Genomic DNA, 72,089 nt, shown 5'->3' on the forward strand with positions numbered 1-72,089 from the left:
ATACACAATATGGCAAAGATCAAAAACTTCATCAACATTACTATGGACCCTCACCAATAGGCCTACATGAGGAACCGCTCCATTGATGATGCTTTCTCATTGGTGATCCACCCAGCCTTCACATACCTGGACAGCGAGAACACCTACATCCGCAGGTTCTTCCTGGATTTCACCTCCGCCTTCAACAGCATCATCCCACTGACATTGGTATAGAAGCATGATAATCATCATCGACACCCACTGGTCTCCTGATTTAGAAACCCTGAACCATGTTTACTCCAACATTATCCCTAGAGAACCCATGGGGTCACAATTTTAATGTCTTGGGTTCTCTAGGGTTAAATATGCATACAGGGTTTCTCCCCTCCCCCATCGTGCTGGATCCGATCATGTCTGCATCACTCTTACTCCCACATACATCCCCCTACCAAAACAAACAAGGCCTCACACAAAGACCATTACAACATAGCCTAAGAATGCACTGTCTCAGCAGCAGGACTGTTTTTCATGCACAGTTTGGAAATCATTTGAACGCCAGAACCTCCAGGAACACACAAATACTGTTCTGTCTTACAACAAAAACTGCATAGACACTGCGAATAGTGTCCTTAGACCGATCCGCGCTTTGCCCAACCAAAAACCCCTGATGACCCGAGAGACTAAGGCACTCCTGAGGCGCCGCAACACCGTCTTCAGGTCAGGGAACAAGCCACAGTACAGGGCTGCCAGAGCCGAGAAATAGCAAGATATGTGCTGGAAACAATGGATGCTACACTGGCAGAGGAATTTAAACCGTTTCTTTGCCCGTTTTGAGATGAACAGATCAAATCCAGGCTCATCAAAACCACCTCCCATCAGCAGCACACTCATGCTTCAAGAACATGAAGTGAGAGATTTGCTCAGGACTGTAAACACAAGGAAAGCTGCTGGCCCAGACCAGACGGAGTGCCGAAGAAGGTACTGAAAGCCTGTGCTGATCAGCTGACCAGTGTTTTCACAAAAATCTTCAACAGCTCCCAACAACAATCGGCCCCATCCCAAAATAAAAAAAAACAGCCATTGACAGTCTAAATGATTACAGGCTTGTTGCACTCACACCTGTGATCATGAAGTGCTTTGAGAGTCTGGTTGCACGCCACATAAGGGGCTCGCTCCCTCTCACTCGACCCCTACCAGTTTGCCTAGAGGATACTGGTCCACCAAGGATGCTTTCGCAATAGCTCTCCACACTGCACTGAGTCACCTGGAACGCCAAGGGAACTACGTCAGGATGGTTTTCATAGACTTCAGCTCAGCCTTCAATACAATCGTCCCAGGCATTTTGGTTGACAAACTCTCCTATCTGCTATCTTCTTCCATCAGCTGTTGGATTAAAGACTTTCTTCCAAACTGACCACAGTCTCTCAGACTTGGCCCACACCGCTCTTCCTCAATCACCCTCAGCACTGAGTCCCCCCAACATTGTGTTTGTACAAAAACTGTATGACTGCGTACCAGCCCATCCCAGCAACTCCATTATGAAATTTGCTGTTGATACCACGGTGATTGGGCTCATCTCAGAAGGAGATGAGTCTGCCTACAGAAACAAGATTGGAAAATTGTCAAAATAGTGTCCTGCAAACAATCTCACACAGAACACCACAAAGATGAATGAAATCATCCTGGACTTCCAGAAGTGTGGCATAGACCCAGTTCCACTGGTCATCAATGGAGAGTGTATGGAGAAGGTCCACTCCTTCAGATTTCTGGGAGTCTACACCACAGACAAACTCACCTGGACTGTAAATACCAAAGCGGTGGTGAAAGAGCCCCTGAAGCGACTCTATTTTCTGAGAGTCATCAGGAAGAACAACTTGGAAGCTAACCTACTGCTAGCTTTATACAGAAGCACCATGGAGAGCATCCTCACATACTGTATCACAGTGTGGTATGCTGGATCCACAGCAGCGGACAGGAAAACTCCGCAGAGTGATCAAGTGACCAGATCACTAGCTGCTCTCTGCCCTCCCCAGAAGACATTGCCAACTCCCGCTATCACGGCAGAGCCACTTACATTGTAAAGACTCTTCACATCATGGTCACCACCTGTTTAAACTGCTGCTCTCTGGCAGGCGGTACAGATCCAACAAAACATGGACAACCAGATTCAAAGACAGCTTTTTCTCCAGAGTCATCAACTCCTCGAACTCAAAACCACTCAATTTAACAGTACTGTAATGTAATATTATGCAACTGCACTTTTGTTTGCTTTTCTTTGTTTTAATAATTTTACCAAAGCCTGGACAGGGAGTACAAAACTAATAAATAAAAATACACTATGCATTTAATTATTTATTTTAGCAATAACCGTGTCTTGATGTACGTATTCTGTTATTTTTTACCCAAGATGTTCGTCTATTTTTATTTTATTTTAACCACACACGCACCTTGTGGAGAAGTACTCGTCAATTCACTGTATCCACAGTTACATAATGACATTAAAGGCTTTTTATTGATTGATTGAAGTCAGACTTTCTAGGGAGGGGTTAAATCATTGGGGAACTGGGTCCGACATTTGGGTGGTTGATCTGACCAACAGACTACAGACGGATCCACACCATCTCTTCCTCCATCATCCTTAGCACCGGGTCCCCCCCCCCAGAGCTATCTGTTGACACTACTGACCTATGACTGCTCTACAAAATTAGCTGTCATACAGTGACATGCATGGACAACATAGCAGTGGTGAGACACATACTCAACAACAATTAGTCCGAGTACAGAGAGGGGTTGAACATCTGGTGGACTGGTGCAAAGATAATCATTTTGCATAGATGTGAAGATGACCACATAGGTTGTGGTGGACTTCACCAGGAACATATGCCCCATCTTTCTCCTGCAGATTGGAACAATAGTGGAAGTGGTCTCTAGCTACAATTACCTTGGTCCATTTTTCCAAAGATCTCAACTGTTACCAAAACATTTCCCGTCTGTTTATGAACGTCTTCATTTTCCCTAGAAGTTGCGAGCTACTGAACCGTGGGGCTGTGACGACTTGAGGAGCCTCAACAGATGTGTAGTGAACATCCTGTGCACCAATCTCACTGAATAGTACAGCAGCTGCTCAGTTGCCAAGAGTAAGGCACTACAGAGATTGTGGAGGACAGCCTTCCCTCCTCCGCAGACATCTTTACCAGCAGTTCCAGAAAGAGTGCTCTTTGCATCATCACAGACTCAACCCCCCCCCTGCACACCCTCTTGCATTCTCTCCACTTAACCCCAAGTGGCTATGGAGCATCAAGTGGAGGACGACAAGGCTAAGGCACAGCTTTTTTTTGGAAATTGTAAGACTTAACTTGCAAAGTACTCTTTAGCTTGACTTCAGTCACTCCCCTCCAAGGAAATTCATCCCTATATGATGAACACTTTATTTATTTCAAGTACAAGGACCATAGAAACATCATGTAAACATAAGGAGGAATTCAAGCCTATGGTGACTGAATGTTAGTGCATCAAAATCCTTTCTGCATTTGCACTTTTGCATACATTGTATTTTAATAACTATTTTGTCATGTTTCATTTGATGAAATTTCGTTATCCTATTTATAATTCACAAGTTTTGAGACTTATTGAGCGACTCTGGGACCTGGAGTACCAAAGTTCATGCCACATCATGTAAATGTGTGTTGGGATGATAATTCAAATCCTTAAATTCATCGTAAAGGCTCAAGGCGATCCTTATTGACAGAGCAAATGGTGTTCACACATTGAAATACATTCTTGCACAACTGTAAAGACAAAAAGCTTCATTAAAAAAATTGAATTGCAAAATTTACATATTGTATCCTGCCTTTGTAACTGTGGATAGATAAATGATCCTAACTACTCATTAAAGTCATTACACTCATCTTTGTACAATTGTAATAATAGTAAAGACAAACAGTTCCCACACATTCAAAAATTCATACATATCTCACAATAATGTGTTTTTCTGTCTGCTATGGTGTGGATACAAAATGATTGTCTCAACCTGGCAGTTCAGGTCACACATCCCACTGGTGTATTGCAACAATATAATGAAGCTCTCTCCAGTGGCATTAATGGTAAGGAAAGCTTGAGTGGCAGAGAAGGACTGTTTGTAAAAGAACAGAAAAGTAAGTAGTTCTGAAGCCAAAGATGCATTTGAAAAGGTATATTAAGGATCCATTGATACCTTCTCAATAGCATTTACTGTGTCCTGTTCAGGGTCACAGGGTTATAGGATCTATCCTAGCTTACTCGGGCGAAACTGAGCTGGATGCCAGTCAGTTGCAGGGTACATACAGACACTATTAGCACTCACACTCAGACAGTCAATGAGTGGTAACTTACTGCATATTAACCCGAGAGAACCCATGGGGTCACATTGACCCAGTGTAATTAAGGGACCACTGTATCAACACAACACACCACAGTTACTCTTTTTACCTTTAAAGCCCAATGTCTCAAATGTGTCTGCATTAAATGCATTGTTTTTTGGTAGTCAAGGTGGGTCATATGTGACCATTTATCTAAACAAGACGTAAATTAGTAATTTTTTTCAAATGTGATGTTTTTGTCTTCCTTTGATGCTTACTGATTAATTTAGTTAGTACATTAACTTTTAAAAGAGGATTTGGGTGTCTTGGGTACTTCTAGGGTTAAGCAACAAGAGAAAAATCTTACACATTATATCCAAAAAGATAATTATCATCTTCAAAAAGCACGTTGAAAATCATTTACTTCAATTCAGACACCTAACAGTGAAGATGTGTTGGCATTAGTTGAGGATATGTTTCTTTTTTTTTCCTAAGAAATAATTGACCTTTTCATAGATAACTGGCAGTAGTTCAATTACCTATATATGAAAATTTAATTGATTTTCAAGAGGAAATTCAATTAGCCAGGTCTTTACAGTTATTGATTAAATTAGATCAAACTGACCTGTATTTGCATGTGAACAATTACACTCATGATGTCAACACTGCACGTGAGAGCAGGATGAGTAAAGACAAAGCAAGATCAAGCAGTCAATCATAAGGACGGTATAAAAGCATCTCTGTGTTTGTATGCTTCGACCCCTGTGAAAGCGACTCAATAAGACAGCCAGTAGTAGGAAGAAGGTGGCAGTATTCAAGAGGAGAAACAGTCTTATGGAAGAGGCTGTGCTGGAAATGCGGTCCCTCTCAGTCGTTATCAACATATTTACCTCTTTGAATTTTTGGCCTTTTACAAAGCCGTCATTTCTGTTTTTGTGGTTGTCGGCATATTCTAGAAAGGCTAGAGAGTCTGTGTCACCCTCCTCTGGACTGTCCTCATAGACACGCTTATATGTCCTCTGTCTCGCTTTATTTTCACTGACCTCTATCTGTGTAAAAATGTCAGGCAAATTCTCGGAGAGACTCTCCCCAAGGTTTATTTTTTTTCCCACCTTGTACTTTCCCTGTTTATTGGACAATGCAAACATCTTTTCAATGGCCTCTTCTGTTTTCTTTTTATCAGAGAATTGTAGCGGGCGTTCTGCAGTCTTATGGAAGCTCTCAGTATTGAGAACCTTTCCGAGTATATGTCGTTCCATCTGCTGGAAGACTGGTTTGACAAGCTGGAGGTTGCCCTCCATCATGTTGACATATTCCTCTACTTCCACAGGTGAGCTGTCCACTGGAGCTAGCATTTTCTCAAATACAATCTTCTTTTGGTTCATCATTACCGTGGCAAAAAGAGGTTTGCTGATAACTTCACCAGTCAGCAGGTAGACTGTGTAGGTGTGCTCCTTGGTGGTCAGGTGAATATCCACTCTTTGGTCATCACCGCGCAGGCTGAAGCTGGTGAGAGTCACACCTGGTCCAAAGAAAATGTAAGCTATTCGGGTGTGAGGGTATCTTAATCGCATTGTGACATTCACATAATTGGAGCCATTATATGGATACCCCCGTGGATAACCCCAGTAACCTACTACTGCTCCATTACTGTGACCTCTGTCATCCATCCATAACATTTTATATTGGTCTTCATTGTGAGATACACATGCTCCATGAACATTGTCTACTTTTATAACTTTAAATGGCAGGTCTGTATTGTGAAAGAAAGTGCTCATTGCCCTGGATGGACTCTCAGGATGCAAATGAATATGGTCCACCAGAAGTAAGAGCTGTGGATGAAGGAGGAGGAGGTTTCTCTGGAAGTTTCGGATTTTTAGATCTGGACTATAAGCAGAATGTCCTTCGCCACGAATGAAGACCATCCCCTGTCTCTCCATGGCAGCTTCAACTTTCCCCTGAGAATCAGCAGCAGGCCCCACCTTATATTTCAACCATTTTGAGTCACAAGCTTCTGTTACCTGTCCAGCCCATGGCTGAAAACAACTACCTGCGAGGGCTGGACCAAACAAGACTGCATTATTCAACAAAGTATATTTGGGTCCATATAGTGCCTCAGTGATGAATGGAATCCCATTGGGTGCAAAGGTGAAAGTGTTTTGATCAGGATGCTCATGGCCAGCATTGAAGTTCCTCCACCCTTTAATCCATTCTTTGTATTTGTTCTTGTGAACAATATCAAAAATTGCACGTCCCCCCAGCTTCCCTGATTTGAAGGAAAGAAAAGAGCAGTTTGTGTCAGCAGGTAAAGCGCTGCCATAGGTTACAACGCCCCAGTCCTCAAAATAATGGAGCTGAGATGTCCCAAAATCGGATGGAGGCTTCGGAATAAGGCTCGGGTCATACCTAAAAAACAGTACAATTAACACGTGAAAATTAGGAGGTGAAAAAAAGGACAGAAAATTTAATTTCTATGTTTCAAGTTTTATGTTGTCTGTTTGTTAAAATGTATCATACTAAAGGGCTTATCTATACGGGTATAATACATATGGTGTTATTCACTGCTTACATTAGCTACCACTGATACAATTATCCATCCAGTCACTTATCCTCACAAGTGTCACGAGAGTGCTGGAGCCTATCCCAGGTATCATCGGGCAGGAGGCAGGGTACACCCTGAACTGGTTACCAGCCAATCGTAAGGCACATAGAGACAAACAACAGTCGCGCTCATGATCACACCTAAGGGCAATTTAGAGTCTCCGATTAATGCATGTTTGGGGGTTATGCGATGAAACCGGAGTGCCCGGAGAAAAACCACACAGGCGCAGGGAGAATACGCAAACTCCACACAGGCTCCCCATGCCTGAATCTAAATTGCCCTTAGTTGTGATTGTGTGTGCAACTCTTGTTTGTCTCTATGTGGCCAGTGATCTCCTGGCAACCAGTTCAGGGTGGACCCTGCCTCCTGCCTAATGATAGCTGGAGTAGACTCCAGCACTCCCGCTACCCTTGTGAGGATAAGCGGGTCAGAAAATTGATGGATGACAATAAATATACACTCACACACAATCTTTCCACTAAAAGCTTACCAGATGAATTCTGTGTGAAGAGTACACCATCGCTGGCCCTTGCCAGCTTGTCCTACTCCATCTGTCACTCTGTTTTGATGAATTAGATTGGCCAGCCAGTTCCCACTACCATTACGCATTACAAAACGGTCCAAGAAGACCAGCTGACTTTCTGGTCCATAAAACCAATTGTAGTTGGAATCAGCAATGGCGACACTTCTCTGAAATCCTGATTAAAAAAAAAAAAAAACAGAAAGAGAGCAATTCAACTTTGACCATTTACTGTAAACTCCCCTCCCAAAGTGTTTGAAATTTACTATCTGGACAATGTACTTATTTTTTTCTGCAGTTGGTTTTGACATCAAAAGCTAGAATTTTCAGGTACCGTGGGACACACTGTACTTGAAATTTATCTATTTGCAGATTTGTTTATTTTATGTATATTTATTTAATTTTGTTTCAATCTCAGAAACACTGCCTGGTGGTTTATCCCCACTTAGTTTTTAGGTTTAAAGAAGAAAAAAAGTTCAATTCCAATTATAAATGGAATCAACTATCCACGGATATTCACTATTCGTGGTTTTGCTCACAGACAAAAACCTGACAATCTGGAATTTACAAATGACAGATGTGAGCAAAAAAACATTTCACTACTACTACACTACTGTAACACATTCCAGTGTTTTTGCTCAAATGAAAAATTGATGAGTTGAGTTGAATTATCTTCGATGCTCGCATATCAGCTCCTGCTGGAAACATATAAAAGCTGATGTTTATTTTCTGTTGCATACTCAGTATTAATGTCAAATATACAATATTTTTAGTCAACAGCAAAATTAAATGAAATGTACTCAGTTCCAATACTTTTGAAGGCGAGTGTATACAGGTGCACTCGAAAGAGTTAGGTACACAGATACAGTGCAGTCAAAAAGTATTAGCCACCTCAAATTCTTATATTATCGCAGTGTTTCACCTTAATTTTTAAGATTATCTGGTAAATTTAATTATCAGACAAATACTACCCAAGTGAACTTAAAATGCAGTTTTTTTTAAAAAGGGTAATTACATTGACAAAAAGGGGAAAAAAGGTACATTCAAAGTTACCTGACCAAGTGTGGAAAAAGCAATGGCCCCCCCAAACTTAACTGACTGGGGGATCATCAGCAGCAACAAGTGACAAGTGAAGTTTTCTATAACGAGTGTACACAAACACACACAGTATACAGATCCTTTATATTTTTCCTTCTTTGTAAGTGAATTGCTAAAATCATTAGTTAATTTTCCTCAATGTACACACAACACCCCATATTGACAAGCAAAATTGAATAAATCACATTTTTATCACATACCCATAAATATTCAGACCATTTGCTGTGGATCTTGTATATTTAACTCAGGTGCAGTTCATTTCTTCTGATCATCCTAGGGATGGTTCTACACGTTGAGTCGAGGTGTGTTTTTGCTGACTGGACTTGGACTTTGATTGGAAAACCACAGAGCTGTCTATATAAGACCTTCCAGTAAATAATGTTGAATATTTGAATGGTTCTTCGGGTGGAACGGCGCGGAGTCTGACGAGCGAGCTCCGCCGAGCGGTGGAGCTGTAAGCTTGCTCCCTCCCCTCGCTCATCAGACTTCACGTCATTCCACCTGAAGAACCATCCGAATATTCAACATTATTAGAGCCACTGGTTCAAATCTGTATGGAAGTATTCCTCTGTCTTCCTGATCAACCGGTACTGCTATTTCTTCATCTGATGAGGATAAATCCGAGAAATCAGTGCCAGGCATAATGGTGTCCCATGTATTTGAGCGTTTGGAATGGCACGTAACACGTCACATCTGCGCACGTACGTCATGTGCCTCACGAAAATGGCGCCGCACATTAAAATTCGTAATGCTCAATAATACTCAAAACACTGTTAAATGAGAGAGTATTTAACGTCACACGTTCAAGATAGAATACATATTACATGACCGATTGGATATATTGTTACTCCAAACCACCGGAATTTTCCTTTGAGGACATGAGCCCCTAGGACAGAAGCCCTTAACCCTTATTTCAAATCTGGACATGAGCCCTTAAGTATTCATTTTGTCTGATAAAATAGAGCAAGCACTCACAAAAAACAACTTAATTATTTTCAACATAAAAAAATAAATGTTGCTTCTCTAAAATACTCTATTTGAAGCTCGTTTCATTGCCTGAATTTTTACTTCTTGTGTGTCTTAAATATTACGCTGGTAAACAAAAACAAAAATTACTCATTTTCATTCAACATCACCTAAAATGTTTGTGAAGGAAATATGAATAAACTATAATTAAAATATCAACATCTTGTGAACGGTCCTAAACATGTTGTAATATGTTATGGAGTAAATATTCCTTGCCACCTCACAGATTTATTTTCCACTGTCATTTGTGCTTTATTTTGTCTCAGTGGTAAAAAGAGCTAAAAGGTTCTAATATATGGTTTTACTCATTTGTGCTATCTTGAAAAATAAATGGCCAAAATAATAATCGATTTTGGTTCTTATTTTTCTTCAATTGTGATTATACTGGGAGTTATAAGGGCTCGTGTCCAGATTTGAAATAAAGGCTAAGGGCTTATGTCCTAAGTTGCTCCTGTCTATAATGGCTTGTGTCCTTAAAGTGCCACCGACAAGTAAAGCATGATTTTTAGTATGTTTTTAATGAAAAAAAGGCAAGATCCATCTGTTTTTTTCACCACACATCATGATGTTGTCTTATATGAATTTCTGTATCTCCCGCCATGAAAATCCTCTCGAGGCATTCGTTTTGGAGAAGAAGCAGGAATAGACGTTTTTTCCAGATGCCCACACTGGCGACTTCGTATGTTTATACCAGATTTATCTGTGGAAAAGTAGCTGTACTTTCCCGTGTGTTAGCCAATGTGCTGTCTCGTATTGCTGGATATTCCTCAAACACTCGGGAGGATTGATTCACTCTTCACACATTTCCAAAAGACCCGGTTCGTCATAAAAAAATGGATTGGACAGCTGCAAATGACGAGAGCTTTGTTTGTTCCAAATGACAGGTCGGTGTGTATAGAGCTATTAAAAAAAAAAACAATTGGCGGCGACGACGACGGCGGAATTGTTCATCGCCAATGGTATCAGCGTTGTTCATCCATCGGCATCATTGCCGCTACATACTGTCATACATACTGTTGGAGAGTCTGTTGTTAGTTAGAAGTGATCCGGATAACATCTAAATATGGCTCGAAATGATAGGGTAATATTGCCCCAATCACTTAACTCGATGTGAGATGTTTTCTTCGAAAAGAGCTTCCGTGTCAGAAGGGGTGTCGGAAAAATCCGAAAATCTCTGTTATCCGTCTCCCATAGCAGGTGGCACAAAGTCTTCTCAATGGCGACAGTCCCACTGGGACATCAATAAAGGACGTTGCAAGTAATATGGCTGCCACTTGGATGTCAAGTGAGACTTCCGCAACTTTGCACATGAATGACAACTCTCCGCCCATTTCTTTTCATATAGACATTGAAGTGAATAATATTGTATGTAGTTTTCAAAACATCTATTTTAAAATGTATATAGGCATGTCGGTGGCACTTTAAGGGCTCCTGTCCTACACCCGCCTCTTCCTCTGTCACAGGGTTACAGAGCCATATCAAGGCAAGGTACGGTTTCATGTTGTGCCGTGTCCGATTTTTGACATGGTTTCATGTATTTTGGACCAAGCCTTCATGAATATTGATCTTGTTATGCATGCAAGAGCCTGAATTAATGAGAACGGACAAAAAATAAATGACGGCACCATGTGCTAGACGGAGCAAAAATATTTTGTGAAAAAAAAAAAACAACAAAATAACCTACCTCCCGACCCTAGTTCTGAAATGTAGGAAATCGGAACCACAACATTTTTTAGGGCTGATCACCAGTCGTCTTCTTCAGAGACTTTTGATAGCACATGACAGCAGGCATATTAGACAGCCGGCATGCGTGCAAAGGCCAGAGAGACCAAAAATAAAAAATATCTGAACAAAGTATTTTATTTGTTGAGTCATTTCTTTCATTGTAGTTGTAGATTGTAAGCTTTTTGTGATCTCGAAATACATTATTGTTCAAAATATGTCACACTCTCCAAGACGCCGACACGCCTCCCAGATGGCAGTTTACAGTCCTGCGTTAAAATGAAAGTAACTTACTCCAGATGGTCTTCTGACTGTTCTCCCCGAAAAGAGTATTAAACAGCTGTAGCTCATTCAGAATGCTGCAGCTCGCGTTCGGACCAAAACAAAGCGGTTAGAGCATATAACTCAAATCCTAAAGTCCTTGCATTGGCTTCTAGTCAGCTTTATAATACATTTTAAAGTTATGCTACTGGTCTATAAATCACTAAATGATTTATGTCCTGAATACATGAAAGAAATTCTGACAGAATACAAACCCAGAAGAGCTCTGAGATCGACTGACTCAGGTCAAACAGTGGTGCGCAAAGCAAACATGGTGAAGCAGCATTTAGCTATTATGCTGCACACAAATGGAATAAATCGCCAACAGAGGTGAGGTGAGCCCAAACTGTGACTGTTTTTAAATCCAGGTTGAATACTCTTCTTTTTCATCATGCTTTTAAGAATATATCCACTTTTTGATCATATTACTTGCACTGTATGTGGTTTTAATTGTCTTTTTTTAATATTGTGTTTGTCATTTTTATTGTTTTTATCCCGTTTTAAAAGTTTTGTTTCTTTGTTCTCAAATGCCTTTAATCATGTAAAGAACATTGAGTTACCTCATGTATGAAATGCGTTATACAAATAAATTTGGTTTGGTTTGCTTTACAGCCCTGATTTGTAGACAGCGTTTGCAGAGGTTTAGGAGCAGGTAAAATAAATATTCAAGCAATTATTTTTTAAATATTTATTTTCATTGTTCAGTGAAATAGTGCTCCCATGCCCATTCTATTGTAACACCCTTGACAATTGGCAATGAGGAAGAGGAGTCACCGCTGGGTTTATTTGTTGTGTTTTTGTTTTTTTAAACACGTCAGCAACAACAAGCTGCAAGGTTATATTTCCCCTCGTTTACCTTTCTCTGCCCCCGACACTGTAAGAGTACAGGGGTGCACTCATAATTACAAATCTTACAGTATTTTGAAATTCACATCAAGGCTTCATGCTACGAAAGCCCAAATAGCTTGATGCTAGATTGATAATTTACATTCAGCTTTTTAATTAATTTGAGAGAACCCTTCACCTCTATGATTTTTCAGTAAGAGGTAAAAATGTGTTTGTGTTGAATGAACAAAATTCCTGAAATATGAATGACTGCATCGATTTCATAAGAAACACTATTACATAAGTGTAAAGATATATATAGATAGATAGATATCCAGTGCCTTATGCAAATATTCGGCGCCCTTTAACTTTTCAACCTTTCGCCACATTTCAGGCTTCAAACAAAGATATATATATATATATATATATATATATTTTTTTTTTTTTTTTGGGTCAAGAATCAACAACTGAAGTGGAACAAAATTTATTGGATATTTTATACTTTTTTAAACAATGTTATATTATATTATTATTACAATATTATTCGGCCCCCTTGCATTAATACTTTGTAATGCCACCTTTTGCTGCAATTACAGCTGCAAGTTGCTTGGGGTATGTCTCCATCAGTTTTGCACATCGAGAGCTTGAAATTCTTGCCCATTCTTCCTTGCTAAACAGCTCCAGCTCAGTGAGGTTGGATGGAGAGCATTTGTGAACAGCAGTCTTCAGCTCTGCCCACAGATTCTCTATTGGATTTAGGTCTGGACTTTGACTTGGCCATTCTAACACATGGACACATTTATTTGTCAACTATTCCATTGTAGATATGAGTAAAATAGATAAAGCCCAATGATTGTAATAAAATGGGATGCTGTTGTATCGAAATACAAGATTTTACTGCAGTAGTTGACATAATGCAATGATGAGAAAGCAAATTTGTCTTGTCACCTAATCTGCGCATTACATGTTCTCTTGTCTCATGCTTTCCTCTCCTATGCTGCCGGCGTTTTTCCTTTAATAACTGTCAAATATTTATAGTACTACGTCAAATGAAACAAAAATTGAATGATATAAATAATACAATATAAAAATAAAGATTTTAGATTCAGATACACAGTGCAGGATGGCGAATTATGACATCAAAACTGAGCGATCAAAAAGAATGCCAATTATCGGCCGACAATCAGGCAGATAAAATTGTAAATTGTAAAGTGTAATCATCAGTGTACTTTACCTACGAGTGCTAAAGTGAGAAAAAATAAATCCAGAAAATTACATAGTCTGATTTTTAAAGAATTTATTCGCAAGTTAAGGTGGAAAATTTATTAATTATTAATTTTTTTAGTCAATAAATAATGTTCATTGCAATACTTTGTTATATACCCATTGTTGACAAGGACAGAGATCAAATGTGTTCAATAACTGTATTGAGGTATGGTCATGCCACTGCCTCATGCATATCAGCTCCTGACAGCAGCCTTCTCACCTTCACCTCATTGATGTTATGTCATGCATTTCAGCATTGTGTGTTGTGTCAGTAGTTGCCAGTTCGTTGTGTGAGTTTTGCGTGAGTACACGGGCCTCTTGTGAGTGTTATTATCATTACTATTTCCCAGCGTTCCTGTGTCCCATCGTCAAGTCTAGTCGTGTTCATCCGCCATGTTTTTTGCCTTGTAGTTTTCTGACCTTTAGTCATATTTTTGGGTCCTTGCCTTGTGCTACACATTTTTGTGCTGTCCCCTATTTGGAGTGCCCAGACGTGTAATGAGCTCAGCCTGGAATTAAACCATCGTCGTAAAACCACGTCCTTGCCTTGTAGTCTTGCATTTGGGTACTACTCCTTGTCCCTGCTCGTGACACACTGTTGCTGGTATTTTGTCCCATTCCGCCACGTAAATCTCCTCAAGAAAAAAGAGATGTTTTGGGGCTGTTCCTGGGCAACACAGACTTTCAACTCCCCCCAAAGATGTTTTATGGTGGGGGTGCTCAATACGTCGATCACGATCGACTGGGGCGCTCTTGGCCGATCGCTGGACGGTGTGCCAAAAAACAAAAAAATTGAAAAAAAAACATCAGCCAATGTTCCCGCTAAACTTCACGTGTGCACTATTGTGCACCACTGATACGGTCTCTTATATTGATCGCAGATATTTTGCGTTGCACACACAAAAAACCCCCACAGCTATTCAGTTTGTGGCATTTTGCAATGTGATTCAATGAGTGAGGGATGACTGGTTGTTACATCCAATGGCAGAATTCACATACGTACTGTAAAAAATAAAAAAAAGAAGCCACTGGTTTCTTTAGGGAGCACACAGAATTTTCTGTAACAACTCTGCTGCTCTGCCACACTCTCTGTTTCTTACTTTTCCTTACACCCCCCTCCATCCTCCAGACCACCACCCCATCTTAAAGATGTGCACTCATAATCCCCCTGTCGTCGGTAGCTCGTGAGAGGCTGGCTGCTTGAAAAGTAGATCTTGAGGTAATAAAGTCTGGGCACCCCTGTTCTATGGGGTTCAGATAGGTTAGTGGAGACTGGCTCGGCCACTTCAGGACCTTGAAATGCTTCTAACAAAGCCACAACTTCATTGCCCAGGTGGTGTGTTTCTTGATAGAAGTAGGCTTTCAATCATAATCTCATGATAGGAGGGTCATTAAATAAATTAGGTGAATTTTTTGTTTTTATGACTTCTAATACAGATAGAAGCTTATTTTTTTATATTATTTTCACTTCTTTTTCACATGACTAATTTGTTTTACAGATTGAAACAACAGCATTTTGGCAATTAAAAAAATGGCCAACCAAGAAGCACGTTCCAGCGTTGAACAGTGGTCAGTTATCAAGTTTTTGGTTGCTGATGGGTGCTAAACCAGTTGAAATTCATCATAGAATTTCAACTGCATATGGTGCCACATGTTTCAGCCGTAAAGATGTCTACAAGTGGGCAAAATTGTTTAAAGAAGGATGGAGCAGTATTGAGGATGAGGAGAGGCCTGGTAGGCCCACAGAAGTGAGGTCTCTTAAGGGGATCGAATTAGTCAATTACCTTATTCAGTCTGACAGAAGGGTGACAGTGGATGACATTGCAAGCACTTTGTCCTTATGTTTTGGGACAGCCCACAAAATTGTTCGTGATGAACTTGGCTACTCGAAGGTCAGCTGTCTGTCAGTGCCAGAAATGTTTACTGCAGAGCACAAACAGCAGAGAGTCGAGTTGTCCCAGTCGTGTCTCTCCCGCTATGAGAAAGATGGTGATGAGTTTCTAAAGAAAGTGGTCACATGTGATGAGACTTGGTTTTGGCATTATGGGCCTGAGTCCAAAGGCAGTCCATGGAGTGGAAGCATGCAGGCTCTCCAGTCAAGTCGAAGTGGTCCACGAGGAAGGTGATCCTCACCATTTCTTGGCATATGCGAGGCCAAATCACCATTTCATTCCTTGAGGAAGGAAGCACTGTGAACAGTGCCAATTACTGTGAACTGTTGAGGCAAGTCAAGAAAGACAAATAACAAACGCAGGGGTCGTCAGTCAGAAGGAGTCATCTTGCATCATGACAACGCAAGGCCAAACACAGCCGCCCAAACAGTGCAGACTAGGGATCGCAACCGGTTACGAATAACCGGTTATAACCGGTTTTTGTTTTTTTAAAACCGAAACCGTAATCGGACTTTCGAAATCGGTTAAAATTTCCAATCATTTCTTCCGGTTCCGGTGCTCCAAATTGCGCTATTTTTTCAACATCACTTCCACTTTTTTCAAGTTTCGATGTTAGAGTAAAATTGGACTCAAAAGAACATTCAGTTAAATCAAAGAAACATCAAACATGGCATCGAGGAAACGCTCTGTATACTTTCATGCCTGTTCTGAAAGTCCGAAAGAAGAATGTTAACATTAAAACATTTTTACACAAAAAATAACAAAAATTTAACTTACACGAGTGCATTGTTGAAAGTCACATTCAACAAGCTTGTTTGTCAATATTGTATACAAACTACCCCATTACCGCGGAGTAAATTAACGATCTATGGTGTTGCGCCGGAGAAAAGGAGTCCGAGGCGGAGTGTCGGACACAGGAACAATACTTGTTCTAATGCCAGACATCAAAACACTACTCACATAACGGGGGGAACTCTGTGAACTCGTCCCTCCGGAAGAGCAACAACAAAAACAGTCCGTGCGGAACCCCGCACCCCAACTCAAGGTCCCGCGGGTGAATTATGTAAACCCCACAATGGTACCGGTTTAAAACCGGTTAATAGTTTTTTTGCTACAGCTGTTCGGTTAAAACCGGTTATGAAAGTAAGCGGTTTTTTGCAATCCCTAGCGCAGACCATCAACGAGCTGGGCCGGGAACTGCTCTCTCATCCCACTTACAGCCCAGACCTTCCACCTTCAGATTTTCACCTGTTTGGTCTCTTGAAAGTGTTCACGAGAGGCACAAAGTTTGAAAGTGGCTAGTCCAAAGATTTTTATGCAGAAGGAATATGGAAGATTGTGCATAGATAGGAAAAGTGGTGAAAGTTCTGGGAGACTAGGTTTGAAAAAGAAGAAAGCTTCTATCTGTACTAGAAGTCCTTACACGAAAAAAAAAAATCACCTTGTTTATTGAATGACATTGCCCCAAACATTTCCTTTACAAATATTAGTCACCCTTGTCCCTTTAAAGGGTATGTAAAGTCTTCAATGCACCTTTTGCTCAAAATATACAATTTTTTATGCTGAATTTGAATCTGAAATCCACTGTGAAGGAAACATTTTTATTTTTCAACCATCAGAAAAAATTTATCGCATATTGCTGGATTCACAGGAAATACACAACCACACACCAGAAAAACCCGAGAAGTGACGTGACGTCAGAAGTTGATATAAACATCACGGCGTCCATCCGACATTGGAAGAACGATGCTGAATTTTCCAATAATTCAAGCGATGAACATGATTCTGAAGGGTCCCACGAAGACTGTGAAGAATATGATCTTAATTTAGGCTTTAAAGGTTGTCAATTTGAGGCAGTTAGACTGAACACATGTTCAAATGCAGATGAAATAGCTGGCAATAAAGGTACCGAGCAAGCACTCAGACCCAGGGAGGACGACATGCCTCGTATTGGAAACACTGACTGGTAAGCATTTGTCAAATTGATGTTTTGTTTATTTAGCCATAAACAGATAAATAGTAATGGCTACGATATCCTGAATGTTTATTCAAAGTTTTCAGTCTTGTTTTAAAATTATGCAAATGCCGTGTATTTAGTCAAAGTTGCTATATTTTCACAAACAAGGGTTTTAATGAACGAAATCCATTTAAAACGTCATGTTAATTTGAGAGCTATAGCTGGTTATAACTTGCTTCAATATAAATCTAAATTTACGTGGTAAACTGATGCCATAACCAGACAGTACCCAGAACCGTCCATCCCCATTTTAATCACAATTCTCCCCAAGATGTTACGTGCAAAACTGCTAAACTTTATGCTGAAAGCTGTAAACCAGTATCTTGTGGTTTTGTTTGGGCAATAAATGCTGAAAATAGAAATATAATGGGGTGGATGGTTCTGTGTACTGGACTGATATGGGTCTTTGAGCTGTAGATGTTTATGAATGTGAACAGATTATATATATATTTTTTATATCCACAGGTGTGCATGTAAATGCTGCATACCCAGGGAAACTATTTTTATTACCATGAGAGTCAACATAGTCACCAGAAAATGACAGATTATCCAGACCATCCACGGCAGTGCACCCAGGATTTATTGCCAGCTGTCTGAACTCATGAGTACTTGAGGTTGCCGATCTCCAATTCAGGCAACAGTATCGGCAGTGACTGGATCTTCCACAAGGCGAGTAAGAGCTGATTTAAAAATTATTAATTTTAATATTTCTCCAAATCACTGCAGGTTTTTGCCATTTACATTCAGATATCTCAAAATAAATAATTGTTTACATTATTATTGTTTCGGCTAAAACCAGAATTTGTCCAATCAAGGCTTGTTCAAACTAAGTCGCATTCTGGAAAATTGTCATACGAGTATATTTTCTTATTTTCAGGTCTATACTGCTCATAGACAGCTTATGAGTGAGTGTTGGGGATTGTATGTAGAAAAAAAACGCGCGCCAATTCCATCCTGCTGTGTGTCTAAGATTTGTAGCAGATGGCCAAGTGTACACAGGATTTAAATGGTCTCCATCCTGAATTGTTTTGTTTTGTCTTTGTGTAAATGTTGATGTATATGTTTATGACGTAAAAATACACCACAGAACTAAACAATTCAATTTTTATTGAACTGTATGCTTACATTGTGTATAAACATGTTTTTCATAACATTTTCACTGAATGGTTTGGACATGTTCAGCCCCAGTCTGGTGGCCATCCAGGCCACCAAACGCGAGGCGTCCGGGTGGACAGGTCAGGAGGACGACCCGGACGCCAAGCACCAGGATCCCCACGGGGTGATTCGGGTGGACGACCGTGATCAGGAACCAAACGGCGAAGCAGAAACCAGACCAAGGCAGCGGCGCAACCATCGCCACCTCCTCCTGGACGGGAACGTGAGAAGGCGGCGGCGCAACCATCGCCACCTCCTCCTGAAGGGGAATGTATGGGCATGCCAGTCGCCGTCGGAGAAGGAACGGGGGGCGACCGGAGACCGGTCGCCAACGAAGCAGGAGCGTGGAGGGGCCGCGGACCGGTCGCCACCGGTACTCCTGGGCACGGACGAGAAGCGGCTGCGGAGACGTTGCCACCTCTTGGACAGCAAGGTGAGGCGGCGGTGGATCGGTCTCCAGTGCCACGTGAGCTATGCTCGGGAGCGGATCAGTTGCCACTGCCACGTGAGCAAAAGTCCGTAACGAGTCTGTCGAAACTGCAACGTGGGCGTGTCTCGGCAGCAAATCTGTTGCGACAGTGACATGAGCCTCGCCTGGTAGCGGATCCGTTGCCATTGCCGCGTGAGCAAAAGTCAGTGAAGAGTCCGTCACAGTCGCGACGTCAGCATAGGTTGGCTGGTTCTCTAATCCTTGCTGGACTTGGGCCGTGAGAGCCGCAAATTCGACGCTCGGCCGCTATCTCAGCCTGCATTTCGCGGCAGAACACCCCGCGGCCCCTCCTCCCTCTGGGCTGAAAGCTTCGCCACCAGCTGCGGGTCTGCCGGTTTCACCGTTGCCGGCGAGGAGTGGGAAGACGAGGACGGTGTCTTAGTTGCCGCGCAGTGGGAGGCACAAAGTAGCTTCCCGGCCTGGGCATCTCCTCTGGCCGCTACGCGGAGGTCCCAGGTAGATGGCCAAGTGGATTCCCTCAAACGGATTGGTCTACTTGTACCCACCGGGCGAAGACGTTCGGGTGCTGGAAACGCGGGGAGGTGAAGGAAAGTGACCGGGATTGAAGATCCGGTGAAGAGACTCATAGTCGAAGTAATCTGAGTCGTAGTCAGGCAGCTGGTCATACAAATTAAGGTCCTCCTCATAGTCCGAAAAATCAGAGTCCAGAAGAATATGCGGTGCTGGACGGGTCGTTGTCAGGACATAATCAGTGCTAGCCGGCGGAGCGTATGACACAGAAGCGGAGGACATCATGGAGCCTACCCAGATCGAACAGGTTTGGTCCTCTGGCAGTCGGTCTACCTTACGTCGGTCCCGGCGACGACGGGTCTCTCCTGCTGGGTCCTGTTTTGGCCAGATCGTTCTGTCACGGCCCATCAGAACGGAGGTAGGACCCAAATGCAGGACTCTGGAGATGCAAGGTAATTCAGGGAAAAATGTTTATTATTAGAAGGTTGGGGATCGGGCAGGCAGTCAGGTGCAGCAGCGGTAGTTGGGATGTCGGGCGTAGAGAGCAGGTCAGCGGGCAGGCAGAGTCGGTACACGGGAGATCGATCAAAGCAGGCAAGAGCATCAAAGGAGTCAGGCTTACGGGGTTGGTCGGAGGACAGGCGAAGGTCGGTACACACAGGTTGTCGATCAGGGATATGAGAGTGCTGGAACTGGACATGAACCTCAACCATCTGGAGGAGAACCAGTCGTCATCGGGGTCCTATATATACAGGGGATAATCAGCCGCATGAGGTGCAGGTGTGTGCCTGCCAATTAGCGCGGCCGCGCGGGCACCCGCACAGTCCGGGCTTGAGCGGCAGGATCACGACACAAATAAGTATGTGAACACCTGAGAAAACCAATGTTAATATATGGTACAGTAGCCTTTGTTTGCAATCAGGAGGTTTGCACACACTGCAGGAGGGATTTTGGCCTACTCCTCCACACAGATGTTCTATAGATCAGACAAGTTTCTGGGCTGTCACTGAGAAACACAGAGTTTCAGCTCCCTCCAAAGATTTTCTATTGGGTTTAGGTCGAGAGACTGACTAGGCCACGCCAGAACCTTGATATGCTACTCATGGAGTCCCTCCTTGGTTTTCCTGGGTGTATGCTTATGGACAGTGTCATGTTGAAAGACCCAGCTACGACCCATCTTCAATGCTCTGACTGAGGGAAAGCGGTTGTTCCCCAAAATGTCACAATACTTGGCCGTGGTCATCCTCTCCTTAATACAGTGCAGTCGTCCTGTCCCATGTGCAGAAAAACACCCCCAAAGCATGATGCTACCACCCCCATGCTTCACAGTAGGAATGGTGTTCTTGGGATAGAAGTCATCATTTGTCTTCTTTCAAACATGGTCAGTGGAATTATGACTAAAAAGTTCCATTTTGGTCTCATCTGACCACAAAACCTTCTCCCATGACTCTTCTGTATCATCCAAATGGTCATTGGCAAACTTATGTCGGGCCTTAACATGTGCTGGTTTAAGCAGGGGAACCTTCCGTGCCATGCATGATTACAAACCATGAGATTAGCGTATTACCAACAGTCACCTTGGAAACGGTGGCCCCAGCTCTTTTCAGGTCATTGACCAAGTTCTGTCGTGTAGTCCTGGGCTGATTCCTTTCTAAGGATCATTGAGACCCCACGAGCCAATATCTTGCATGGGGGCTCCACTCCAACTGAGATTGACCGTCACGTTTAGCGTCTTCCACTTTGTAATGATTGCTCCAACAGTGGACCTTTTTCACCAAGCTGTGTAGCAATTTCTCCAAAGCCCTTTCCAGCCATCTGGAGTTGTACAATTTTGTCTCTCGTGTCTTTGGCTGGCTCTTTGGTCTTGGCTATGTTACAAGTTTTAGTCTTATTGATTGTATAGGGTGGACAGGTGTCTTTATGCAGCCAACAAACTCACACAGGTGCATCTGATTCAGGATAATATATGGAGTGGAGGTGGACTTTTAAAGGCGGACTAACAGGTCTTTGAGGGTCAGAATTTTAGCTGGTGGAGAGGTGTTCAAATACTTATTTGCAGCTGTACCACAAGTAAATTGTTAAAAAAAAAATCATACATTATCATTTATGGATTTTTCTTTTTGGATTATCCCTCTCACAGTGGACATGCACCGATGGTGAAAATTTCAGACCCCTCCATGATTTCTAAGTGGGAGAACTTGCAATATAGCAGGGTGTTCATATGCTTTATTTCTTCACTGTATCCATCTATCTATTTATTTATTCAGCCTCACAAGGGTTCCGAGAGTGCTGGAGCCTATCACAGCTGTCAATGGACAGGAAGCAGGGTACACCCTGAACTCGTTGCCAGCCAATCATAAGGCACATGGAGACAGATAGTTGCACTAACAATCACACCTAAGGGAAGTTTAGAGTTTACAATGAATGCATGTTTTTGGCATGTGGGAGCAAACAGGGTGCTTGGAGAAAACCCACCCAGGCACGGGGAGAACCTGCTAACTCCACACAGGTGGGTCCGGGATTCCAACCCCTGTCCTCAGAACTGTGAGGCCAGCACTCTACACCTGCCCCATCGTGCCACCCATTGTTAAAATAAAAAATAAAGACGACTAACCACTGTATATATATTGAATATTGGACAGCATTCTTGGCTTTCTAGTATTACTTAAACCCCTTTTAAGTAAAAGCAAAAAACATTTTTAAAATAAAGTGTATAATACAATACAACTGAAAATAACAGTAACAAAGTGAGTATGATGATAGTCAATTTACCTGGAAGGATGGTCCTGTATAGGAAATTGAAGTGTTTTTGGAGCCAGGGGTGGTCGAAGTGGCTTATGGAAAAGTGGCGCTGCACCAGAAACATATACTGGAACAGAGAGCGTGTTGTGTAAGTCCCATATGCCACCCCTTCATACAGGGATCCGTCTGTGATATCTTGAAGAAGAACCATAGATTTCTCCATGATGGACAGGACTTGTTTGGTCCAAAGGTAAGCTTCCTGTAAATAACCTAGAAAACATGTTGACAGCCCTTTTACTTCCTGTAGATGTACCATTACCGACCTAGTTTCTAACACCCAACATGTATTCAAAAACCACAGTTTTGAGAGGTAGCAAGTTATTGATAATATACAGTGGTATATCTACTAGCAGAATTAATCCGTTCCAGAAATTGTTTCAGGACGTGAATTTTTCGTAACCCAATTTAACATGTAAATAGCGTAATCCGTTCCAAGACCATTGCCAACAATAAGAATTCAAAGTACATAACGAAAATAATAATTCACAAAATGATGTTCATTTACTTTTGGCATTGGGCGACTATGTGAAGAGAAGGGTGACTGATACACAAAAGGCCCCATATTGTGCATTATTTTTCTGAATTCATGACTATAGTACACTTTAAAATTGCTGAAGATCTTAATTCAAAACCAAATTGAAAGGCACAACAAATAACTGTACAGTATTAAACATCCATCCATCCAATTTCCAGACTTCTTATTGTTACTAGTGTCACGGGTGTACTGGAGACTTTCCCAGCTATCTTTGGGCAAGAGATGGGGTACACCCTAAACGGGTCCCCAGCCAACAGGAGGGCACATATGCTGTAAACAACCATTCATACTCATATTCACACTCATGGTCTTCAATTAATCTACAATGAATGTTTTTGGGATGTGGAAGAGAAAACAAATGCAGGCACAGGGAGAGCATGTAAACTCCACATAAGGCAGGTCGGATTTGAACCCTGGTCCCCAGAACTGTGAGACAGATGTAAGACCAGTCGACCGCAATCCTGGCCATGATGAACAAGCAGAACAATTTGTCCAAATTTGTCAGAATTTTCGTGTTCCTTCATTTTGTCAAGAACTTTACTCGGTATTCCAGTACATTATGTAACACGATAAAAATAATTCTGCAAGCTGTTTTATTCTTCTTCTTCCTCTTCTTTCAGCCTGTCCCGTGAGGGGTCGCCACAACGTGTCATCTTTTTCCATTTAAGCCTATCTCGTGCATCCTCCTCTCGAACACCAACTGTCCTCTCGTCCTCCCCCACAACATCCATCAAGTTTTCTTTGGTCTTCCTCTCGCTCTTTTGCCTGGCAGCTCCATCCTCAGGACGTTTCTACCAGCATACTTTCTCTCTCGTCTCTGAATATGTCCAAACCATCGAAGTCTTCTCTCTTGAACCTTGTCTCTAAAACATCCCTAACCCTAACTTTGGCTGTCCCTCTAATGAGCTCATTTTTAATCCTATCAAACCTGTTCACAGCAAGCGAGAACCTCAAGACTTCATTTCTGCTACCTCAAGTTCTGCTTCCTGTTGTATCTTCAGAGCCACCGTCTCTAATCCGTAAATCATGGCCACTGCTTTATAAATTTTGACCTTCATCCTGGCGGATACTCTTCTGTCACATGGAACACCAGACACCTTCCGCCAATTGTTCCATCCAGCTTGGACCCGTTTCTTCACTTCCTTACTGCACTCTCCATTGCTCTGTATTGTTGACCCCAAGTATTTGAAGTCGTCCACCTTTGCTATCTCTTCTCCCTGAAGCTTCACTCTTCCTCCTCCATCCCTCTCATTCACGCACATATATTCTGTTTTACTATGGCTAATCTTCATTCCTCTCCTTTCCAGTGTGTACCTCCATCTTTCTAACCCTGATGCAGTCCCACCTCTACCTTAAATTCTTCTGACACACCAACGGCACATCTCACCGCTGTTCTGCTACCCTCATACATGTCCTGTACTATTCTAACATATTTCTCCGGTACAGACTTGGGCATGCAGTACCATAGTTCCCCTCTTTGATACTCATATGCTTTCTCTAGGTCTACAAAGACACAATGTAGCTCCTTCTGACCTTCTCTGTACTTTTCCACGAGCATCCTTAAGGCAAATAGTGCATCTGTGGTACTCTTTGTTCTTAAAAATGGGGTCTAGCACACCTTTCCTCCATTCTTCTGGCATCTTCTCTCCCGCTAGTATTCTATTGAATAAGTTGGTCAAAAACTCCACAGCCACCTCACCAAATTGCTTCTATACCTCCACCGGTATGTCATCGGGAACTTTACTTGGTATTCCAGTATATTATGTAACGCGATAAAAATAACTCTGCAAGCTGTTTGATTACAAAACATAATCATTACTCGATACTCAATTGTGTTTTCCTTTCGGCTTGTCAAGTTATGGGTCCCCACAGTGGGTCATCTTTTTCCATGTATGCCTATCTCCTGCATCTTTCCAAAATCAACAGTCCTCGTGTCTCCCTCACAAAATCTATCAATCTGCTCTTTGTCAATCTGCTCTTTGGTCTTTCTCTGACTATTTTTCTTGTCAGCTCCATCCTCATAAAGCTTCAACCAATATACTAACTTCATTCTCTATTCTCTGGATGTGTCTAAACCACGGCACTCTCTAAATTTGTCTCCTACAAATCTAACTTTGACTGTTCCTCTAATGAGCTCATTCATAATCCTATCCAACCTGCTCACTCCGAGAGAGAACCTCAACATCTTCATTTCTGGCACCTCCAGGTCAGCTTCCTGTTGTCTCTTCAGTGCCACTGTCTCTAATCCGGATGGCCGAAACACTTTTGTATAAATTTTATCCTTCATCCTTACAGAGAATCTTCCGTCACATAAGACACCTGACAGCTTCTGCCAGCTGTTCCAACCTGCTTCTTCACTTCCTTACCACACTTACCATTGCTCTGAATTGTTCACCCCAAGAACAGTGGAACCTCTGAGTTTGAATGTCTTGTTTGTACAAATCGGTGTTTGACAAAAAATTATTACAGATACAGTATTTCAATATGTACGATTCTCAAGCAGATTGAATCCATCAAGTCAATAACACCAGCCAAGTGTGTGAAAATTATTTTGTAGCTACAGAGCTGAGGATGAGCTGGCAATGGAGGATTTAATAAATTAACAAATTAATTAGTTTTATTTAATTTATTTCTACCACAGAGATAGAGGAAGTGTTGGCAATGTTTCAGCGAAGTTTGAAGCTTATGCCGAAGAAACATCCAGGAAAAGTTGCAACTGGTCATGCATTGGTGCTGTATAATGACCCAACCCTAACCCTTCATAAACAGCCAAAAAGAGGCACAAAATCACCTTGGGCAGATAATTTTTGGAAATGGTCATCTGGTGACAGATAAGAATATGTTGCAAAAAAGGTTGTGCAAGAGAAAAGACCCGAACATAATGAAGCAAAACTGAAACAAAAAAATTACAGTAGCGGTGAAGTTCAATAAGTGTAAAGTAATACAAGGTAAGCACGAAGTAGCTATGTGAAATGATAATGCAGCCCCATGGGAGCACAAACCAGTGCAATTTGTAGGCCGGTCCCAAGCCTGGATAAATGCAGAGGGTTGCGTCAGGAAGGGCGTCCGGCGTAAAAACTGTTCCAAACAAATATGAGCGTTCATCTAAAGAATCCCATACCGGATCGGTCGTGGCCCGGGTTAACAACCCCCGCCCCCAGCACTGCTAACCTGCAGGGCGTCGGTGGAAATTCAGCTACTGTGGGTGGAAGACAAAGAAGAGGAGGAAACCGGTTCCATCGTCAGAAGAAAAAGAGGAATGCACAGAGCCTACAACTGAGTGGAGGGACTTTGAATGTTGGGACAATGACAGGAAAAGCTCAGGAGTTGGTTGACATGATGATTAGGAGAAAGGTTGATATTCTATGCATCCAAGAGAGCAGGTGGAAAGGTAGTAAGGCTAGAAGTTTAGGAGCAGGGTTTAAATTATTCTATCACGGAGTAGATTGGAAGAGAAATGGAGTAGGGGTTATTTTAAAGGAAGAGCTGGCTAAGAATGTCTTGGAGGTGAAAAGAGTATCAGATCGAGTGATGAGACTAAAATTTTAAATTTAGGGTGCTATGTATAATGTGGTTAGCGGCTATGCCCCACACAGGGTTCATACTCAGTCGGACCCAAAAAATTTAAGGGCTTTTTAGGGCCATTCTTAGGGGCTGACACGAAAAATTTAGGGCTGAAACTGAAAAAATTTCGGGCCGACACGAAAAATTTAGGGCCATCATAGGAAATCAAGAGTAAGGAAAAAAGACTCACCCAATGGTGCCATCGGCTGTTCTTGGTTCATCAAAGGTTCCAGTACCTCAGTACCTGTGACAGTGATCACCTGTCGCCCCTTGTGGTAGTTCTCATTGATATGACCATTGTCAACGTCTTCACATAACAGTATCTGATTCTAACTACAATTGCAACTATATACACAAATGTCTTCTACTGATGTCTGTCTCAGCACCACTACTCTAGCTCCTTGAGCCTACCCAGTGCCTCCTCTATTTGCTGCTGCAGAGGTGCCCAAGAGGCTCTCTTGTCCTTTGCTCTGCCTCTGAGTCCATTGGGCTCGGTGATAAACCTCAGCTTCCTCTTTTCTTCTGCCTGCTCACACAGCCTGTCAGCCTTCTCAATAAGCGTAGATGTGTCAGTCTCGATTCTGGCTTTGAGGCAATAGAGATGAAAAGTGGGCAGCGATGCCAAATGTAGCCAGGTACGAAGTCTTCCTTTCCCCACAGTGGTAGTTTTTACCAATGTCACTGTCTGGGAACATGACTGCAAACACTTTCGAATTATTTTCACAAGATTTGTAACTGTAATGGCTGCAGATCACTTTTAAAGTCCACACGATCTCTGGCTTTAACGGGTCTGCCTTCGTGTATTGAACTACGTTCATAGAGCCTGACTTCTGGACTGGTTGAAGTCGATGGCTGGACAACTGTAGCTGCGCATGCACTGCTAGTACCACTGCCTGAAGTTGATGCTTCACTAGCTTTATATTTTAGAAACAGATTCATACCATCGGAAGATGAGAGAGTGTTCGCCAAATCAGCATGTCTCCTTTTTTTCCGGTGCGACTCCAGCGCTTTGACCCCCATCTTTCCTAGCTGGTAGCTCTGCTTGCACAGATGGCAGTAAAACATGTGCCGATCTTTTGCATCTCGACGAACCTAGCTTCCAAACTCCTTACTTTCAACCCAAGCATCTTGAAAAATGCACTTCCCCATGATACAAGTTGGATCGATGAAAGACGTAACGAAGACGAAGTGAAATGCCGACTCACGGAAACAAAAAATGGAATATCAACGACAAGATGGCGACTCCTTGTCAACACGGTGACTTCCGTTGACAATTTCCGTCTGTTTTAGACGCCAGACGGATCGCTATTTTTTTAAAAATAAAATAATTTTTTTTCGGGTGAATTTTGGCGGTAGAGGTCCTCCCTTTGATTTTTTATAATTTAAGGCCTTTTTAGGGGCTTGACCGGTTTTTGCGGATTTGAAGGACTTTTTGGAGCCCCTAAATGCACCTTCGAAAATTTAGGGTTTTTTAGGGACTTTTAGGGACACGTGCGAACCCTGCCCACAGGTAGGATGTGACCTAGAGTTGAAAGAGAAATTCTGGAAGGAACTAGATGAAGTAGTTCTGAGCATCCCAGACAGCGAGAGAATTGTGATTGGTGCAGATTGTAATGGACATATTGGTAAAGGAAACAGGGGCAATGAAGAAGTGATGGGTAAGTACGGCATCCAGGAAAGGAACTTTGAGGGACAGATGGTGGTGGACTTTGCAAAAAGGATGGAGATGGCTGTATTTCCAGAAGAGGGAGGAACATAGAGTGACATATAAGAGCGGAGGTAGAAGCACGCAGGTGGATTATATTTTGTGCAGACGATGTAATCAGAAGGAGATTACTGAGTGTAAAGTAGTGGTAGGGGAGAGTGTAGCTCAACAGCATAGGATGGTGGTAGGATAACTCTGGTTGTGGGTAGGAAGATTAAGAAGACAAAGGTCGGGCAGAGAACCATGTGGTGGAAGCTGAGAAAGGAAGAATGTTGTGCGGCCTTTCGGAAAGCGGTGAGACAGGCTCTCGATGGGCAACAGAAGCTCCCGGAAGACTGGACTACGACAGCCAAGGTAATCAGAGAGACAGGCAGGAGAGTACTTAGTGTGTCAATTGGTAGGAAAGGTGAAAAGGAGACTTGGTGGTGGAACCCCAAAATACAGGGAGTCATACAAGGAAAGAGATTAGCGAAGAAGAAGTGGGACACAGAGGACTGAGGAGAGGCGAAAGGAGTACATCGAGATGCGACGAAGAGCAAAGGTAGAGGTGGCAAAGGCTAAACAAGAGGCATATGAAGACATGTACACCAGGTTGGACACGAAAGAAGGAGAAAGGATCTCTACAGGTTGGCCAGACAGAGGGATAGAGATGGGAAGGATGTGGAGCAGGTCAGGATGATTAAGGATAGAGATGGAAATGTGTTGACTGGTGCCAGTAGTGTGCTAAATAGATGGAAAGAATACTTTGGGAAGTTGATGAATGAAGAAAATGAGAGAGAAGGGAGAGTTGAAGAGGCAAATGTGAAGGACCAGGAAGTGGCAATGATTAGTAAGGGTGAAGTCAGAAAGGCACTACTAAGGATGAAAAATGGAAAGGCAGTTGGTCCTGATGAGATACCAGTGGAGGTATGGAAGCAATTTGGAGAGATGGCTGTGGAGTTTTTGACCAAATTATTCAGCAGAACACTAGCGGGTGAAAAGATGCCTGAAGAATGGAGGAAAAGTGTTGAAGTTCCCATTTTTAAGAACAAAGGTGATGTTCAGAGCTGTGGGAATTATAGAGGAATAAAGTTGATGGGCCACACAATGAAGTTATGGGAAAGAATAGTGGAGGCTAGACTCAGGACAGAAGTAAGTATCTGCGAGCAACAGTTTGGCTTCATGCCTAGAAAGAGTACCACAGATGCATTACTTGCCTTGAGGATGGTTGTGGAAAGTACAGAGAAGGTCAGAAGGAGCTAAATTGTGTCTTTGTGGATCTAGAGAAAGCCTATGACAGAGTATCAAGTAAGGAACTGTGGTACTACATGTGCAAATCTGGTGTGGCGAAGAAATGTGTTAGAATAGTACAGGACATGTATGAGGGCAGCAGAACAGCAGTGAGATGTGCCGCAGGTGTGACAGAATAATTTAAGGTGGAGGTGGGACTGCATCAGGGATCAGCTCTGAGCCCCTTCCTGTTTGCAGTGGTAATGGATAGGCTGACAGATGAGGTTAGACTGGAATCCCCTTGGACCATGATGTTCGCAGATGATATTGTGATATGCAGTGAAAGGAGGGAGCATGCAGAGGAACAATTAGAAAGATGGAGACATGCACTGGAAAGGAGAGGAATGAAGATTAGCCAAAGTAAAACACAATATATGTGCTTGAATGAGAAAGGTGGAGTGGGAAGAGTCAGGCTACAGGGAGAAGAGATAGCGAGGGTGGAGGACTTCAAATATCTAGGGTCAACAATCCAGAAGAACGGTGAGTGTGTTAAGGAAGTGAAGAAACGGGTACAAGCAGGTTGGAACAGCTGGCGGAAGATGTCTGGTGTGTTATGTGACAGAAGAGTCTCTGCTCAGATGAAGGGCAAAGTTTACAAAACAGTGGTGAGGCCGGATGTACGGATTAGAGACGGTGGCACTGAAGGTACAACAGGAAGCAGAACTGGAGGTGGCAGAAATGAAGATGTTGAGGTTCTCGCTCGGAGTGAGCAGGTTAGATAGGATTAGAAATGAGCTCATAAGAGGGACAGCCAAAGTTGGATGTTTTGGAGACAAGATTCGAGAGAGCAGACTTCGATGGTTTGGACATGTTCAGAGGCGAGAGAGTGAGTATATTGGTAGAAGGATGCTGAGGATGGAGCTCCCAGGCAAAAGGGTGAGAGGAAGACCAAAGAGAAGGTTTATGGATGTGGTGAGGGAAGACATGAGGGCAGTTGGGGTTAGAGAGGAAGATGCAGAAGATAGGCTAAGATGGAAAAAGATGACACGCTGTGGCGACCCCTAACGGGACAAGCCGAAAGGAAAAGAAGAAGAAGAAGCTATGTGAAATGATGGAAATTAAGTTCAGAAAAAATGTTCAAAAAAAGTTCAGAGATGGAGTAAAGAAGAGACCAAGTCAGTAAAACTGACTGAAAAATCACCTCCTCCACAAACATCCTCCATCTGGGGAAACGGTTAGGGGGAAAAAGTTAGAGACTTGGACATTGGCAAATTTAACCCAGGACATACTGGATCACCACAAACTCAACTTACCATAACCATGTAAACATCAACCGAGCTATACCTCAGTAGAAAAGCTGAAATATATATGTGACATGATTATCAAAACGGATAAATACTTCAACACATCCATTTTAGTTACATAGACCAGGGGATCCTGCTGGCTAAAAAGACAATTTATAAAATTCTTACTGACCTTGAGTCATATAAACCAGGCTTCCTGTGAGCAAAGCCACGCAATTAGTTGGCTGATGGTTGTGTAGGTATTGAAATCCCCAGCCACGACTATAGGATTTCTCATACATGAGATGAGATGTCTTGCCAATCACCTGGAGAAATCGCTCCTGTTGGTCCTTGTTCAAGTATTCAAACAGAAAGTCATAAGCAGTGGCAAACCCAACCAAAGAGTGTGCCACAGGAACTTCATCCCAGGGGGCATCTTTAACCAACCTGCAGGACAAAACAGAAGATTTTAGTGAGTAAAAATAATTTAAGTCATATTTGTGACTATGTGCTCCTCCTAACAGGGATCGCCACAGCAAGACACTTGTATAATTTGTTTGGCACTATTTTCATATAATATGTCCTTCCTGGTACAAGCTTCAGATTAACTCCACTAGTACACTGAAAAAAAATCCTTCATTTTTGGTTCTACATAATTAAAATGTGATAAACTGAAAGCAAGCATGAAATTAATAATTGTGTTGACGTAAGTTGGCTTTTTGTGATATTTTGCAACACTTATCCAAAAAAGTGGACCACCATTGCGGATGGTGTCACACCAGCACATTGTCAGTAAAGTGTACAAAACTTTATCAAAGGAACAATGTATAAATTATCTATCCATCCATTCATTGTTTTAGCTGCATATCCTCACGAGAGTCGTGAGAGTGCTACCACCTATCCCATGTGTCAACAGGCAGGAGGCAGGGTATACCCTGAACTGGTTGCCAGCCAATCACAAGGCAGAGAGACAAACAGCTGCAGTCACAATCACACCTAGGGACAAGTGTGTTTAAATTCTTAAGAAATTAAAAAAAAAAAAAAAAAAAAAATCACCCAGAGCCCATAGCGTGGCTTAAGCAACTCTAACCAGAAAAATCAGAAAGAGAGCAGATCTAACTTGAATGTTGTCCATTTGTTTTCATGCGATATCAACCAGATATTACAGTCTGAGGCAAGCATGAGTTCTCCTCACTACTTAAGTATTCAAGCATATCCAGAATATCACGTGACCAAACCTGTAAAACGGGTGAGCGGACTTCCAATGTATGATTCACTAACAAGCATGACAACGGGTTCATGATGTGATAGTTTGAAGCCTAGCTGGCTAAATTTTCATTTTCTTTATTGCTGGTGTCTTCGGACAAAGTTAAATATATTGTATTGTAACAATGTAGAAGATGGTGACTGCTGGCGGTGCAGCAGATTCTCAAGCGCTCAGGATTAAGCCCCTTGATAACGAGCTGATTTTCGTGCCATCAACACAATTATTCCAACTACGTTGACAAGTACTCTCAGCAACTAAGTGGTACACAAGACGCAGTGATGCCACCAAGAGGAAATGATCCTCACAGAAGCAGAAGCGGGGCAAATAAGCCAGCTGGCTAGCTCAGCTAATGGCTAACAAACCGCCGATAACATCACTCTTACTAGTCTTCCTTCATTCGCTAGCTAATAAAACAGACACTTCGCCTGAGGCTATGTGGTGAAAGAGAGATGAGAAATTTTTCTGTGCACTGCCTTAGGGAAACATGCCTGATTTAGCTTTCGAGATGAACACAGTTTATTCAAGATGATCAGGGGGTGGGGGGTGGACTCAATTAAGGTTGGTGCACAAACAATCCAATTACAGTGATCCACTGCTCCGAGCAACTAACGCATTTGTCTTGGGTCAAAGTGCCTTTATGTTTTGTGTTTTTTGTACATTTTTGGAGACATTACATAACTCACTTAGAAAAGGGAAGACTTACTAAACATTAGGGAGTCTTATCCAGACTTTCACCAACTTTCAGAAATCCGTTCACTTTTTTATTTTTTATTTTTCAGGAGTTACTTACAGGAGTTGTGGCCACAGTTGAGCATGGAGCTGAAGATGACAGAAAGCAAGCCGAAGTACAGGTCAAGCACTGTAATAGAGGATTTTGTATGCCGCTCCCCTCGATTCATCTCACAAATCCACACTCCCTACTCAACACAATGGACAAGCGTCATCTTCCCAAAAAGACCACTCATGACCTTGGACATTCTGCCGCCCTATGCTTCTCATTGACATAACTTTATGAACAAGCCATAATGCTTCCAACTGCACCGGGCACACCAAGTCACAGAGTTATCAGGGGAAAAAAGGCGATGCTAATGTAACCGGGTCAATATGTGTATTGATTTTTCTACACAAAATCTGTTGGAAACTGACAAGAAAAGGCCTCCTGATCCTGTGTAAACAGTGTATTGGCTTCATGGTCCTCCTCTGTAATATATTTCTTCTTCTGTGGTTCCTACTATGGATGTTTTCTGCGGCCTCACTCTCAATATTCCTCCGGAAGTGGTAGGTGCCCGTGTTTATCAATCCTGAACCATCCTAATGTTCTGTTTATTATGCATATTTTCGTCTCAATGTTAGTGTTTTGTCTTTTCCTGTTACATAGTGGGTTTGTGTCTGTAGAGTTACAAAAAAGGATATTTTTCTGATAGTTGATCACAGGCATGATGGTGTGACATGCCGAACTGACTTCAGGATTGCTGATCCCATCTGTATTTTCTTTGTGTAGGAACTCGAGCAGAGAGTCTATATTTATACGGAGGTTTTTCTGTTATTCCGTCAGGAATGTTTTGTTGAATTTTTTTATCTATTTTACCATGTAGTCGTGGCCGCCCTTTTGTACAGTCTTATTCTAGGAGAGGAGCTCGAGCGGACAGTCTAAATTCATACGGAGGTTTTTCCGTTATTCCGTCACAAAAAAAAAGAGATCGTCTACAAAAATGTCCCAGTGTTGCATCTTCCTTGAAACAGACAACGCCGAAGACCACCTGTCACGCTTCTATATTAATGAAAAATGGTCTACTGACGTCAATGAGTTCAGCACACAACGCAGCTTAGACTTGGAGTCTCTGTTTTGTAATTACATTCTACTTCGTTCTTCGTTCTACTCGTGCGTTTGCCTCTTTCATAATCGCGTGCCGACATTCCTCCTCAAGCTAACATGAATGTTGCACTCGCAATGCTTGCTGAACAGGTCAAACAAAGTTTTAAAAAGGGACTCCGATTCACCCCTCACTATTCTCAGGGACTTAAACAAAGCTAAACTCGACCAACCACAAGCTCCATTGATAAATCAACTGTCCTACCAGGGAAAACAACATTCTAGACCACTGCAATAATACGGTAAATGACACATACAGTGATATTCCTTATGTGCTCTGGACTCATCTAATCACTACTTAATTCACATAATACCAATATACAGGCAAAAACCTAAATATGCAAACCCTATGGTGAAAACAATGAAGTGAACTAAGGAAGCAAAGATAGAACTTCAAAACTACACAGACCAGAGTGTCTTTGAAACTTCAACTGGCAGCTTGCATATACAGTGAAGAAAATAAGTATTTCAACACCCTGCTATATTGCAAGTTCTCCCACTTAGAAATCATGGAGGGGTCTGAAATTTTCCTCTTCGGTGCATGTCCACTGTGAAAGAGATAATCTAACAAGAAAAATCCAGAAATCACAATGTATGATTTTATAAACGAGTTATTTGTGATATACAGCTGCAAATAAGTATTTGAACAACTGTCTATCAGCTAGAGTTATGACCTTCAAAGAACTGTTAGTCCGCCTTTAAAAGTCCACCTTCACTCCTTGTATTATCCTGAATCATATGCACCTGTGTGAGGTTGTTAGCTGCATAAAGACACCCATACAATCAATAAGACTCAAATTTTTAACATGGCCAAGACAAAAGAGCTGTCCAAAGACACCGGACACACGGCTGGAAAGGGCTATGGAGAAATTGCCAAGCAGCTTGGTGAAAAAAGGTCTACTGTTGGACCAATCATTAGAAAATGGAAGAATCTACATGACGGTCAATCTCAATCGTAGTGGAGTCCCATGCAAGACATCACCTCGTGGGGTCTCAATGATCCTGGGAAAGGTGAGGAATCAGCCAAGGACTACATGACAGGACTTGGTCAATGACCTGAAAAGAACTGGGATCACCGTTTCCAACGTCCACTGTTGGTAATACACTGAGACGCCATGGTTTGAAATCATGCATGGCATGGAAGGTTCCCCTGCTGACACCAGCACATGCCAAGGCCCATCTTAAGTTTCCCAATGAACATTTAGATGATACAGGGGAGTCATGGGAGAAGGATTTGTGGTCAGATGAGACCAAAATGGAACTTTTTGGTCATAAGTCCAACAATCGTGTTTGGAGGAAGACAAATGATGAGTTCCACCATCCCTACTGTGAAGCATGGGGGTGGTAGCATCATGTTTTGGGGTGCTTTTGTGTACATGACATAGTACAACAATCTGTTTTAAGGAGAGGATGACCGCGGCCATGTATTGTGAGATTTTCGGGAACAACCTCTTTCCCTCAGTCAGAGCATAAAAGATGGGTCGTGGCTGGGTCTTTCAACATGACAATGACCCGAAGCACACAGCCAGGAAAACCAAGGATTGGCTCCGTGAAAAGCATATCAAGGTTCTGGCGTCGCCAAGCCAGTCTCCAGACCTAAACCCAATAGAAAATATTTGTAGGGAGCTGAAACTCCGTGTTTCTCACCGACAGCCCAGAAACCTGTCTGATCTAGAGAAGATCTGTGTGGAGGAGTGGGCCAAAATCCCTCTGGCAATGTGTGCAAACCTGGTGAATAACTACAGGAAACGTTTGACCTCTGTAATTGCAAACAAAGGCTACTGTATCAAATATTAAAATTAGTTTTCTCAGGTGTTCAAATACTTGTTTGCACCTGTATTACACAAATAAATCGTTAAAAAGTCATACATTGTGATTTCCGGATTTTCTTTTTAGATTATCTCCCTAACAGTGGACATGCACTTATGATGAACATTTCAGACCCCTTCATGATTTGTAAGTGGGAGAACTTACAATACAGCAGGGTGTTCAAATACTCATTCTCGTCAATGTATGCTTCGTCATATTTCTTTGTTTTAGCTTTCAGGTGACTTTGTTTTGTCTCATTGTGTTTGTCTCTCTCCGCCTTTCTTTTCATCCCTGTTAAAAAAAATATACTGTATATATATATATATATATATATATATGTTGTCTCTCATGGGTTCGTGTACTGTACTTCGGATCGCCTGCACGGTGCAATACAAAAAAAAAAAAAAACCCTCCACCAGAGCGTTAATGCTACTTGTGCACACTGACAATGAGAGTGGCACTGCAGACTACTGTTGTGGATGTGCAATTACACTTTATTCTAGCATGGCAAAAACAAAAAAGGACGTTCCCCATGGTCACACACAGCCCTCAAACCCCACCCCCCTACCCCGCCATTGCACCGGCCCCCCCACTATATGAGAAGCACTGGGTTAATGGAAGACTAAACTGTCTAAAGATGTTAATGTACGTGAACATAGCCTAGTTCACCTGCAACCTTAATTGCATGGATCATCAATTGCATGGGTGGCTGTAGTTAGTTTTTTTTAATCGTGACTTGTTTACCCTGCAAATTATTTGAATGTACATTGAGAAAAATACAAATCTTACCAAAACATTTCTCTTATTTCTAGTCCAAACACACAAATAAGACTCATCATGTAAAAAGTAACTTATTTTTCTAAATTTTTACTAGTTTCAAGTTGTTGTTTTTCAAACTTCAAATACATAGGGGAGAACACAAGTATAAAATATTTTTCCACTGCAGTAAGAAGAGTACTTCTCCTATTAGTAATCAGATTACTTTTGAATGTAACTAATTTTGTTTTTTTCCCCCCAATGTGTAATATGTTATTTTGAAATACAGTACAAGCAAATCAGATCTGCACCTCCCATTTTTATAGTGACCTTGCTGTGAGGTATTACATGAACAAAATGAGATGATGAAAGATGATGAAAATATACCAACTAGGCTGAGCTGCCATCCTCTCCATGTAGTCCTTGGCCAATTCAAGTGCTCCAGTTCTGTGTGGATACAGCAGACAGAACATGGACAGCACACCCAGATTGTTTCCGTAAATCTCATTCCATCGGGCGCTGAATTCTGTGGGGCTCCAGGGAGGCAGGTACTCTTCTGGGCGTTCAAGCATGGTTTCCCCGGCTTCGCGGATCCGTCTTGCCATCTCCTTATGAGTGCTTCCAGCCGCCAGCTGAAGCTCTACAACGTCTGCCTGATCGAAATACAGCATTGGGTGGCCATTGTAGTTGCCTCCCATGAAGGGGATTCCTCCACTTGGGTCTGCTGCAGTCAGAGGCAGGAGGAGCAACAGCAAACTTAAGAGGAAGACTGTAGGGGCCCCACGTGTGTGGGTTCTCATTGTCTCATCAGAGAGGGGGCTGCAGCATTGCCAAACGAGTTCAGCTAAGAGAGAAAAAGGATTGGAAGTCAGCTCATGCTCTGCACAAAAAAAAACCCACATTCTGAGAATAATCAGATACAGCTGTTGATAGCTGAGCCTTTCCAACAGAAATAGACATTACTGAGCACAAAACTGAAAGTGTTTGCTGCCCTAACTTTAGTACTTCAACGAAGTGGGCAACTGTGGATGTTGTGTTCCCATTTGCAGATTGATTTATCATATTCATACATCAATATCTGTCAATCAGCCTAAGAGGTGGAAAGACTTATGACTAGACAAGAAGGCGTGGAGGTCATAAGTGGACCATTCCTGAAGTAACATTACTTCACTGAGCTGAAAGTCTTAAAACACCAAACTGCTGTGCAGAATTATTCGTGTTGGCCTTCTGTTTTCAAGTGAGTAAATTCCAGGATCTTAGCATTCTCTTGGTAATAACTAATAGCCACCTGGAAAAAAGAATACAAAAAACAAATTTCCCAAAGCATAGTTATACTCTGTTATTTTGGTTTTCTATCACATACCACTGGTAAAGTGGTTAGGCAGCTAAAATAACAGACTAAATAGAATTTAAATAATAATAAATAATAATAATAATAATCCTGCACAGTGGTGCAGCTGTAGAGCGTTGGCCTCACAGTTCTGAGGACCGGGGTTCATATCCCACCCCCGCCTGTACTCAATTTGCGTGTTCTCCCAGTGCCTGTGTGGGTTTTCTCCGGGCACTCCGGTTTCCTCCCACATCCCAAAAACATGCATTGATTGGAGACTCTAAACTTCCCTCATATGCAGTTGTGAGTGCCAATGGTTGTTTGTTGCTACATGCCCTGCGATTGGCTGGCAACCATACCCTGCCTCTGCCCGCTCACAGCTGGGATAGGCTCCTGCACTCCTTATGAGGATGAGCAGCTCAGATAATGGATGAAAATAATTAGGGTGTCATGTTGGACAACTGGTAAGCATGTCTGCTTAGCACATCTACCTCACAGTTCTTAGGACCTGGGTTCAAATCTGGCCTCAGCTGTGTGGCGTTTGCATGTTCTTCTGGTCCTTGCATGGGTTTTTGTTTGGGTACTCCAACTTCCTCCCACATCCCAAAAACATGCAGTGATTGGAGAATCTAATTTGCCCTTAGGTATGATCGTGGGTGCGAATGGTTGTCTGTCTCTACGTGCCCTGGAATTGACTGGCGACAAGTTCAGGGTATACCCTACCTCCAGCCAGGGATAAGCTCCAATGGGCTTCTGAACCTTGCGAGGACAAGTGGTTCAGAAGATGAATGAATAATAATGATTTTAAAAAAAACTGTTTGTTTTTCAGATCCTGAAACATAATATTCCCAGTTTGAGAAAATGTTGCAGAAACAAAACTGATCCCTGAAACATACATTTTTTTATTTTGAGAAAGACACTACATATGGGTATTCATTTCTTTGACAGAATATATTTATTTAAAGACAAAAATGAGTTCATGAGTTTAAAGATTTGCACCAATCTGCTGAACAAAGACTTCGGTGCAAACAAATGTGATAATTGTATAATTATGAACAATGAGTTGTTGATGCCCATCCATTTTCTGTAGAGCTTATCCTCACATGGATCGCGGCGTGCTGGAGCCTATCCCAGCTATCTTCGGGTGGGAGGTGGTAGACAGAAAAAAAAAAAATAATAATTTGTACCGAAGGGCGGTTTAGAGTCTTCAATCAACCAAGCATGTTTTTTTTTTTTTCGATGAGGAAGGAAATCGGAGTACCAGGAGAAAACCTACGGCCCGGCCACGGGGTGAGTCCACACATGTGGTGCGGGGGGAATGTTAGGATTTGAACCCCGGTCCTCATAACTGTGAAGAAGAAATGCGAACCAGTCGACCACCGTACCGCCCATGACTAAAACATTTTAATGAAAACAGAAAATCCGAAATTATTGGTAACATCGTCTTGGGTATACTGTCAAACTAGTTTTAACACGTCTTTTCAGAAAGCATTCTGTGAGGTGATTCTCGAGTCCGTGGAAAATGAACTCCGTAAGGTACATCATTTTCTAGAATGCCAATAATACCAAATGGCCATACAAAAGCAGCCTTGTTCTTATCGACTACAAACTCTGAAGGAATTCGGTTACGTTCACCTTACCTCTCAAAGGAAGAGTTTACGAAGTTACCTCTCCTCATTTCAAATGTCATCTGGTAAGAGCAGCGTTGTCAGGTGAACAAGGAGATTTTATGAACTAAGCAAGAGTGGAAAGGAATGTAGGGGCGAGAACAGAACAGCGTGCTGGTAAGTGTGTCTGGGAGGAAAAAGGGAGGGCGGGAGGAGGGGGACTTTAAAGGAAACCTTCACCTCTTCAGCGCTCTCCAACCTGAGGTTTGTATTGATTTTAAAACGTCTGACGAGCTGGCGCTTTAAGTCGAAAGGTTGTGTGAATATTAATCAAAATCCATGACAATTTTATTTTTAGAGTCCTCCAAACCATTGGAGATCAATAAATTGTAGTCAGTTCAAGTCCTGCTGCACAGATAAATTGTGGAATTAAGAGCTCAGATTAGTTATAGAATGGTGTCCGTCTACTTTCCTGCTGTTGAACAAGTACGAAGCGAACCCGCAACATCAGACATTCATTCATTCATTTTCTGTACTGTTTATCCTCTTTAGCGTGACAGACCTTGCTGGAGCCAATCCCAGTTGACTTTGGGCGAGAGTCAATCACAAGGCTCATATGGACAACAACAACCATTCACACTTGCATTCACAATTATGGGGAATTAAGAGTCTTCTGTTAACTTACCACATTTTTTTTAATATGTGGGAGGAAACCGGAGGACCCAAGGGAAACCCCATATAATCACGGGGAGAACATACAATCTCCACACAGGGGGAGCCTGGATTTGAAAACAGCCTAGAGTGACATGGCTTGGATGAGAATCAGCACCCCCAATATGAGACCATAGTCCTGAATCAGAAAAGGGTACAGTGCCCTCAAGGTTGGGGATGAGATACTGGTTTATATGGAGGAGTTCACAAATTTGGGGTCTTGTTCACAAGTAAGGAAAGAAGGGAACGGGACCTCAAGAGGTGCAGCGTCTTCAGTGATGCAGGCTTTGTATCAGTCCTTTGTGGAAAAGAAGGAGTCACTGCAAAAGGCGAAGTTGACAAGTTACCAGTCAATCTACATTCCTACCCTTAACCTGATGTCCCGAGCTGTGGGTTGTGACTGAAAGAACAAGCAGCCAAAATGAGTTTCCTCCTCAGGGTGTCCAGGCTCTCCCTTCGCGATGGGGTGAGAAACCAGTCGTCCGTGAGGGGCTCAGAGTAGAGCCATTCCTCCTCCGCATGAAGAGGAGCCAGATGATGTGTAGCTTGGGGCATCTTATTCTGATGCCTCCTGGACACTTCCCGGGTGAGTGTTCCAAGTAAATCCCACCAGGAGGAGACATATCACAATGGCGCACAAACACTTAGATGAATAAGAAGTGGTCAGACATTAAGGTGGATATAAAACAGATGACAGCTCCCCACCGTTAAAGTTTGGCCAAAACAAGCGGAAGAACTGACGCAGAGGGCCTCATTACATTTAAGGAGAGTGTAGCTGCAATTATATGTGACATTCAAAGAATTCCCCCCTGCCACCCCAAATGCATATACTGTAGTTACATTCCTGTGAAAAAGTATTTGCCCCCTCCTGGTTTCTGTTTTTTTCTTCTTCAAATCTATCACACAAAGGTTTCAAATCACCAAACCAATTTTAATATCACCAAGACAACCCAAGGATATACAAAATGCAGTTTTCTAATGACAACTCAATTTATTCAGGCACAAAAATAAATCCAAACATTCCTAACCCTGTGTGAAAAAGTAATTGACCCCCTTGTTAAATCACAAAGTCACTGACACTAACCACAAATTTGGGAAAGGTGAGTTCAATTTAACAGGCCACACCAAAACCTGATTACCACTATACTTGTTGATTCAAGAAATCACTTAAATTAAATCTGTCAGAGAACATGAAGTATCCTACAGGATTTCAATAACCAATGCATCATACAACAGAAGAAATTCAATTAGAAATGATAAAAAAAGTTATTGGAATATATCAATCTGGAAAAGGTTACAAAGCCATTTCCAAAGCTTTGGGGTCTCCAGTGCACCACTGTCAGAGTCATGATCCACAAATGGAGAAAACTGAGAAGAATGCCAAACTTTCCCAGGAGTATGATGATGACTCATCCAGGAGATTATTAAAGTGTTACTGACACAAAAATCAAAACTGAAAATAGGTATTGTTATCAACACTACAAATAATATGAATCACGTTGAAAATAACATTCATTAAAAGTGAGCTGGGAGCAGTTTATAATAGCGCAAAGTTGCATCAGTTTGACTCAATACAATGCGCATCACAGTGGCGGCCATATTTGTCTGTGATGTTACGTGCAGGCATCACACTGTGGCCCTGCCATTGAAAACATGCTGTGCCAAATGCAATGGCAAATGAACGAGAGCGATTTTCTGATTTTTTTTGACGCCCCTTCTGAGACTGAAGCTCTTTTTGTGGGGGAAAACATCTCAGCAGGAAGTGTAGCAAACTGGGGGCTCTTACTATATCATTTTGAGCTATATTTAGATCATATGCATCCAGTGACACAAGACCCCCTGACAGACACTGACGAGTGGGACAATGAGGAGGACGAGGGATCCGATGATTTCTTGCCTGTACAAGAGGTAAACACTCGACTCCGCAGCTGAAGTTGTCTGCATAATACGTTACTTCCAGCTTCTTCAACCCCACACAGTCCACAGATTTTTCATGGTGGGAGATGAAAAAATAAATCGATTTTCGGCAACATTCTGACATGCTTTGAACAAACATTTTTGAGTGAGCCTTTTCGGGGTGATCAAGTCCTACAAAGCTCAAAGCCTAGTAATAAGGAATTTTAGGGTTAAGGATTAATTGTAAAGCCAACTTGCCCTCCTTAGGTAACCACGTAATATCGATGGTATCAGCCTATAATTACCTCATCATTGTAGTTGTATTACTCGTGCCCAATCGAAAAAGAAGTCAAAAATAAGCATCCTAAGTTTGCTCGAAGACTTCTCCCCGTCAGCTTGTTCTTTGAATATTACTCCCTAGAGAAAGGCCTTTTTGTCTCCCCGTCTGTGTAAAACGAACAAAGAGCCTCGGACTTCCCTATCCAAGGCTTTTATAGCTTTTGGGTAGAACATTCTGGAAGGTTTTGGCTTTGCCTATGCTTAGTGGGAAGTACCTCTTTTGTTATTCTGTCAAGTACCTTTCACCATGCCTGGGTTGTCTTGTCATGCCCTTCTTAGCTCACTCAAAATAGGGCAAGGCACCTGCAAATGCAACTGTCCCTTCCCTTAACATCAACAAACAACAGCTGTATCCGGTAGATATAACCACGATCTTTCTTTTAGTGTCACTCTAGTTCTTAAGCAATAGCAATAAATGTATCAACATTCTTGTGAATACAATTCTCTTATGTATTCAACAGGCTTGTTCTCGTTGGTCGCACATCGTGTGTTGCCTTGTCTGAGAGAGACAGCCATACACAGGTTATATTCTTTACACAAAGCAGTTTCAAAGCATCATCCATCTTCTTCAATATAAGCTAGATGGAAAAATATCAAAACAGCAAGTTAAAACTGCAATAAAAAAAAAGTAAGTTCAGAACTTGCAAACATCCTGTGTGGTAATTCAAGGGTGTCACAGGCTTCCTGTTCATCAACTCAGCGATGCTGCAAACATCCTGTTTGTCACATGCAGGCAGCTTTGGTCCACCGTTGCAAACCGCAGGGTGTGAACAGCTGCTGAAAGGTATCCTGTTGATGTCTTTACGTGAAAGACAAAGATGTGAATACAAAGATATGAAAACAATGTATATGTATGTAATGTGGGGAGATGCTAAGTGGGAAGGCTAAGTTTATTAGAGAGACCTTTGCCGTGCTGGCGATCCGATCAAGTATAATTTGTTTTGGCGACATCTGGTGTTTAATTTGAGAGTTGGTTCCCGGGCTCAGCTCAACATATGAACCCTAGCCACACAAGCCAATTACTATCAATTTGCTCCATTGCTATTCGTGGCATGGCAACCTATTTGACACATCTCAAACAGCATCTAAAGACCTGCAGGCCTCGCTGGCCTCAGTTCAGGTCAGTGTTCATGAGTCTACTATAAGAAAGACACTGGCCAAAAATGGCATCTATCGAAGAGTTCCCAGGTGAAACCCCCTTCTGTCAAAAACGAAACAAAGGCTTGTCTCATGTTTAACAAAAAACCTCTTGATGATCCTCAAGACTTTTAGAGAAACATTCTGTGGACTGACGAGTCAAAAATTTAACTTTTTGGAAAGTGTCCGCCTTGTTACATCTGGCGTAAAAGTGACACAGCTTCTTTTTTTCCTTTTGGCTTGTCCCGTTAGGGGTCGCCACAATGTGTCATCTTTCTCCATCCAAGCTCATTTCCTGCATCTTCCTCTCTTAACACCAACAGTCCTCATGTCTTCCCTCACAACATCCATCAACCTTCTCTTTGGTCTTCCTCTTGTTCTATTGGCTGGTAGCTCCATCCTCAACACCCTACTTCCAATATACTCACTCTCTCGCCTTTGGACATGTCCAAACAATCGAAGTCTGCTCTCTTGAACCTTGTCTCCAAAACATCCAACTTTGGCTCTCCCTCTAATGAGCTCATTTCTAATCCTATCCAACCTGCTCACTCCTAGCGAGAACCTCAACATATTCATTTCTGCCACCTCCAGTTCTGCTTCCTGTTTTCTCTTCAGTGCCACAGTCCTAATCCATACATCATGGCTGGCCTCACTACTGTTTTATAAACTTTGCCCTTCATCTGAGCAGAGACTCTTCTGTCACGTTACACACCAGACACCTACCGCCAGTTGTTCCAACCTGCTTGGACCCATTTCTTTACTTCCATACCACATTCACTATTGCTCTGGATTGTTGACCCCAAGTATTTGAAATCATCCACATTCGCTATCTCTTCTCCCTGTAGCCTCACTCTTCTCCCTCCACCCCTCTCATTCAAGCACATATATTCTGTTGTACTTCGGAAAATCTTAATTTCTCTCCTTTCCAGTGCATGCCTCCATCTTTCTCATAGTTCCTCCACCTGATCCCTGCTTTCACTGCATATGACAACAACATTTGCGAACATCATGGTCCAAGGGGGTTCCAGTCTAACCACATTTGTCACCCTATCCATTACCGCAGCAAACAGGAAGGGGCTCAGAGCTGATCCCTGATGCAGTCCCACCACCACCTTAAATTCTTCTGTCACACCACCAGCACACCTTAACACTGTTGTGCTGCCCTCATACATGTCCTGTACTTTTCTGACATATCTCTTCGTCACACCAGACTTACACATGCAGTACCACAGTTCCTCTCTTGGTACTCTGTCATAGGCTTTCTCTAGATCTACAAAGACACAATGTAGCTCCTTCTGGCCTTCTCGGTACTTTTCCACTAGCATCCTCAAGACAAAGAGTGCATCTGTGGTACCTTTTCTGGGCATGAAACCATACTGTTGCTCACAGATACTTACCTCTGTCCTGAGTCCAGCCTCCACTACTCTTTCCCATAACCTCATTGTGTGGCTCATCAACTTTATTCCTCTGTAATTCTCACAGCTCACATCACTTTTGTTCTTAAAAATGGGAACTAGCCCACTTTTCCTCCATTCTTCAGGCATGTTGTCACCTGCTAGTATTCTATTGGTCAAAAACTCTACAGCAATCTCTCCAAATTGCTTCCATACCTCCATAATTATGTCATCAGGACCAAATGATTTTTCATTTTTCATCCTTTTTAGTGCCTTTCTAACTTCCCCCATGCTAATCATTGCCACTTCCTGGTCCTTCACACTTGCCTCTTCTATTTTTCCTTCTCCCTCATTTTCATTTTGTCTCATTTCATTCATCAACTTCTCAAAGTATTCTTTCATCAATTTAGCACACTTGTGGCACCACTCAACGCATTTCCATGTCTATCCTTAATCACCCTTACCTACTGCACATCCTTCCCATCTCGATCCCTCTGTCTGGCCAACCTGTAGAGATCCTTTTCTTCTTCATGTCCAATCTGGGGTACATGTCATCATGTACCTCTTATTTAGCCTTGGCCACCTCTTCCTTTGCCCTATGTCGCATCTCATTGTATTTCTTTCACCTCTCCTCAGTCCTCTCAATGTCCGTAAAAGTGACACAGCATTTGATAAAAAGACCTTTATGCCAACAGTGAAGCATGGTGGTGGCAATGTGATGGTCTGGGGCTGCTTTCCTGCCTCACGACCAGGACAACTTGCTGTGATTGATGAAACAACTGCTGTGTACCAGAAATTTCTGAAGGACAACGTCTGGCCATATGTTTGTGCCCTTAAACTCCCATGCTCTTGGATCATGCAGCAGGACAACAATCTGAAACACACCAACAAGTCCACCTTCAATAGGTAAAAAAAAAAAAAAAAACTGTTAAAATAGAATATCCAATAAACTTTGTTCCACTTCACGATTGTGTCCCACATGTTGTTGATTCTTGACAATTTTTTTTTATTTTATATCTCTAGAGTTCAAGCCTGAAATGTGGTGAAACCCTAACCCTAATACTTTCACAAGGCACTGTATTTTCGTCCAGACAGAATAACTTTCGCTTAAAAATTGACGTTCAATACACTTTAAATAGAAGACATTTGGGATGACCAGTTGCTTCCCAGAGCGAGCTGTCCCTCTTCCTAAATTGAGCAATCGGGGAGAAGAGCTTTGGTAAAAGAGGTAAATAAGAAGCCAAAGATCTGTGGGGATGAGCTGCTGAGATGTGGACAAAGTTCAAGAAAGTGAACCATCATTGCACTCCTCCACCAGTCAGTGTTTTATGGAGGAATAGCCAGACCGAAGTCTCTCTTCAGTGCAATACACATGAAAGCCCGCATGGAGTTGGCTAAAAAAACAGGTCATTTTAGCAAACGGTTGCCATATAAGTGAAAACTTTAAGGGGGGCTGAATACTTTCTGTATTGACAAAAGCTGAAATAAGTAATTCAGCATCATTTACCTCAAATCAATTTCCAAAGGTTCTGTTACTGTAAAAATTTCACCAAATTTTAGGAGCAACCTTCTTAAGTTTATATACATACAACGCTGAACACACAAACGCAGATATTCATTTGAAAAAATGTGTAATGCACGGGGGAAACGTATTAACTACTCCAACTGGTATTTATGTAATACTTTGTACAAGAGCCCTTGTTGGCAATGATGTTTTCATAATACTTATATGATGCATTGCTCTGGTGTGATTGTGGCCCATTCTTCCACACAAGCAGTCTTCAAATACTGAAGGTCTGTGAGCTTCTTTAATGGACCTTGAGTTGCAGTTCTTTCCATAGAAAGCTGATTGTTTACAAGTCAGGTGATTGGCTGGGACATTTTAACAGCTTTATTTTTTTTCCTTGAACCCAATTGAGAGTTTCCTTAGCAATATGTTTCTGATCCTTATCCTCATTTAATTTTCATCCTTCTCCTAGATCAGTGGTTCCCAATGTCAACCTGGGCCCGGACCCCCAACCTCAACTTTTGCCAATAATGTATTGCTGGACATAGCGATGCCATTCTGGTACGAAGAAATACTCAATTTTAGTGGCTCACGTGGTCTTGCTTTTTATTTTTGCACAATAAATTAAAACGTGCTTCAACACTGGAAAGGGTAATTGACACACCATGATTAGCTTCCAGATGATTTCCTTTTTTTGTCTTTGTCTGTAGTTGAAAACCCCGCCTCACACTGTACGTAGTAACGAAGGGAACATAGTATTCCACAGCTGATTTGGTGAGTTTTGGGAACAGTTCCAACCCCTCGCATCAAAAGGTGCCGTTTGACTTGTTCTCAAATTGTTGATGGATGGCTTCTGAATGACGGAGTTCGATGAGTTTTTCCCTTTCTGTTGTCGTCGTAGTGTATCGTGTCAAGATTGAAGCCAAAAGGATCTTAAACCCATGATTCTTCTTTTACAGACAATTCATCATCAATTCATCTACCTAAATCACTCATCTGGGTTAAACTCAAAATAGGATAGATAGAATTTGAGATATAGCGAGACAGAAGAAAAAAAAATTTTTGTTCTTTTCCTCAGAAAAATATTTTATTACTTTGTCTCAGACATCCTGTTGCAGACCCCCCTGGAAAGACATTTTTCACCCCCTGGGGGTCCGTGGACCCATTTTGGGAAACACTGTCCTAGATGCCAGCAGATTTTTTTCAAGAATAGTCAATTATACTTAGACATTCCTGTTTCTTTCAATAATGTTAAGTGTACCAGTACCATTTTCTGAACAGTTCAATTTTCCTCTTCTCTGACCAAACTATAGTCTCCCAGTTTTTAACTGGTGTGTCCAAATCTTCTGCAAGCTTTAAACGAGCTTTGATATGCTTTTTCTTCTAGCAATGGGGTGTTGTGTGAGGAGTGTATGTGCATACATTCCATGGTGGCAGAGTACTTTACTCACTGTTTTGGCGAGAGAGAGCATTACTCTCTGTTTTCCTTGTGGTAACAGTACCTGATAATTCCAGGTCTTTTTGAAGCTCTTAATAGGTGGTACTTAACTCTTAGACAACTCTTATGATTATTCTTTACACTCCTCTCTCACAAATCTTGCAAGGAGCACCTGATCCAGGTAAATGAACAAGAAGTAGCATATGCATATGACCTGCATATAGTGCTATGATTGGCTTTCCACTTTTGTATTATGGACTTATCTGTGTTCACTGGAACGCTCAGAAGCTGAGATATACAATGTAACCAATGCCAGTTATTTTTCGCAACAATTGTTCACGATGTTCTTGAGACAGCTCTCTTACCCATTATGAGATGTCTTGACTGACACCTTGGCAAGAAGACATTTTTTTATGTCATCATTTTCAGATTGAACCAGCTGATATTCATTTGCACTGACAAGGGGCTGAACTGGGGTTAATAAAATTGATAGATTTTAAGTGTTGTCCTTGCTTTCCATGCCTTTTGCAACTCCCTGTGTTCAATACTTTCCCCACTGTCATTTCACACTCTTACACATTTTACATTTCTCGTTATTTGTTTTACTTTCTTTCTATGTATTACTTTGCTTATTCCCAACATGGGCGGCACAGTGGTGCAGCTGGTTAAGCGTTGGCCTCACACTTCTGAGGTCTTGGGTTCAATCCCAGACCCGCTTGTGTGGAGTTTGCATGTTCTCCCCATGGCTGCATGGGTTTCCTCCGGGCACTCTAGTTCCCTCCCAAAGTCCAAAAAAAGGCAACATTAATTGGACACTCTAAATTGCCCCTGAGTGTGATTGTGAATGTGGCTGTTTGTCTCAATGTTCCCTTGCGATTGGCTGGCAACCAGTTCAGGGTGTACCCCGCCTCCTCTCCGTTGACAGCTGGGATAGGCTCCAGCAGTCCCCGCCACCCTCGTGAGGATAAGTGATGAAGAAAATGGATGGATGGATGTTCTCAACATCTGGTGAAATGTTCGTCAATAGCACCTTTGGAAGATTATTTAGTGATAAAAACGATGTTAAATACTTATTTAACATGCTGTACATTTCTTGAAAAAAATAATATGGCACATGTTTAAACAAACTAGAAGCGAAACCCTACAACACCCTCATTCTTTCTGATATACTTTCCCAAACCCTTCCTACATTTGATCCAAATACTCCCTCCATCAAACATATCTAAATTGCTTTGGTTCTTCAAATGAATTTACTTTCCATAAATTTCCAACTAGTGTGACAGGCTTCTGTAAGAAATTAACTGCTCTTGAGGTTAATCCATGGTGCTGCATGTAATAACTAAAATTTAAATTTTGGACCAACTGTGAGTGACAAACAGGGCAATTAAGATTTTTAAAAACCTCTGCATTCAGAGACTGTGCCTGAAGGCAGAACTGAAGAAGAACTGAGATTGTGCTGAAGGTTTAAAATTACAACAGATTGACTTTTTTTTTTTCAAGTTTGACGTCTTAATGGAAACTGGGTTGAAGTGTGGACAGTAATCCCTCGTTTTTCGCAGTTAATTGGTACCAGACCCACCCGCAAAAAGTGAAAAACTGCAAAGTAGTAAATGTTTTTTTTTGCTTCATAGGTCCTTGTCATCTTGTTGGGGATGCCGCATGCTACCCTATCAATGCGGCTTCCCGCTACATTACTGTACTAATGCATGCCGGTGTTTTTTTGTTGTTTGTTTTAGTTTTATTTATTTTGCTTCATTGGTCTATGTTGCACGGTGCCTCAGCTGGAAAACGTTGGCCTCACAGTTCCGGGTTCAATCCTGGACCCTCCTGTGTGGAGTTTGCATGTTCTCCCCGTTCCTGTGTGGGTTTTCTCCAGGCACTCCTGTTTCCTCCCACATCCCAAAAAACATGCAACATTAATTGGACACAATTTCCCCTAGGTGTGATATTGAGTGTGGTTGTTTGTGTCTATGTGCCCTGCAATTGCCTGGCAACCAGTTCAGTGTGTACCGTGCCTCTTGCCCGTTGACAGCTGGGATAGTACCCAGCACTCCCTGCGACCCTCGTGAGTATAACCACCTAAAAAAATGGATGCATGGTCCATGTCATTGCGCCGGGGATGGCACATTAGTACGTAGTGATCTGGCTTTTTTTTTGAGGGGGGCAAAAACCGCGATGCACTGAATCCGCGTAAGGTGATGGACAAAGTAGAGAGATTACTGTATTATAGCACAATATCACTGATGAAGAAAACCCTATGCTGCACCAAACACTACAGATGTATGGCTTGCACAATCGAATTCGGTGTACAGAAAAGAAGCTGTTAATGGCTGCGTCAAACAAACACTTGTCCCACAAAGCAAACAACAAAAATGCAGATTTACAGACTTTACTCCACAAAGGGAGCACACCAGAGACTACTAACAAAGTGACGTGACAAAAGGTCCACGTGAAAAAACTGCAAAGTAAACACGTACTTAAATCACGATGGTTGACAGGAAGCCACAGGAGGAAAACACAAAGTAACTAGGAGAATAAACTAATCAGGTGACGAAAATAGCCATTTAAAAGACTGAATAAAAATGGGAAGGAAATAAGGTAAGGCAATGGCATCAAGCATTGTACAATTGTCCCATATGCATGGCCAAGCAAATGCCCTGGGCGGTGCTGCCTGCAAGGTGGCGTGTCTCGGGAGCGGATCCGTTGCAACCGCGACGTCGCCGTAGCTTGGCTGATTCTCTAATCTCTGCCAAACTGGGGCCGTGAGGACCACCAGTATATATATATATATATATATATATATATATATATATACACACACACACACACACACACACACCGGAGTCAATCAGCCAGCATGAGGTGCAGGTGTGCTCCTGATAATCAGTGCAACTGTGCGGCAACCCGCACAGCCCGGGCTGGACCGGTAGAACCATGACAACCCTAACCTAATCTTAAAACAAAAGTTAATAAAAAGATATACACATATATGTACGTTCGCTGTGTTGGTCTTTCTGAGACGTTCATAGCGAACATGAAGAGTCAGCGGCAAGCTGTCGAATGGCACGTTGAAGAAGCATGGATGGGGATGTTTCAGACTGACTGGAAGTTTACAAAATACAGTGAAGGAAATGAGTAGTGAACTGCTATATTGCAAGTTCTCCCACTTATAAATCATGGAGGGTTCTGAAATTTTCATTGTAGGTGCATGTCCACTGTGAGGGAGATAATCTAAAAAGAAAAATCCAGAAATCATAATGTATTATCTTTTTAATGATTTGTGTGGTATAGGTGCAAATAAGTATTTGAACACCTGTCTATCAGTGAGAATTCTGACCCTCAAAGACCTGTTAGTCCACCTTTAAAAGTCCACCTCCACTCAATTTATTATCCTGAATCAAATGCATCTGTGTGAGGTCGTGAGCTGCATAAAGACACCTGTATACCCCATAAAATTAATAAGACTCAAACTTGTAACATGGCCAAGACCAACGAGCTGTCCAAAGACACCAGAGACATAATTGTACAACGCCACACGACTGGAAAGGGCTACGGAGAAATTGCCAAGCAGCTTGGTGAAAAAAGGTCCACTGTTGGAGCAATCATTAGAAAATGGAAGAAGCTAAACATGACGGTCGATCTCAATCGTAGTGGAGTCCCATGCAAGACATCACCTCTTGTGGTCTCAATGATCCTTAGAAAGGTGAGGAATCAGCCCAGGACAACACGACAAGACTTGGTCAATGACCTGAAAAGAGCTGGGATCACCGTCTCCAAGGTGACTCTTGGTAATACACAAAGACGTCATGGTTTGAAATCATGCATGGCACGCAAGGTTACCCTGCTTAAAGCACTACATGTCAAGGCCTGTCCTAAGTTTGCCAATGACCATTTGGATGATACAAAAGAGTCATGAGAGAAGGTTTTGCGGTCAGATGAGACCAAAATGGAACTTTTTGGTCGTCATTCCACTAACCGTGTTTGGAGGAAGACGAATGAGTTTCACCATCCCTAAACGCATTGTTCATTTGTTGTCTCTGCGACGTCCTATTTCAGACAGAAAATGTAAAACTTGTTTCCTCGTATTTGAAAATCTGATTGAACTTGAAGAGTTCTGTATTATGAAATTCATCCCAAAAATTCACAGAAAGTGTTTTTTCCTGATTATCCATTGATGAAGTTTGGGAAAATATTTACATCGCTTTTTTGCGAAAAACTGTCAGCGTATAAAGGTGAAGCAGCGTGTGAACAGTGAACAACAACAAATGTAAACAAAACTTTGTTACAGTGAATTAAGCTCATCAGAAAATAAAAACCCTTTTCAAACAAACTTTAACACTGTCAAAGTAAATCGTTCTAACTCACCTGTGGAATGTGTTCTCACAGCCACGAAACTGGCGATTAACGCAATTCATCGGTCACTGCACAAGTCGGTTGTTTTGGGAGTATCAAAATGGCGGATGGCCAATGAGCCATCCAGTCTTTTTTTTTTTTTTTTAGATCAGTGGACAACGTAGAGCAAAGAAACCCAGCCTGGCTGCTTGAAAAGTAGATCTTGGGGTAAAAAAAAAAAAAGTCCGGGCACCCCTGGTCTAAATGATTACAAGCCTGTTACACTCACTCCTCTGATCATGAAGTGCTCTGAGAGGCTGGTTGCATGCCACATAAGGGTCTCACTTCCATCCTCACTCGACCCCTACCAGTTTGCCTCCAGAGGAAACCGGTCCACCACAATAGCTCTCCACACTGCACTGAGCCACCTGGAACGCCAAGGGAACTATATCAGGATGCTTTTCATAGACTTTAGTTCAGCCTTAAATACCCTCATCCCAGGCATTTTGGTTGACAAACTCTCCCTCTTTGGACTATCTCCTTCCATCTGGTGATGGATTAAAAACTTCCTCACAAATCGTCCAATCACCCTCAGTACTGGGTCCCCCAAGGCTGTGTACTGACCCCTCTGCTATACTCTGTACACATACGACTGCATACCAGTCCATCCAAGCAACTCCATTATGAAGTTTGCTGATGACCCCACCATGATCTGTCTCATCTCAGAAAGACGTGAGTCTGCCTACAGAGACGAGATTGGTAAATTGTCAAAGTGGTGCTCTGCAAACAACCTTACACTGAACACCACAAAGACAAAGGGCGTCGACCCAGTCCCAGCGTTCATCAATAGGGAGTGTGAAGAGGGTCGACTCCTTCATATTTCTGGGAGTCTACATCACGGACAAACTCACTAGGACTGTAAATAGCACTGTGGTGGTGAAAAAGGCCTAGCAGCAACTCCACTTCCTGAGAGTGCTCAGGAAGAACAACTTGGAAGCTAAGCTGCTGCAGGCCTTCTACAGAACCACTGTGGAGAGAATCCTCACATACTGGATAGCAGTGTGGTATGCTGGATGCACAGCAGCGGACAGGAAAGCTCTGCAAAGACTGGTCAACAGTGCACAGAAGATCACTGGCTACTCTCTGTACTCCCTAGAGAACATTGCCAACTACCGCTATCACAGCAGAGCCACTACTATTGTAAAGGACTCTTCAAATCCTGTTCGTAACCTGTTTAACCTGTTGCCCTCTGGCAGGTGGTACAGGTCCCACAAAACATGGACAACCAGATTCAAGGACAGCTTTTTCCCCAGAACCATCAATTCCTTGAAATCAAACCACTTAAATAACAGTACTGTAATGGAATTTTATGCAACAGCACTTTTGTGCATTTATTTATTTTAGCAGTAACTGTGTCTTGATGTTTTATCTGTTTTTTTTACCCAAGATGTTCTTCAATTTTTATTCTATTGTATTGCACCTTGTGGAGAAGCACTCATCATTTCGTTGTATGCACAGCGTATGACATTAAAGGCTTTTGATTTGATTTGATTTTCGATTTGTTCAAATACTTATTTTCTTCACTGTATACGCGCATGCGCATTGATCACAAGGAGATTTTTCAGCACCGGGATCGTTCAGACTGTCACACCAGCTCTGGCTGCTGGCACACCTGTTTTCCATTGGACTCTAATTCGAACATGCATTTAAGTTTGGAATGTGTCATCAGCATTTGCCAGTTCAATGCTTTGTGTTAGTGCGTATGCATCACCGCATCCTGGTTTACTCCGCTACTGTGCGCAAATTGCAAGTTTGGTGTAGAGCAACCCTTTGTTACACTGAGCCTCCATTCAAATTTTTGTTATGCTCCACAGTTTGCCTCATCGTCATCGGATCTTGTTTCTCGTTTTTGGACCGCGGCCTTCTTGGACTGCTGCACTGTGTATGACCATGACTTTGAATAAAACCACGCTCAACACCATGCTTTCATCTCAGAGTCCTGCATTTGGGTCTGCCCCCGTGCCGCTGGCTCATTACAAATTTGGCATTTTCCTCCTGGTTCTTTCATGCTTTAATACACTGCTGATGACAAATCACCAGTAGCTGCATCGCTCCACCGACTGATCAGCACCTGGGGATTTCAACACAGGGAAAATTCTGCACAGGAAATAATCAAACAAAACAGGATATGAACGTTGTTTTTACAATAATAATAATAGTACTCATTATAATCATGGTGGGATACAGTAAACTAGCACATTTTTTTCACATTCATTGTTTTTTATTGAAACATCGTACATTCTTTTAATAACACTATGACCAATATCTACAATTTCCACAAAACCTCCATAGGAAACAGATGTTACACCTTATTCTGAAAGGTACAAAAAGACATCAAAAAATTAAATCAAAGCACACTTAAAAATAACAGTGATGAACACATACTGAAACAAAAACACCTGCAAACAGCCTGGGATTTGAGTAAGTGAAAACTTCATTAAAGTAATTACCTCTGGACATATTTTCCTTTAAAATTTGAAATATATGACAACATTTTCCACAGTTAATTACACTACATAAATAAACACATACAGTGGTACCTCAACTTACAAGTGACCCAACTTACGGGTTTTTGGAGAAATTAGCCAATGTGCACCCAATAATTTGCTAATGCAGAGTACAAAATGCTGTCGACGGACTATCGAAACTAGCATCGATGTTGCAGCACCTATAAACCTTTATATAATGGATATTTGAACATAAACTGTGCAGCAACATATGCAGACAAATAATCAATACTCCGGGGCATGTTATTCTTTATGCTCTGTAAAAAATTGTAATTATTGCCGGGTGGGTAGCTCGATCACATTAATGGCATTCCCATGTATTTCAAAATGGAAAGATGATCTGAGATGCGAGTGATTGGCATTACAATTGGGGTCAAGGAAAAAAATGATACTCGCAAGACAAGGAACAACTGTACTCAGACAGAAACCCACGCTATGTTGCATTCTCATGTTTGGTAAACTACACAACAGCGTCGAAATACAGGCCTGATTAAACAGTTAGACAGACACTATATCTTACATCAAATCCATCATGTTTTCTGAAAGATTCATTAATGGTGGGGAATATATGCTCCACACAGGTTTTTGGGTTTGATGGGGAACTACGGGTGTAAGTGGAGAAACAGAAAACTCAAGAAGCAGAGGGATAAAGTAAAGATGAGTCTGTTATAAAGGTACTTCCTCTTCAGGTCAGACTTTTGCATCTGTTTAGCAAAGAATCTGGGGGCTTTGGGAAGTATCCAGTTGTGCACGGTTTATCTGGAGAAAACCTGGGAAATTTATAATCCAGAGGGAGATCTAAAAGAAGAAGAGTATTAAAAATTATTCAGCACATATACAAGCTGTCACACACCAACAGTAATGAATCAGACCTGTTGCCAAACTTCAGATGTTTTTGTTGAGATTGCCGATTACCGTGTTTTCTGGACAACAGCACACACCGATTAATAGGCAGCACCCACTGTGTGTAGCGTTATTTTTGTTTTCTATACATGAACCACGGTGGACCACGCACTGTGGATATATACAAAATCTGCCCGTATCTTGTGAACATAATGGATATACACACGCGTGCACACGTACACAAAGACTTTTTAAATTTTTATTCACATACCTGGTTTGACTGTAACACAAAAACCTGCTTTTATTCGTCCTTCTGTTCACTGAAACCGCTAAAGTCTTCTTCAGCATCGGAGTTTAAGAACCTCAGAATGTCTCCCTTACACAGCACTTCAGTGTTTCTGTCACTCTCGTCATTTTCATCTAGAGGCACAGTTACCACTAAAGTTGTGTTCTCCTCTGGTAGCAGTCCAGCCTCTATAAATCCGTTGATGGATTCTTTCACACAACTCACAACACACAACAGATTTAAAAGCCACTGAAATATGTCAGAGAAGGATGATCTTCACATACGACTAAGTTTGTAAAAGGACTTCATCCTGCTGCTCATCCAAGCATCCCACTCAACAGAGTTCTATATTAAAAGCACGATTCACGCTGATGTCTAGTGGCTACAAAAACTTTGTTGTACCTCAGGAAATCACAGCTGGAATACAGTTTGATGTCTTCATGGCTGTTTCATAGAATCTGTTACGTGTGGGCCCTTATACAGTCTAAAACAAGCAACGTTTTTTTTCAGTGAAAAACAATCCTTCCTGGCGCCGACTGTCACCCATTCAAGTCACTCAGCTTTCCATTATACATCCTTTTTTTTGTTAACTTTAACGAGTCTGCCTTTTGCGAGTTTTTCTTTGGAAAAGTGATCCCCTTACAACTCACCAGTGGTGGACGTTTTTGTCCAGAAGTGGTGCAACTCAAAGCACACATGAAGTGTATTCACTCTTGGCCAGTTGTTTTCACCATAACGGATAACGCTCCTGTCTTGTTCATAGTTCAAGTTAGAGCCAGATTGAATGTTCAAGGGCACTTCATCCATAGTAATAATTTTGTCTGTTTCGACGCAATCCTCTGCTATTTTTGACGCAAGAAATTACTGGAAAGTTGCAACTTTTTCCTCACAGTCGGGAGGAAACTGCTGACAAGATTGTTGTATGCACACTGATAGACAAACTTTTTCATGAAACAAAAACACCAACGGTCCATGTAAAAAACCTTCAACACACATTTTGCCTGTGATTTTTTTTAGCTTTCAGTCGAATCTGCACGGTGGATACAACTTGACCATCTGCTCTATGTGTTCACCCAGTCCTAAAGAACATTTTCAAGTTCACATCATCTGCTCTTATGACCCTGGAAAGCCTTTGTCTTTTGGCACTGCTTTAGTGCCTCACGCTGCCATCTCCAATGCCTCACTATTGCTTAGCTAATGTCAAACAAACAAAAAACGATTTCCCTCCTGGATGGAGAGATAAATGGCTTTAAACTTGAATCATATGCTTTTCTTTTTGGATTCTCCATGATGATCGTGTGAAAGATAAAAATATCCTACATTTGTGCATGTCCTGCTGCATTTTGCTTCCAGCGCATGGAAAACTAGCAGTCTTCTTCGTGGTCTTTTTATAAACGCTATAGGGAGTGTCCTCTTCTTTAACGTGCCTGGATGATCGTCTTTTTACACAAAACGGAGATTCCTCTTCTTCTACAAACATCTGAAGGAGATTCATCGACTTTTTGTACAGACTTTTTGTACAACTGCGCATGCCCGTAAACTGGGGAACTATAGAGAAAGTACATGTTTAACAAATACGTTCAAAAAAGTTTTTCTTGTGGGTTTATTGATGGCCGCCAGTGAAAATAAACATTTTAACTGCATTGGATAACAGGCTGCAGGTTTCTCGGTGCCTGAAAGAAATAGTGGCTTGTCGTCCGGAAAATATCGTAAGTACTGTAACGGATTTACTAAAATGACCTCACACTGACTTGTTACCGTGCTATCCTGGAAAAGCACCCAAGTTGTAATGGAGTGTTACAAATATACATAGGGATCTATTTTTGTGAATGGCATAACCTGATGCCACCTGTGGCTTAGCTTTGCGTGAAGGTGGGTTAGAGCTGGTTTTTATAATTTCCTGGATCAATGCAGCCCACTCCATCTTCAAGAGGGACATCTGCATTGCTGTGGCTGACTTCAAATCTGCCCAATCAAAGCCTCTCTTCGCATTCCCTTTAGAAATGGTGCAATGACAGTCTCGCATTGAGACGTGTGTGGAAGAAGACGATGTATAATCTCAGTCAGTCATGCGTTTCCACTGCTCTTGGATGGTGTGGCAACAGAAAATGTGAGCGGGCACCCATATTAAACACCAAATGAGCTGGTGATAATCGCTGGGAAGTTAAATGTCTGGGGACCTCATAAATTTACCCCCCCCCCCCTTGTCAGTCATCGGAAATAGACACGATCTCAGCAGGCAGAAATAAGTGTAGTTTCTGTCATCAAATTATCATGCCACAAGGAGATTCTCACAGAGCACAACTTCCCTACGCTGAAATGTCCAGCTTGGCACGTTTGCCAAATTGACAAAAGTTCAGTGAGCTCTGCACTTGCACAAAAATGAGGAGTTGTGTCACTCTAAGAAAATATATCCCTAATTGTTATCAGTTTGAAATTAGATTTCATTGTGAGTTAGAGGGATTATACCTGTGATAAATTGGCCTATGAATGCACCACAAATTATTGAAAACTTGCAAGTTATCTCTTATGTTTTTTTTTTTCCTTAGGCACGGTGGTTTATTGTATCTCAAATTACAAGCAAAAAATGGGGTCAAAGATTGCTGAGTTTTTTTTTTTTTTTTTACAGCACATAAAGTAAGATGACTGCAGCTTTTAACAGTTTGAAAAAACTCATATGATATTTTATTGGAAGCTTCTGAGTCACAGATATATTAACATTTGAGTTAATTAGACACATCAGTTGATGTATGTGAACTAGGAACATCTGGAACAACTCACTTCTTTGTGTAACATCATGGGAAAGAAAAAATAAAACATAAAATAAAACATTCATCCTTGGGTGCAATTTCCACATGCTTGAAGGTGCCACCAACATTTGTTCATACAATTACAAGCAAATATGCAGTAAATGCTATGTAAAGGTCTAGCCATCATACGGCTCAGGAAGCAGACGCGTTCTGTGTCCGAGAGATGAATGTCCTCCGATCCAAAATATGGATATCATTCCAAGAATAAAAGGTAAAAACCTTTTGAAGATGCTGGCTGAAGCTGGTAAGATTATAACATTATCCACAGTGAAATGAGTACCGTATTTTCACGACTATAAGACACACCATATTAAAAGATAAATCCTCAGATGCGGGTGCAATTCCAGTATTTAACACATGTACAAGGCGCACTGTATTTTTAGGCGCAGGCAGGGTGGCACTCGCAAGACAGTGAGGCACAATTGCACCTTCATTTTTATTTTATTTTCATTTTTTGTGTATATATATATATATATATATATATATATATATTAGCCAAAACCATACGGTAGCGTGTTTGCAATTTCCCTCCGGGTGCCTTTTTAAATAGCGTGCATGCATGCTACTGTATACTTTAAACTAGAATCGCTATATATATATATATATATATATATATATATATATATATATATATATATATATATATATATATGTGTGTGTGTGTGTGTGTATGAATATTATTATTAAATACGTTAATAAAGTACAACCGAACTCACTGCGTATATGGTATAGCCCACTTCACTTTGCTTACCCTGTTCATGTCGTTGTCCAGCGAATGTAGTTTTTCTTTCACTGCGATTGTTTGTTCTTTGTTAATGAATCCATTACTCGTGTTGTTCTTTCAACTTGGGCCACCTCATCTTCTTTCCATGGAAATTCAGCTTTGTCTTCTCCACTTGGCAAAGCTCGTTTTCCTTCTTCCTCAAGTGGAAACAGACATGTTAGCCCAAGCATCCACAATCCTTTCAAAAATTGTGGCGTAAAACGCCCGGAGCTGCTTCTTAATAACGTTGTGTTTGGCATTTGTCATCCATCGCTCCCACATCGCTCACAATTTCCCTTTATTTTGTTCACGGTGATGTCCAGCGAATGAAGGTGGTTCCTTGTTTTTTTTTTTTTTCATGGCGATCGTTTGTTCTTAGTGAATTAATCCATTGCTCATCATGCTCTTCCAGCTTGGAGCCACCTCACCATGTAAGCTCCCAGTATAACGGCAAGCTCAGAGTTCATTACCTGCACTTGTTTATTCAGGGCAGTAGTTTGTTCTTTGTAAGCATATCTCTTTGTTGTTGCCATAGCTATGTTGTTTATCACAAAACAAATACCAGCATTAGGTACCTTCTGGGAGGGATGCCTTTAGCGTCCTCTCCACGCCCACACTTTCTCCTGTAACTTACACATACTGTCCTCTCACTGGTCCGCTTTCCCTTTATATAACTAGCGTGTCAGCAGGAAATGCTTCCAGTTGGTTAAAAATTTTGGACAACGGATCACGTAAGAGGTGCTCCCGCATTATAAGGCGCCCTGTCCGTTTTGGAGAAAATTCAAGACTTAAGTGTGCCATATAGTCGTGAAAATACGTTACTGTAAAGACAGGCTGGAAGGCCACTCTTCCACGAAGAACCCATTTTTCCAAAAGAAACATGAAAAGCACGATTACAGTTTGCAAATGTACACAAGAACTAAGACTTTAAATCTTGGATACATTTCCTGTGGTCTGATGAAATCACAAAATGGCTATAATGAGCTTTGTTGCTGTATCTGCTATAAAAATCTGTTTTGAGTTAAGTCTTACATTTAACTTAATATTATAAATTCATAATATATATATATATATATATATATATATAATATATATATATATATAGCGATTCATAATATAGTGTTTGCAAGACTGCGGTTTGTCTATAATACTGTGTTTTATTTTAAGTGGAACCAATATTCGCTGTGTGTTTCTGTGGGGAACTTCAGAGGCAATCATTAAGTGATTTATGCATTGCTACATCATAACATCACAGAGAATTGAAAATCAAGAGTTCAAGATTTGCTATTCTAACTGATGGAAGAAGCTATTTCACCCCTCTCTACTGCAGTAGTTCTCAACTTGTCAGGCTTTGAGACCAACCATCACCTCCTGATAAACAAGCTGCAACCCAGGTTTAAACATACCACTTTAATGAAAATATGTTGGAGTATTAACCTGACAGATTACTAAATATGACTGCCAATAGATACAAAACAAAAATTCAAAGACTAAAATAAACCTTCAATGACATTGCATATGCAAGAAATAAATGTGCACGTTTTTAATGCACAAACTCCAAATCAAGTTCACATTCAATTACACAAAGTAAAAATGAAGAGTAAAACAATAATTTTGTTAAATTAAGTTGTATGCACTGCTTGAAAACACTCAATACTGAACAACAATGAAGCATGATGAGTTTTTCCAGAATTAATGGGACAACTTGGGTTGTTTTTTTTGCTCCTGATAAGAGTCAGAAAGTCTGGCATTATAGTTGACAAGGTAACTCTGAGGTCATGCTCAATGTCTCATCTGCTTCTGTTTTGGGTCTTCAGCTGAACCCGAGCTGAGAAGCCACATAATTATGTAGCGAAAAAGGGAAGTGGGGTATTGACTGCTTGAGTCGTAAGGGAAAGATAAATTTTGTTAGCCGTGTGCGGTCATGACAGCTCCACCAGAGCTGATTCTCCTGGTTGCTGGGCAACATGACGCTTTTCATTTCAACTCCAAAGGGGTTGAGAATCCTCTCAGCGTCCTTTGGTTTCTCATGAAATTAGCTGTTAAAGCCCACCAGCAGTTTATTCAGATGTGTCATTGTTTTCTCGACTTGGCTTTTTCCTGGCATGTACAGGTAGTGACACGCGTTTGGGTATGTCAAGTCGATTTTTGTGGAATGGATTTCATTTGTTATTCCTTGAACTATTAAAAATTAGTTAAAGGGCCACTGTCACGATTTTTAGCACGTTATTAATGAAAAACGGCAGCGGACATGGACCCATGCGTTTTTTCGCCACAAAACATGATTTTGATGTGTACAGCGTTTAGTAACTCCCGCCATGAAAATCCTCTCGAGGGATTTGTTTTCAAGAAGAAGCAGGAAGTGATGTACATGGCAGAACCACCCTCAAGTGGACTTGAAATGCTGGCTCGTTGAATTGCTGGACATTGCTTGAACACTCGGGAGGATAGATTTACCATTCATAAGTTTGCAAGAGACCCGGTTCGTCATGAAAAATTCCTTAGTGCCTTTCAAAGTTCCTCCTTACTAATCATTCCCGCTTCCTAGTCCATTACACTTGCCTCTTCTACTCTTCCTTGGCTCTCATTTTCTTGGCTCAACTTCTCAAAGGATTCCCTCCATTTATTTAGCACACTGCTGGCACCAGTCAACACATTTCCATTTCTACATTCTTCACCTCCTCCACCCTTGCACATCCTTCCCACCTCCATCCCTCTGTCTGGCAAACCTGTTGAGATTCTTTCGCCTTTCGTGTCTAACCTGCTGTACATGTTGTCATATGCCTCTTGTTCAGCCCCCGTCACCTCTATCTGTGCCCGACGTCCAATCTCAATGTACTCCTTTCGCCTCTCCTCAATCCTCTCAGTGTCTCACTTTTTCTAACCCTAACCTTGACTGTAATAGTCCAGTCTTCTGGGAGCTCCTCCTGTCCATCGAGAGCCTGTCTCACCTCTTTCTGAAAGGCCACATAACATTCTTCCTTTCTGAGTTTCCACCACATGGCCCTCTGTTTTACCGTTGTTTTGTTTTGTACCTCCGCTCTTGTACGCCACCCGATGTCCATTGAGGCACACAGGTAAGACTATTCTTATTTGGGGGGAATTTTTTCCAAAATATTATAACCCGTGTTTGTTCAGGGGCCTTTCCAGAAAAGGATCCCCCCTTTTTTTTTTATCACAAAGTCAGAATTTTTTCACTGGAAAGACCCCTTAAAACAGGTTGAAACAACATTATTGGCTTTACTTTGCATCTCTTCTTGTTATAGAGAGTTCCACCCACTATTTCTTTGATTGGTATTTATATTATAACCTGTGTTTGTTCAGGGCATCTCCAGAAAGCGACTTTGGAATCCTTTTTTTTTTTTTTTTTTTAACGGGACTGAACCACATTAGTGGCTTTACCTTGCATCTGTTTTTTCTGGTGGTGCTGTTTAGCCTTGTAGGAGCTTCGCAGCCACACTTCTCAGTTTTTTCTTTTTTCCTCACCATATTTTTTTCATGAAAACCAATTACTGAATTCCTGACTGAATTACTTTTTACAAGCAAAAGCTTGTTGTTTGTTCATGATGATGCACTTTGATCAAGAGTGGAGACTGGTGTTCTACGGGAACAGAGACCGTGGAGCCTTTGGTATTGCAAGCAGATGGGCCAGGATGAACTTGAAGTGGATCGGCCAGGGAAACATCAACTATTCCAAGACAATAGTGACCTGTGAAACTCCAGGCAGAATGGGAGGTGATACCAGCAGAGGATCCGGTCCCCGCTCCTAGAAAGAGAGAAGAGAACCCACCACTGGCCAACCTGGACACACCATTGGAGCACAGGAAAGTCCAACGGGACCGACTGAGACCAAGAAGGACCAAACAGACCAGGGGATCCAAGCCCACCAGAACAAGAGTGGAGGAGGTCACCTCTGCCCGGTCACCAGGCATGCTAACAGCCAGTGAAAACTACTAGACTGGAATTTGGAGGTGAAGAAAAAAATGGGTAATCATGGGGGGCTCCAATGTCAACTCTATGCAGGCACACTACAATAGCAATCTGCCAATAGATTGTTTCCTGGGAGGACACTTCACCTCATCGAGAAGACGCAGGCTCCGGGTGATGTACTGGTAGAGAAACTGGTCTTATTGTTTGGGATCAACAGTAGAGCCAACAAATCCAGGAAAACAACAATCAAGAACCTGCAAGGCGTCATCAGAGTGGTTAAGAGAAAATTCCCCTATACATAAGTCTAGGTTCAACTGGTCAACTTTCAACCTCCCGGAAGAGGGGAACGAGAATTTCATGCTCCTCAACAACCACATCAACTTCTGCCGCGGGAGGCGCCCTTTCCCCTGTGACTTCGCTTCAATCACCTGTACCGCCTGCCAATGGAACCCCCATACAGTTTCATAGGACATACTTCGGCCAGACCCGATATTAAAAGGGACCTCAAGCCTTCGTTTTCAGTTTCTGCTCGGATTCTCCTCCAGTAGCCACGGTGGCACAGGCTGGTCACAGCGCCCCCTCTACCGCCATGTCTATCACCCTGTCATCCTTTGCTCCCGACATTCTCTCATCATACTCTTCTACTTCTTTTTCTCTCCGGAGGATGACGGAGCCTCCCACATGCGAGTCTCGCACTTCTGAGGACCATCCTCAGGCACCTTGAGTTACTCAACAACAACAACAATCAACTACATTCAGAAAAATATGAAGCACTTGCCACTCCTACCATCAAGCCACTTCAGAATCCAGGGCGATGACCTCCACTGGACTCGAGAAACAGGTTAGCAAATGTTAGCCCATTGGACCAAATGTTTAAACTTAGCTGCCCACTGAGCCCTCACAGGGAAGGGGCCAATAGAACTGCATCCTTGGTTGCGCAAGATGTAGTGCTAACAAAAGGTTTCACACGAACTGAACCAGAACACACACTATTGAGCAAGGGTCTTTCATTTGTGCCATCGCTAGACACTGGCAAGAACCAAAAAATGCGACTTCAATCAGACCTCCAAAACTTTCACAGAAAAATTAAACTAGCAGGGTTCTTTGAGAATTCAGATAGGGAGAACCCACTTCCCTTTATGGGCCCCTCTACCTGACCCCCTCAGAATGTGACTTGTTAGAAGAAGTAATCCGACTAATAGAAGAAAATATGGAAATAATTGAAAAACAATTCATACCACACAAGGAGAAATGTAATCTATCTGTACAGGAAGTCAAAGCATGAAGGGACCTCATGCATGCCAGATTGTTATCAAGCCAGCAGATAAAGGCTCAGCGGTGGTTGTCATGAGCAGAGACCAATACAATTTAGAAGGTAACAGACAATTACAAGATCAAAACCACTCCATGAAATTGTAAAAAAATATTTTGTGACACTATTTCAATGGTTACAGAAATTATTTTAAAAATATATATTATTAATGTTATAAATTCATAATGACGAAACAAAAATATTTAATTGGAAAGAGAGCCACAACAACGCAGGTTTTACTTACTGACGAAAATTCACAAAGACCCAAAAAAAGAGGATAACATCCACCAGGGCTCACTCAAATACAAATGCTAATGACCATCATCCACACTCCCACTGTAAACAAATTCTAGGGAACACAATGAGAAAGGAGAAAAGCCAAATCTCAACAACCCTCAACTGGTTCCAACAAACAGACAGAGACCAAGACTAATGCATGCCAGAGATTTTCAAATTTAAGGCACCGTTGATCTCACAGACATGCTGGATTCACCTCATTTGTTGATAAATGGGTCGCGGATCTAACCCGAGGCAGTTCGTGGGACCTTTTTGGTTGGGAAGTAGTGCTTGAACTCTTAATAGCTAAGACAGGTGATCGTGCACCAGCTGAGAAAATTAAGGCTCAGTCACACAAAGTTTCCACTAATGTTTGAAACATGTCAAATATCCCTCTGTTCACACGCCGTCCCCTCAAATCCAGTTTGGCTTTAAATCCAGCTACTTTATCTGCCATCTTGAAAACTGTTGACATTTTCCAGTGAGCAGGGTGAATACGTTGCAAAAGTAAGCAAGTTTTGCAACCCATTCCTCGTCACTGCCAGTGGCGACTTCTTTCCTGAGAGAAATATTTGCAGCGGCTCTCCTAATTTAAAGAATCTTGTGAGCGAGTTCCTTCTGGATAACCACCTTATTTCCATGAATAAGAAAAGCCGTGTGTGCTCCACGTCCATCTCCTTACAAAGCTCCTCAAAAAGGCACGAGTTAATGGCGTGTGCTTTGATGGCAAATAACTTTCTTTTTCTTAGAAGTTGTAGGCTCTTCTCTTTCTTCACTGGGCCTTTTCCCCTTTGAAAAGAAATGTTCCAAAGATGTCTGTTTTTTACTCATTTTGCTAGCTTGTGGGGTTAACTTGCGCTCAAGTGACCGAGATGTAACCAAGAGAATCTGGTCATTTAGCAAAATAAAAAAATTGTTCAGACTTGGATAATACAATACAATACAATGAATAAATTATTTCTTCGGCGGCCGACTACCAATTGATCCACGGACGGACCACTGCCTTAAATGTGGTCTAAACCACATTATTGGCTTTACTTTGCATCTCTTCTATTTTTATAGAGATTTCTACCCATCATTTCTTTGATTTGCACTTGTATCATAACCCGGGTTTGTGCGGGGCCTTTCCAGAAAAGGACTTTGGGATTTTCCTTTTTTGATCATAAAGTCTGAATTTGGTTAGCTGGAAACACCCCTGAACATGGAAACATGGTTGTATTTGTATTACTTATTGTTGCACGGCTCAGTGCCCTTGGAAGTACACCGCCAGACTATCGAAGGAGCTCTGACGACCCATTCTCTTTTCTGTCTCAATTTGTATTAATATTTTTATGGTGTTTCACTCGTTTAATTGATACAAACCATTTTTATGCTGTCTGACCTCCTTGGAAGTCCACTTCCTGACTTCCATAGTGGCCCTGACCACTTATTCCTTTCCTTCGACTTGCATTGCTATTTTTTAATTCCCAAATTTTTGTTACTTAGTCCCTTTTTAATTTGGATTAACAAATTTTACGCTGTTTACCCTCCTCGGAAGTCCACACCCAGACTTCTGAAGGAGGTTGTGATACCTATTCACTTTGTTAATTGGCATTAAGTATTTTTATGCTGTTCGACCTACTTGGAAGTCCACCTCCAGACTACTGAGTGAGCTTTTTCCAACTACCCTCTCTTTCCATTGACATTAGCAATTTTTTTGCGTGACTCGGCTTTCTTGGAAGTCCATTGCCAGATTTTCAAAGGAGCTCCGACCTTTCTCTCGAGAGAAATTGTATATTGCATTTTCAATTCCCATTTCTCTATCCCCCCTTTTTTGCAACCTCCTTTCATCCCTCTCCTATAACCACCTGATTGACAATGCAAAGGCCTTTCTTTTGGTGTTTTCCAGGCCTCAAAAGGGGTTTGTCTATTTATTCTTTCTCCCCACTTCCATTTCCAATAACTTTGGTGGTGCTGTTTAGCGTCCTTGGAGGTTCACGGCCACACTTCTGAAAGTAATTTCAATTTTTCCTCACCCTTTTTTCCCCCCTGAAAATCAATTACTGACTGTTTTTTTACACTGAAAAACCTCGTTTGTTTGTTCATGGTGATGCACTTTGATTGACAGTGGAGTGTTCTACGGGAAACGAGACTGTGGAGCCTGCTGCCAGTAGCAACGAATAAGTACCGACAGAATGGGCCACAGGGGAATGGACCATGCACCTTCTTCCCAACCTGAGAGAAGGGGCTTTCACCCCGGACCTTGAGTAGGGAGGGCTCACGTTCGCTCACCTAACCTTAACTGTAATAGCCCAGTCTTCCGGAAGCTCCTCCTTTAAGAGCTTGTCTCAACTCTTTTCGGAAGGTCGCATAACATTCTTCCTTTCTCAGCTTCCTCTACACTGTTCAACCTTTTTCTTAATCTTCCACACCACCAGAGTCCTCCGACAAACCACCATCCTATGCTGTCGAGCTACACTCTCCCCTGCCACAACCTTACAGTCAGTAACATCCTTCAGATTACATTGTCTGCACAAAATGTAATCCAACTGCTTGCTTCTACCACCGTATGTTCCTGCCTCTTCTTCTTCTTCTTCTTCTTCAAAAAAAGTGTTCACTACTGTTATTTCCATCCTTTTTGCAAAGTCCACCACCATCTGTCCCTCAAAGTTCCTTTTCTGGATTCCATACTTACCCATCACGTCTTCATCACCCCTGTTTCCTTCACCAACATGGCCATGATTTCAAACCATGACGTCTTAGTGTATTACCAACAGTCACCTTGGAAACAGTTGTCCCAGCTCTTTTCAGGTCATTGGCAAAATCCTGTCACGTAGTCCTGTGCTGATTCCTCATGTTTCTAAGGATCATTTAGACCCCACAAGGAGATATCTTGCATGGGGCTCCACTTTGACTGAGAGTGACCGTCATGTTTAGCTTCTTCGATTTTCCAAGGATTACTCCAACAGTGAACCTTTTTTTACCAAGCTGTTTGGCAATTTCTCTCTCACCCTTTCTAGTTGTGTGGAGTTGTACAAATTTGTCTCTGGTGTCTTTGGACAGCTCTTTGGTCTTGGCCATGTTACAATTTTGAGTCTTACCGATTGTATAGGGTGGATGGGTGTCTTTATGAAGCAAATGACCTCACACAGGTGCATATGATTCAGGATAATACATGGAGGGGACGTGGACTTTTAAAGGCGGACTAACAGGTCTTTGATGGTCAGAATTCTAGCTGATAGACAGTTGTTCAAATACTTATTTGCAGCTGTATCACACAAATAACTCGTTTAAAAAAACACATATTGTGATTTCTGGATTTTTCTTTTTAGATTATCTCTCTCACAGTGGACATGGACCTACGATGAAAATTTCAGAACCCTCCATGATTTCTAAGAGGGAGAACTTGCAATATAGCAGGGTGTTCAAATACTTATTTTCTTCACTGCATTTGAAAGACAAAGAGAACTACAGGAAGTCCTCGGGTTATGAATGAATTCCGTTCCCATTCTGGTCATGTAACTTGAATTTCGTAAGTCAAATTTCACTATTAAAGTCAATTTATGTCAAAATACTTATTTCTCTCCGGGCACTCAAGTTTCCTCCCACATCCCAAAAATATTCATTAATTGGACACTCTAAATTGCCCCTAGGTGTGATTGCCACTGTGAGTGTTGTCTGTCTCCATGTGCCCTGTGATTGGCTGGCAACCAGTTCAGGGTGTACCCTGCCTCAAGCCCCTTGACAGCTGGGATAGGCTCCAGCACTCCCGCGATCCTTGTGAGGATAAGCGACTAAGAAATTGGATGGATGGATAAAATAAACAAGATGCTGTACTTCCCATTACTGCTGAGAGGTGGATGGAGAAAAAGGGGAGGCTGTGCTGAGCTATTGCGAAAGAATCTGGTCGTCAATCCACAGCCTAAGTAGCCACTCCATCTCGACAAGTATCAAAGAACCTTGTTTTATCAGTACTGTATCTGACATAGGAACGGAACTGAACTGTTCACATGCGCTAAAATACAGGCTTTGTCTTTAATAATTGTGATCACAGTCAACTGACTGAAGCCTAGCTTTTTACTAATGTTCGTCGGTGTCTCTTCTTTCTCTGATGTTTTTATGATCGTGGGCTTCATTTCCACAGTAACAGATTTTATTTTGGCTGCAAAAGCATTGCTAAGAGATACAACTTTCTTCGTTGGGAACATAATGTCTAAAAAGGAGTATAAAATATGTGAAAATACTCCCAGCGCACAAACACGCTTTTGTGATTGATTGATATGACTGTTGAAAGTCAGGTCGGTATCAACATTTCAGACTTGGTCTGAAGGAAGGAACAACGAGCTAGCTTCCTGCAGGTAAAACTATTGACACTTCACCTTTACTTTTTGGTCATAATTCCACTAACCGTGTTGGGAGGAAGATGAATTTTGAGTTCCATAACAAAAACACCATCCCTACTGTGAAGTGTTGCAAGGTCTTTCAACATGACAATGACCCGAAGCACACAGCCAGGAAACCAAGGAGTGGCTCCGTAAGAAGCATACCAAGGTTCTGGTGTGGCCTAGCCAGTCTCCAGACCTAAACCCAATAGAAAATCTTGGGAGGGAGATGAAACTCCGTGTGGAGGAGTGGGCCAAAATCCCTCCTGCAGTGTGTGCAAGTCTGGTGAACAACTACAGGAAACGTTTGATCTCTGTGATTGCAAACAAAGGCTACTGTGCCAAATAACATTGGGTTTCTACGGTGTTCAAATACTTATTTGCAGCTATATCACACAAATTGTTAAAAAAAAAAAAAAAAAAAATCATCCATTGTGATTTCTGGATTTTTCTTTTTAGATTATCTCTCTCACAGTGGACATCCACCTACGATGAATATTTCAGACCCCTCCATGATTTCCAAGTGGGAGAACTTGCAAAATAGCAGGGTGTTCAAATACTAATTTTCTTCGCTGAAGTTGAGAACTCTCTTGGACAAGTCTGACGCATTTAGCAAAAAACACGCGACAGAGAATCAACTTCAAACATGTTCTGTTCAATTGTCAATTTCGAAGCTTGTGGGACATGGCTAAGGGGGCAGAGCTTAAGATCGCCACTGGAAAAGTCCCTTGTGTGCTTCTGTCACCTATCTTATTTTGAGAAAAAAATGCACTTAAAAAAATCTAACCAGATGATAACAGTGTATGGCAATGAGACACTCGTGTCCTATGTCGTGACTGATGTGCAACTGTGACTTAAAGACTCATTTATCTTGAAGAAAATTGCTTTTGAATAGCTGCCAACCTTCGTGACCACGATGCATAAAAGAGCTTGTGCATTATGCCATTAAGATACAACTGACAATATATGGAACACTTTCTGCTGTCATTTAAAATTATGTTGCTAATAGTATGTCAACATGAGCCATTGGTTAGTCTGCTAAAGCATTACGCAACGCAAATAACGCAAGGCCTATGCAGTCAAAGTTTTATTTTTGATTTGTGTATATGTTTATGTTCTCTATGAGAATTTTGGTGATTTCGTTCTTTAATATTGTCTTTACTGTTTGTACAGTACTTATGGGATGCTGCAGTTGTTTTGCTCAGGAAGGGACTGAGCACTGAACAATATAATAGGGAAAGAACATTATGTGGCGATACTGAAGCAACATGCAAGACATCAGCCAGGAAATTAAAGCTTTTGTGCAAAGGGGTCCTCACGAGTGTCATGAGAGTGCTGTCGCCTATCCCAGCTGTCATTGGAGTACACCCTGAATGGGTCGCCAGACAATCACAGGACACAGAGACAGACAACAGTCGCTCTCACAAATCACATGTGGCGGCAATTTAGAGTCTCCAATTAATGCATGTTTTTTTTGGGGGGGGGGGGGGGTTGGGAGTAAACCGGAGTGCCTGGAGAAAACCCACACAGGTACAGGGAGAATATGCAAACTCCACACAGGTGGGTGGGTACTGAACCCTCGTTCTCAGAACTGTGAGGCCAACGTTCTACAGCTGTTCCACCGTGCTGGTCAACTATTATTATATTCCTCACTATTGTGAGACACCCATAAAAGGCTATCAAAAACATTTGACAGAACTGTGATGGTTTAAAATAATGTTACCAAAATAAAATGTATGTTAACTTCTGTCATTGAAGAAAGTAATAAAATATTGTCTTTAAAAAAAAAAACTCACATCACATCATTTGGCATTGAGATAAAATTATTTTTGGTAACCCTAAATTGACTAAAAACAGGAGACAACTGATTTTATTCGAGAGAATTTTTTTTTTTGATATGGTGTAAATAAACATCTGCTTTCAATTGTAAATGTGTGAAACTAAGTCTCAACAAAAATATAAAATTTTCAAAGAATGTTTTTTGTTTGGTTCAACATAAATTTTCACTTGTAAACATAGCTTTGAATTTGTTGCTCTGAATGAATTGTGACCTGTATGGTTAATGTATTTTTTTTCTACAAACAGTTTGATACTGGGAAGGAACAAATGCATACATTATAAGAGGAAAAATGTTTGACTACCAATGACCTGTAACAGATTGCGGTCAATTCAATCAAAGTTTTCCAAATTGAACTCAAGCTTAAAAATAGCCACTTTTCTTTTCCCACTACAGATGTTGACAAGGTTTTAATTGGTGTGACATACTTGCTATGTGCTCAACACTAGGGATGGCCATGGTGCTGTATTTGTGAATGCAGTGGCAGCACCAGGTCAGTTTCTGGCTGTCCTCGTCCTTTCCACCACTTCTATGTACATCGACAAAGTAGGAACCCCACTGGTTAGACAAAGTGGAGGGTGACTTCATGCTTTCCTGTTAAGACAGTTAACAAGCAAACAATATTACCAACTATATCTTTGAATCCATTTCATTTTTCATGACCAATTCATTTCACTTTTAATTTGCTCCAGAATTCAGAGCATGTGTGTGTGTCTTTGTACTGTGTGTATATATACACAAGTACGCCCGTGACCCTTGTTAGGATAAATATGAAAGACAGCAAAATAACACAATACAGTATTTGATTTTTCTAACATAAAATTAATACATGAATCACTATTTAATTTTTATCTCTCAATCCAAATGCCGTATAAGACTGAAATGCATG

At 41.8% G+C, this 72,089-nt stretch overlaps 2 protein-coding genes across 19 annotated transcripts in view; both read right to left on the reverse strand.

Annotated features, from left to right (window-relative positions):
- Positions 1–3,373: 3,373 nt before the first annotated feature.
- dse (dermatan sulfate epimerase) lies at positions 3,374–39,758 on the reverse strand. 12 transcript variants are annotated; one of them, XM_061812121.1, is made up of 7 exons: positions 39,495–39,758; positions 36,912–37,368; positions 31,218–31,266; positions 31,013–31,145; positions 22,494–22,733; positions 7,409–7,616; positions 3,374–6,722 (listed from the first exon to the last, which is right to left on the reverse strand). In XM_061812121.1, exons 2-7 carry the CDS (start codon positions 37,322–37,324, stop codon positions 4,976–4,978), a joined length of 2,790 nt encoding a protein of 929 aa, XP_061668105.1. In that variant the 5' UTR covers positions 37,325–37,368; positions 39,495–39,758; the 3' UTR covers positions 3,374–4,975. The 12 variants fall into 12 exon arrangements, 11 of the variants coding, with proteins under 11 accessions (XP_061668105.1, XP_061668104.1, XP_061668106.1 ...); XR_009793799.1 differs by lacking the exon at positions 3,374–6,722 and adding exons at positions 20,016–20,160; positions 20,344–20,463 and having other exon boundaries at positions 7,523–7,616; positions 31,013–31,266; positions 39,495–39,711; XM_061812120.1 differs by having other exon boundaries at positions 31,013–31,266; positions 39,495–39,748.
- A 14,882-nt stretch (positions 39,759–54,640) lies between these two features.
- nt5dc1 (5'-nucleotidase domain containing 1) overlaps positions 54,641–72,089 on the reverse strand; it is a 66,245-nt gene continuing 48,796 nt past the window's right edge. For 5 of the 7 annotated variants that reach the window (XM_061811736.1, XM_061811734.1, XM_061811732.1 and 2 more), the window contains 3 exons: positions 71,629–71,794; positions 59,473–59,638; positions 54,641–55,580 (listed from right to left, as the gene is read on the reverse strand). In XM_061811736.1, coding sequence (XP_061667720.1) covers positions 59,511–59,638; positions 71,629–71,794 — 294 coding nt within the window. In that variant the 3' untranslated portion in view covers positions 54,641–55,580; positions 59,473–59,510. The remainder of the gene's footprint in view (positions 55,581–59,472; positions 59,639–71,628; positions 71,795–72,089) is intronic. The other 2 variants (XM_061811733.1, XM_061811731.1) reach the window with 1 other exon arrangement.

This window comes from Syngnathoides biaculeatus, chromosome 23, assembly GCF_019802595.1.
Source record: "Syngnathoides biaculeatus isolate LvHL_M chromosome 23, ASM1980259v1, whole genome shotgun sequence".
Classification (NCBI taxonomy): Eukaryota; Metazoa; Chordata; class Actinopteri; order Syngnathiformes; family Syngnathidae; genus Syngnathoides; species Syngnathoides biaculeatus.

Coding starts and splice junctions, on each gene's coding strand:
- dse (XM_061812120.1), bottom strand. CDS start 37,324: ATGAGAACCCACACACGTGGGGCCCCTACAGTCTTCCTCTTAAGTTTG. Junction 7,617..22,493: donor ATACAGGACCATCCTTCCAG/GTAAATTGACTA, acceptor TTTTTTAATCAG/GATTTCAGAGAAGTGTCGCC. Junction 6,723..7,408: donor CTTCACACAGAATTCATCTG/GTAAGCTTTTAG, acceptor ACTGTTTTTTAG/GTATGACCCGAGCCTTATTC.